At 33.9% G+C, this 72,089-nt stretch overlaps 1 protein-coding gene, 1 long non-coding RNA gene and 1 pseudogene across 2 annotated transcripts; all 3 read left to right on the top strand.

Annotated features, from left to right (window-relative positions):
• The first annotated feature begins 39,542 nt into the window (after window positions 1-39,542).
• LOC120124939 lies at window positions 39,543-52,837 on the top strand (annotated as a pseudogene).
• LOC120124940 lies at window positions 46,296-47,742 on the top strand. Its single transcript, XR_005516316.1, has 3 exons — window positions 46,296-46,660; window positions 46,761-46,828; window positions 47,617-47,742. It is a non-coding gene; the product is annotated as an uncharacterized LOC120124940 (long non-coding RNA).
• Window positions 52,838-56,388: 3,551 nt separating the features above from the next.
• Window positions 56,389-59,617, top strand: LOC120125147 (receptor-like kinase TMK3). Its single transcript, XM_039143643.1, has 2 exons — window positions 56,389-58,803; window positions 58,930-59,617. The coding sequence occupies exons 1-2, from the start codon at window positions 56,541-56,543 to the stop codon at window positions 59,454-59,456; spliced, it is 2,790 nt and encodes a 929-aa protein (XP_038999574.1). The 5' UTR covers window positions 56,389-56,540; the 3' UTR covers window positions 59,457-59,617.
• Window positions 59,618-72,089: the final 12,472 nt, after the last annotated feature.

The raw sequence follows: 72,089 nt of genomic DNA, 5'->3' as shown, positions 1-72,089 counted from the left end.
AGATTCATGCATCTCTAGCAGCCGACATCGGTGACGAGTTCGTCCCAGACACGGACCATCATGATGTACTAGTAGATGCAGGGGTCGAGGATTCAACCTTCTTTAGGAACCTTACCTCATCCCTTGGGTAGATAGTAAGGGCTATACCCAATGCAATTCCCCATTTTTTGGTTAAGGACAAAAATGTAAGTTTTAAAAGTTTGGTGACTAAAGTATAAACTTTGTGAAAGTTTATGGACCAAAAATGTAAAATTGAAAAGTTATATATTTTACCCGTAAATGAACTGTTTGGCCTAAAAAACAATTTTTGTGGGAATCATATTTTTGGTATGAGATTCGTATTAAAATCTATAAAGCGATAAAGTTCGGTATAGAAATCGGATAATCAAATCGAAGAATTTCACAAAAATTTAAAGTTGTTATATAAAGGTTGGAAATAATATTTCCATACTTTAGATCAGTGAAATTTGGCATGTATCAGTGGAATTGAAGTTAATTTGTTAGATTTGGCCGAACAATGGAAATTTAATGAATAAAATGCAATTTTTGAAAATTGCGTGGCCAAAGTAGAAATTCAAAGACAATTTGATTCATATTTAAATAAGGAATATTTTAATGGAGGATATTGCAATGGCATGGTTGAAATTATCAAGTTTTATTAATAACAAAATGGTAAACTAGTTATAAATGAAATTTAAACTCATTTATATTATTGTAAAGACGTGTATTAGTTAATTAATATAGAAAAATCAAGAATTGTTCTCTTCTTCTCTAGCAAACCGTGAACACCATAGCTAAAAGAGGTAAAAAAATTCAAGTTCATTTTTAAACTTATTCGATTGATTTTTGGATAAGCTATAAGATAGAGAATTAATCCTCTTGAAATTCTTTATCATTTTGTATAAAAATTTCATGGAAATCATGCTTTTATGATGAGTTTGGTGATTAGGCTATATGAAGAACATGTTTGATTTTGAAGATTTAATGGAAGATTATTATGCTTTTGATATTGTAGATTAATTTCCAAGTATGTCTGATGATTAAAATCAAGTGTAGAGTTATATAAGACATTCGATCATACCAGGGTTTGTTAAGAATGATTGGATTTTAATTTAATTTGATGTTGTGATGAATGAAATAACATGAATTTGATGTAAGAAAGTTGAATTCATGCTTGAAATTGATTGTAAATTAAGCCCTAGATGACTTGGGACATTCAACCATAAAGGGAAATTTAGGGCGGAATATTGAAATTTTTCCTATGATTTAGAATTGATATTAGATGTGTCCTACAAGTTTTGGAGATCAATTTGGAAGCTTGAAATAGAAAAGGGTTGTTTTACAAGTTTCGAAAATTGTGAGATATTATTGCATAATTGTGTTAATTGGGGTGTTCAATTTGAATTTTAATACTGAAATGTTGGAATTTTAAGTTAGATTAATGATTGAGGGTCAAAATGCAAATTTGGATAAGTATGATTATGGAATTCGAATAGTCTCAATAGATGGGACTTAATTGGGAGTTTTTAAAAGTGATGATATTATTTTGTTATGAAAATTATAATTCTATAAAATTTATTAGCATATTGATTTTTAGAGTTAAAATATTATTTTGGGATCAAATTGCAAGTTTATTAAAGTAGGTGGTTGAATTAGAAAAGTATAAGGAAAAAGAGGATGAAATTGCAAGCCTTTGAATGTTGAGGTATTAAATTGAGTACATTATCAAGGTGATGGAATTTTAGTAAATTATGTGAAATGATCATGATGGTGAAGGATCATTATGAATTAAATGGAAAGGTTGATATGAATTCTAAAAGAATTCATAATTAGTAATTTGAATGCAATGTTGGTAAAAGTTCAAGTTTATGATGATAAAATAAATATTTATAGAATCGAATGAGTATTTTGAGAAGTTTGAAATTTATGATGGAAATATGATTTTGTTTTATATCGATTAAGTATCGATTTTATTTCTATAGACTTTTATATTATTAAGTTTAGATTATGTTAGTACGATACTAACATATAGTTTGAATATTTTATGTTATTATATGATGTTGTCATACCATGATCAATCTAGTGACCCAAGTGACTTGAAAGTGAAGGAAAAAGTGTGGGATTGAGAATATTATCGTAGGAAAAGTTCGATAGTGAGGCAAAAGTGAGTGCATATTTTATTTTTATTTATGTTATCGAACAAACATTAGCTTGAATGAGCCAATGATGGAGTTACTATGGTAAGTAGTGACTCCTAAATATTATAAGATTTGTGATTCATGTATAAATGTCCATTTGATACATTAATAGAATTATGGAATAAGCTAAGGATGTTAATTAAGGAAAGTTGCCTAGAAATTATGATTTGAATAGTAAGTTTAGAAAATCATCATATATTATACATAAGTGGTTAGAGAATGATCTATATACCGTTGGATTTTTATTTCAGCCTAATTTCATTTAAAATAAACGGCTACTGATTTCGAGGTATATACAAAAAGATATGAATTTTTAATCGAGGATAGGTCAGAAAATAGGGCAGCAGATTATTCTCAAAACAGTTTCTATAAGTCAACTTTGAAAATTCGCTATAAATTGTACAAGTTGAACTAGAAGAAGTAACTTATATGGTTAGATTTGTATTCGAGTCTAGTTTCCATTGGTATAAATGGAATATTTTTTAAAATAATTATATTAATATAGAATAATACTTCTTTGAAGGTAGTGCAAACTGCTAGATATTGAAATTTCGATAAATTTTGTAGTCGAAGCAATCGAAAGCAAAGGATTAAACCTAAAGCTTAGTGAGACTTATATTTTGATTTATAAATAAAGTGTAAAAATGATTACAATTAGTTTATTTAATTAATTTTATTGAGTGCGACTTGTGATAAGTCAATCTTGTATTATTTTAAGTATAATATCTATTTTAAATATGAATTATTTACACAATGTTTGTATAAAGTTTTATGGATGATTTAGGGTATTAACTGACCATGTTCTATTTTGACGATGATGAAGTAAAAAACTGATTTTGAATTTGAAATATGGATTATGAAGCAAATAAGATAGGATCTGAAAGCCCATTTTGTATTGCATTGAGAGTCGTAGGTACAATTGGCATGCCATGAGGTGGAGTGATTCTGATTATGATCTGGTACATTTGTGTACATTATGAGAAACAACGTTGGTGCAAATTATATAAATGCACATGGAGTGCATTATTCTGATACGATGATAGCATCCTGAAGTACTTATTTCACACACTTATTTGACTCACTAGTACCTTATATTCTCTTGCATAGACATTGGGCTATAAAGGTAAATGCGAGAGTGATGATAAGTATATAAAAGAAAACAATATGTAAAATGAAATAAAAGTTCTGAAGTATGAATGAAAAGAATATAATTGTTTACTGTATTTGATGTTAGTTTACATGATTATTGATAAAATCATGAGATGATGATTTTCAGGTTTTCATGAGGAAAACGGCTTGAATAGCTCGGTTTGAAAGTTTAAATGTTTTTAATTAAATTATACATTTATGGTTTAAAGTATTTTATGATAATTATATTTTATCTTACCTTAGCTATGTTATTGCCTCACTAAGTATTTCTTAGCGCGTTATGATTTTCATGCGTAGGTTCGGATAGAAAAGGAACGTGAAGTGAGGAGCCTCTTGAGCATCTTTTCAGAAAATCATACCTAATATAAATATCAGTAAGACATCTTATCTTTGACTTATTAGTGGCATGTATATTATATATGTACGTTGCCTTATTGGATTTGTTTTTAAATGATTTATAATAGTAAATTAGGACCATTTTATTTTGGCTAGTCTAGTTATGTTTGTATTTATGAATGAATAGTATATATATATATATATATATATATATATATATGTGTGTGTGTGTGTGTGTGTGTGTGTGTGTGTGTGTGTGTGTGTGTGTGTTTTAAATGATTTTCTAATTAAGAAGTGTTTCAACAATTTTATATAATTTATGAAACAACACTAAACTGCCTAATTACTACCTAAAATTAGATTTGTTTTAGGTGAAAAATTATTATTTTATGACTTTACGCGATTAACGAAATAATTTAAAAGTTGGTAAAAGGATGTTTTGTAATGAAACAAAATTTTAAGTGTTTATCATCGATGAATGTCTTTAGTGTTAATGTAACATATTTAACTCGTATCTCGAGAAGTATACATGTTATGGGTGTTACACCCAATGCCTCAACTACACCACCTCCCTCACCAGTACCTCAATCCCAATCAATAGTAGCATCTTATGAGTCCCATTAAAGAAACTCTATGGATAAAAAATCATTGAGTTCTTTGGTTTAGGGGATAATGATTCCATAGAAGCATATTAGTGGATTAGAGAGACCTTCCACACCCTCCAACAACTGTACCTTAACCCTAATAGTAAGCTCGAGTGTGTCACTGCCCTGTTCAAGGGTGACACCATTGACTGGTGAAAGACGATAGAGTTGGAACTAGAGCCAGTGAGGTCATCTTGGGAGATGTTCTTGTTCGAGTTCCACCAGAAACACATAGGAGAGGCTCACACTGGTAATCTGAGGGAGAAATTTCTATATTTGGCTCAAGGGGATCGTATCGTGATAGAGTACAAGCGAGAGTTTCTCAAGTTGAGTAGATACGTTCCTGAGTTGGTTTTGACAGACGAGAACCACTTTCGTAGATTCAGAAAAGGCCTATACCTTGATATTTTGTCGCTCTTTGCAGCCAACTCTCCTAGGTTCTGTGCTGAGTTATCCTGCCAGGTGAAGGAAATCGAGAGGGTCTTGAGTAAGAGGGCTAGATAGTCCAGTGAGACTGTGGCACAGTCCAAGAGAGCTAATCAGTCGACAAGGCCATCGTAGACTCTATCTAAGAGGTTTAGAGATAGTCAAGGTATGTGGATACCCCCAACAGTGCAGTCGAGAAAAGATGGTCAGAGTTCAGACCACGGAGGTAGGTTTGAGTCTATGAGGAGACCCCTGACGTTAGTCTCTGGAGCAAGCATCGTTGATTTAGTGAGAGTCTCCACTCATCATATATGTGGTCATTATGGAAGAGGCACCCATGGATGTACCAGCAGTGATCGAAGGGTTGCTTCAGTTTGACTACTTTGATCACTTCATCAGAGACTGCCCAAGGACTCAGGAAGTAACTCTAGTAGTGACTCAGAGGTCGGCTTCGCCTGTGTAGAGGGGTCGAACACCAGTGAGGGGTAGTAGTACTACATCTGAACAGTATAGCATATGGATAGCCAGATCAGTGGCCAATGCAGATCTGAAGGTAACCTCCAAACAGTATACTGCGAGAGATTGTGAAGAGTGTGATGCAACAGACATGATATTAGGTACATTAATAGTGTTTTCCATTCCAGTTACTGCATTGGTAGATCTCAGTTTCACTCACTCCTATATCTTCTCCAACCTATTTCAAGAGATAGAAATCCCAGCCAAAGACTTAGAGGTAAAAGTTTCAGTATCGAGCCCTCCAAATCTAGATGCTCTAGTAGATAAGATTCACCGGAGATGCCTGGTAGAAATTCAAGGTCAGACCTTCCTAACGGACTTGATGGAGTTACTATTATGAGAGTTTGACATAATCTTAGGTATGGATTGGTTAATTAAGCACGATGCCAGATTGAAATAAAAAAGCAGACATGATGGTAATAAGTTAGTAATGACTAGTTAGAAGCCGGGCCAATCCAAGATCGTACTAGCTATAAAAGCTCAACAGATAATCGAACGGGGATGTGAGGCCTTCTTAACTCATGTGGTCAACACTCAAATTTCAAATCCAACACTCGAGGATATCCGACCAGTGCTAGATTTCCCCAATGTGTTCCTAGAAGAATTATCGGGTTTACCACCCAACCGTGAACTAGAATTTGGCATCGAGGTAATTTCGGGTTTGGCTCTAGTGTATATTGTCCTTATTGTATATCTCCAACGGAGCTGAAGTAGTTAAAGGCTCAAATTCAATAGTTATTGGAGAAAGGCTTCATATGACTGAGCATCTCTCTGTGGGGAGTGTCTGTCTTGTTTGTTAAGAAGAATGATGGGTCGATAAGGTTGTACATCAACTATAGGCAGTTGAACAAGTTAATCATCAAGAACCGTTACCCACTTCCTAAGATAGAATATCTCTTCGACCAGCTGAGGGGAGCATGTGTTTTCCCAAGATTGATTTACGGTCAGGTTACTATTAGTTGAAGATGAAAGATACCGATATGGTGAAGACAACCGTTAAGATGATGTATGATTATTATAAGTTCTTGGTAATGTCGTTTGGACTTATCAATGCTGCGACGGTATTCATGGACCTGATGAATCGAGTCTTTCACCCCCTATCTAGATCAATTCATAGTGGTATTCATGGATGACATCATTATGTATTCTCGATTAGAGGAGGAACATGATCAGCATCTTCGCATCATCTTGCAGACGCTTTGAGACTGTCAATTGTATGCTAAGTTTGGAAAGTATGAGTTTTGTTTTCCAGAGGTTTCATTCATAGGCCATGTTGTGTCAGCATACAACATTCGAGTTGACCCACAGAAGATTCAGGCAATTGTGGAGTGTGAGCCACCTAAGAATTTTTTTGAGGTACGTAGTTTCCTAGGTTTATCCAGGTACTATCATTGATTTGTTTATGTTTTTTTATGATAGTTGCCCCACTAACCAAATTGTTTCAAAAGTAAGTTCCTTTTATATGGGTTAAAAAGCGACAAAAGAGCTTTGATCAGTTGAAGACCATCTTCACTCAGGCCCTAGTGCTGACTTAACTAGAATCGATTAAGGACTTCATAGTTTTTAGTGACGCTTTCTTGAATGGTCTTGGATGCGTCTTGGTGCAGAAAGGTAAGGTCATAGCTTATACATCCAACCAGCTTAAACATCATAAGTGCAATTACCCTACCCACAACCATGAGCTAGCAATAGTGGTGTTTGAATTGAAGATTTGGCGATACTACCTTTTTAGCTAGAAATGTCACATTTTCACTGATCACAAAAGTCTTAAGTATCTACTCGCATAGAAATAGTTGAAATTAAGACAACATATGTGGTTCGAGCTTCTTAAGGACTATGACTGTATGATAGAATACCATCTGTGTAAAGAAAATTGTTGTGATTGAAGCCTTGAGCAGGAAGTTGATGATAGAGTTGCAAGCTCTCCAAGCACGATTGAGCTTGACTAGTGAAGATGGGTTGTTAATTGAGTTGTGAGTTAAGTTAGAGTTAGTAGGCGAGACCAAGAGGCCACAGAGTTCAGATGATCAGTTAAGGGTTCGGGTTGAATAGGTTCATCGAAGTAAGGCTTCGAGCTTTGAGTTGCGTGATGAGGGTGTGTTATACTTTAAGGGTCAATTATGCATACCCATAGACGTTCATTTGCACAGTAGAATTCTTTACAAGGCACATTGCAGTCCACTCTCAATTAACCTATGCAATAACAAGATGTATTAGGAGCTTCGACAGTTCTATTAGTGGATGGACATAAAGGGAATTGTCAGAGTTTGTCGTTAGATGCTTAGTGTATCAGCAGGTTAAAGTGGAACACCAAGTTCATTCAAGATTGCTTCAGACATTCAGATTCCTCAGTGGAAATAGAATAGGGTGACCATGGACTTCATTATTGGGTTACCCTTGATTAGACAGAGACATGACGCAGTTTGGATCATAGTAGACTATTTAATCAAATGAACTCATTTCCTCCCATTTAGATGGATTATACCTTAAAGAGGTTAGTTCACTTGTACATCCGTGAGATAGTGAGGTTGCAAGGAGTACCAACTTCCATCATATCCAATAGAGATCATCGATCCACTTCCTAATTTCGAAAAGCCCTTCATGAATCTCTAAGCACCAAACTAAACTTCAGTTCCGTTTTCCATCCTCAGATAGACAGTCAGACAGAATGTGTCATCCAGATATTAGAGGACATGCTTAGATGCATCATTATAGATCCCGAAGGTAGTTGGAGAGATCAATGGCTATTATTGGAGTTTACGTACAATAATAATTTTCAGTCGAGCACTCAAATGGTTCTGCTTGAGGCCCTGAATAGACGCAAGTGTAGAACTCCAATAAGTTGGACAGAGCTTAGTAAGGGTAAGATAATGAGTCCAGAATTGATCAGAGAAACCGATGAGAAAGTTAGATTTATTCATAATTGATTAAAAGAAGTCTAATACATACAAAAATCGTATGAAGACCTGTAAGGACATAGAGTTTGAAGTGGGGGAAAAGTGTACCTCAAGGTTTCCCCATGGAAGAAAGTGCTTCATTTTGGGCGGAAGATAAAGTTAACTCTGCACTTCATAGGACTTTATGAGATACTAGAGAGATTTGGACCGGTGGCTTACCGGTTAGCCATACCTCCAGAGCTGGAGCCCATTCACAATGTGTTCCATGTACCCATGCTTAGGAGATATTGTTCCAATCCATCTCACGTCATACCACTAGAATAGGTTGAGTTGAGCCTAGACATAACCTAAGAGGAGGAACCGATCAGAATCTTAGCAAGAGTTGAAAAGAGATAAGGAATAAGAGGATTCATTTAGTAAATATGTTGTAGAGGAACCATGGCCTTGAAGAAGCAACTTGGGAAACCGAGGAAGACATGCAGCTTTAGTACCTTCACCTCTTCTATCCAGGTAAATTTCAAGGATGAAATTTCTTTCTAGTAGTGGGAGTTGTAACGCTCTAAATCCTAGATTAATAGTTTCAGGTTAATTTGAGGGTGTGTTAGATAAGACCATTATCCTTATAAGAAAACTTGACCCATGTAGTGCAAGTTTGGGCTTGGGTTGAGCCCAAGTTGTTATAAAGGGGGACACCTTTATAATGGGGTTAAGACTTAAGGGAACAAAGCAAGAAATTGCCCATCACCTTTTTCAAAAGTTGAATTCCCTTAATATGGGATGATGTCAATGTGGAAGAGTTTTGTCTCTTTTTCTCCACCCTTGTCTTCATCCTTCATCTTTCTCTCATTCTTTCTTCCTCTTGTGATCTTCAAAGGTTATAACTTAGTAGCCTTCCAATCCTATTTTGGCATTTTAAATGTAAGAATCATAACCTTAACCTTAAAGGCTTCAATTCAAGCCCTCAATCTCTTCATTTCACCATAGTATCCAAAATATGGGTTTAGTGGGGGTTTAAAAACCTAATTGAAACCAACTCGTTTTTTTAGAGATTCAAGCCTCAAGAAACATTCTAAACTCTTTTCTAAACTCCCCACCAATGTTATTAACAATTTTGATTGGTTCTTGTCTAGTAATAGAAGTTGGAGAAAGCTCCAAAGCTAAGTGAAAGGAAGAGTTAGTCCTTGGTTGAACCTTAGGTGTTTTCAGCAACTTAGAAATTCAAGGTAACTCACTTCTAACTCGACTATACCATATGTAGGACACTAGGTATTCTTTGTTAGCTTGCATGAATCATGAAACATGTTCATAATAGATTTCAGTGTTTGGTGTTTTCGGTATGTTTATGGATTAATATGACCCCCTGTTCTCATAAATAACACTTTAATAACATTTGGGGACCTTAGTAGAACTCATGGGAGTGTTGGAGGGGCATTTTGTACCCAAAACAGAGTATTTTTTGGCTCGAGTATCGGTACTAGAAGAACAATATCGATATTATTATTCACCTAGCCAAAAATAAGGGGATTTTAGGATAGAAGTATCGATACTATAATGGATATCGATACTGCAAGTAAGGTATCGATACTCACAGGGTGGTATCTATACCAAGTTCACTTAGTAGATTTCAGTAGCCATGTTTGGTATTAGTACTCATGGAAGTATCAATACCGAGGGTAGAGTATCGATACTCTCCAATATGGATATCGATTCTTAGGTATTTTTTAGAACATCGAAGTCAAATTCGATATCGATACTTAGGAAAGTATCAATACCACATATCACGAGTATCGATACTAGCCCTTTTTCTATTAGCCTTCAATAAGTTAGTATAATCGATATCCAGGGGTTAGTATCGATACCCATAGGTTAGTACCAATACTGAGGGGCTTATTATCGATACCTATGAAAAGTACCCAAGGGTTTTAAGGGATATAATTGAGGGACCCAATAATGCCAGAATGCCATGAAATAAAACTACAAGTTAGAACAGTTAGAAAAAATAACAACTAGGATGAAATAAAACTAGCCTTGTTTGATGCTTGGGAAATAGTCAGGACACACGAGTCACTTTAGTAGATGACGATCGTTCATTTCGGATATATCCCAGTCAGTGTCAATGTGCTTTAGAAGCTAACTAGGCGTAGGTACTCCAAGACTCGACAGAATAAGTTGATCGGGTGTATGTTTTCGATGTAGTTTCAGATCTCACCCCAAATACCCGAGGTTATTTTAGGAAGGCTAGAGGGGTGTGCACTCCAATATGCATAACACTCAGCCACACCATGATGCCTACCCTAACATGTCATATTAGCATCCTATGTCTTCATACCTGCCACTAGAATGCTCATTTAGTGAATGAATTAGTATAATACATTTATTAGTGTGGCACTAAGCTCGTAAGCTCAACGTTCGGAATGTGTTTTCGTGTGCAGGTTCTTAGGAGATCGTCCGTGGAGCGTTATCATCACCAGATATTCCAGCTCAGCAAAAATACTCAAAGAACGTCTTGATTTTTATTATAGGGCATGTACTATTGTATACCCTTTTTGTACTCAATTGTAACTCTATTTTGATTTAAACTCAGTGTATTATTTGGATGATTTAGGAGCTCCCTTGTATTGTAAACTCAAATTTATTACTTTTATTTTATAAGTGTATTATTTGGATGATTTAGGAGCTCCGTTGTATTGTAAACTAAAATTTATTACTTTTTATTTTATATTGCTATGGGTGACTTTTTATAACATGGTTTACAACTGTTATAAAAGAAAATTTTTGGGTTAGCCACTTTGGTGGTTCCATGTGGCATTGTAGTTCGTCGTTCTTCGGTCGAACTGGATTAGGGTGTTACATAACTATTCATAATGTTCCAAAACTGTCCTTTTTCATTAGAAGATTTACGACAATTTGAACTTGATTTTAATTTGTTCTCTGAGATATGATAGTGGTTTGAGATTTTAGATCAAATTTCATCATATATCAGATAATAGATTAATATCCAGCTTAGACTATCGTCAATTTTTTTTAAAAAAAAAAGAACAAATTTGGAACATAATGAATTGTCGGGTGATCTTTTTGTAACTTTTAATAGTCGAGTGACTCAACAAAGAAACATGTCGATGGGTGATTTTATAACTTTTGATAGTTGAAGGACTCAATAAAACAACACTTTATACTCAGAGACCATTTGTGTACTTTACCCTAAATATAAATCGTTTTCACGAGAAATTGTGATTCACCATGTGCCATAGTGTTTTTCTTAATTATAGTGCATGGTGCAATCCAACCTTTGTTTGTGGAAAGTGAATATTTTTCACAAAAAAAAGGTGATTGAAGTCGAATTATTTAGTAAGTTTTTGTTCTAAAACAATGGAGGAATTATTGGACGTCGATTGATTGTAAACCTAACCCATAAAATAAATATATATATAAAAATAAACGTTTCTGACAAAAAAATATTTCTAATATATGAATAAAAATTAATATAGTTTAAATAGTTATGTGATATTAACTTTTTATTTAAAAAAAAGGAGTGATGTTATTATTACAAGAGGACAACTGCAAAATATAAAAGAAACAGAACTTTCTCAAAGGTCCTTGTTCTTAAATTATTTTACTTTTTATTTTAAAAATTACATTTTTGTCAAGTAAAATCTAGAGGGGTAAACTATGCATTAAGTACCTAAATTATACGTTTTAGTATCTAAACTATTAGTTTTGATCCATTTTAGTACCTAAACATTTAATTTTTTTTCAAAATCATACCTAATATTAAATTTTCATTTTACTTTTGTACTCTACCATTAAAAACTAAAGTGTTTAGCACATAAACTATCAATTTTGTTCTGTTTTAGTATATAAACTTTCAATTTTTTCAAAACTATCAGTTAGGGCTTGCTTAATGGAACTAATTGTCCCTAGTTCTAAACCCCTTGGCAGCATAATCACAATTTTTCCCCTTTACAAAGGTGGTGACACGTTTCACCACCTGGTTGGTCGATACAATTATTAAATTAAAATTAAAAAAATTCTCCAATCGTGTGATGAAACGTGTCACTTAAAAATATTAAAATATTTACAAGAGAGATAAAATAGGAAAAAAACTTTTATCCTGTGTTTGATTGCTTGGATAGGTGTTCTAACTTTTCTTCAAGTGTCCTGAACTTGTATTTATATGTTGGAATGTTGTTGTGGCCGTTTCTAGCCATTGGGGATGTTTTGGAGCTGTTGGGGATCAATTTTCGTGTAAAATAAACTGTCCAGAACAGAGGGTATTGGTACTCCTAAAGGGAGTATCGGTACTACCTTTGTTTATATTTAAATAAACTAGCCGTTGGGGCCTGATGGTATCGATATTATACCTATGGTATCGATACTACTATACAAAGTAGTATCGGTACCCCTTTGGGTATCGGTACCATTTTTGCATTCTGGGATTTGAGCATTGCTGGTATTATCGATACTACCTAGTGAGTATCGATACTTCACTTACCTTGGTATCGATACCATATGAACAATATTGGTATTGTTCATGAGGTATCAATATTGTAAGAACAATATAAGTACTTCTTGTACGTGAAATCATATTGTAAGAACAATATCGATACTACCTACTTTCAATTTTCATTTTATTTTAGTACTTTGTCGTTAAAAACTTAAAGCGTTTAGTGCCTAAACTATCAGTTTTGCTCCGTTTTAGTATGTAAACTTTTAAATTTTTCAATACTTAACGTTTAATTTTGAACAAGTACTAAAATAAAACAAAAACTAAAGTTTAGGTATGGTTTTAAAAAAATTGAAAGTTTAAGTATTAAAATTGACTAAAATTAATAGTTTAAATACTAAATAAATAATTTACCAATTTAGAGTTTAAATTTTAAATTTTAGAATTTAAGATTTAAGATATATGTTTCGTAAATGTAATTTATGCTCCAATATAGTCCAGTAGAATTATTATACTTTTTTATTTTCTCTCTCTTTTGTCATGATTCAAACAATACATAAATAATAAGATTAGATTATATAAATTTCAAATTGTATGTTTGAAAAATATTTTTAAAACTAAAAGTATACTTTTTAATATTTTAACATTAATATTAAATATTTAAATCTTAAATCAAAAAATTCAAAAATCACTTTCTCACATCAATTTTCTACCACACTAAATTAATCTTAAATTTACGAGTTAAACATAATGCATGAATTAATAATATAATTTAACTTAATAAATGTCCTTATGATTTGTAAATATAATTTACGAGTTCAAGGATGGATTAAAATATTTAAAAGTTTAAGGATCAATTTAAAATAAGAATAATATTTTGGGGACATATGACACAATTAACTCAGTAGTTAACTAAAGGATATTATTATTTTTAAATATAATTAATAATAGTAATAACTATTATACATCATACCAAAATTAAAGTGAAAAGAAATAAAGGTTCACATGAAAGGGGGCAAAATCAATGATATAATGCTCTCAAAATTATTTTTTCACGAAATAATGTTCTCGCCAGATTAATTGTTGAGATAGGGTGATCTCTACAGTCCCCATGCAGGTCGCCTGGTGCTCCGGGCGATGATGTCAAGGTCGCCATGCACGCCCAGCGTCCTCAGAGGCAGCACATAGGAATTTCAATAGCAAACAAAAGTGAATATGGAATGAAAAAATTACCCGGGAATCTAACACACCACTATCATCTCTGTCTTGAAAAACCAAATAAACAAAACAAAACAAAATAGGCTAAACTACACGTTTAGTACCCAATGATCACTTTTCTTCTAGTTTAATCATCTAACTGTTATTTTTTAAATCATACCTTACCGTATGTTTTTATTTCATTTTGGCCACTCACCATTGAAAATTTAGCAAAACTGCTCACCTAATATATTTTTTTAAAATTCAATAATGATATTTCAATATAGTACGATAATATATCAGCACCACCATTAGTTTTTTAACAACAAGTTATAATAGCTAGATTAAGGTATTAAATGTGTAGTTTACCCAATAAAATAAAAGGTTAACTACATGGTTAGTCACTTATCTTTTAGTTTTGTACACTTTTGGTTACTAATTTCAAAATTCATAGGATATGGTCACTTACGTTTTTATTTAAAGAATATTTGGTCACCCGGAGCTAACAACCGTTAACAATAGTTAAATATTTTGATATATTTACACATTTGGTCCCTATTATTTACATATTCTCTCGATTTAGTCATACTTTTAATAAATTAAAATAAATTATATATTTTTAAATGAAAATAAAAATAAAATATTTTTAAATTAAGTTAATAGTAAAATATATTTAATAAGTTAATATAAAAATATTTTAATTTAATATATATAAAAGTGATCATTGGGTACTAAACGTGTAGTTTAGCCTATTTTATTTTCGTATGATGATGCTCATATATTATCGTACTATATTGAAATATCATTGGGTACTAAAAGTGATCATTGTTAAAAAAACTAATGGTGATGCTGATATATTATCATACTATATTGAAATATCATTATTGAATTTTAAAGAAATATATTAGGTGAGCAGTTCTGCTAAATTTTCAATGGTGAGTGGCCAAAATGAAATAAAAACATAGGTAAGGTATGATTTAAAAAATAACAGTTAGATGATTAAAGTAGAAGAAAAGTGATCATTGGGTACTAAACGTGTAGTTTAGCCTATTTTATTTTGTTTTGTTTATTTGGTTTTTCAAGACAGAGATGATAGTGTTGTGTTAGATTCCCGGTACTTTTGTCATTCCATATTCACTTTTGTTTGCTATTGAAATTCCTATGTGCTGCCTCTGAGGACGCTGGGCGTTCATGGCGACCTTGACATCATCGTCTGGAGCACCTGGCGACCTGCATGGGGACTGTAGAGATCACCCTATCTCAGAAATTAATCTGGCGAGAACATTATTTCGTGAAAAAAAAATTTTGAGAGCATTATATCGTTGATTTTGCCCATGAAAGGGTATGGGACCACATATTATTATTATTATTATTATTATTATTATTATTATTATTATTATTATTATTATTATTATTTTTGAATGGGAGCCATAAGGCGGCCGTGTGAGTCTCTACAAAGAATTGAAAGCAGACGATCCGGAAGAGGGTCGAATTTGACAGTTGCATCTGAGGGAAGGTCATTGAACTTAGCTAGAAATATTTTTTTATCTATAGATTTTCCGAAAAAGAACAACCCAAGCTTGGTCAAGAAGGCGAGCGATTGCTCGAACAGCAGCAAACAGACTCGAAGCTGATAGCGGTGAAAGAAGTTGGATGGCATCCTCACAATCACTTTGAACAATTACTCTTTCAAAACCAAATTGCCAAGCTGAACGGAGCCCTTCATATATGCCCCATAATTTTGCTTCAAGAATTGTTGATGTCCCTAGCGATTTGTGAAAAACACCTAAACAATTCCTCGAATGATCCCTGTTGATACCCCCAATCAAACTTAAACCAGTTTGGGGCGACACAGCCCCATCGTTATTAAGAGCGACCCACCCCAAATCTGGAAGAGGGCGGACTTCGACAGTTGCATCTGAGGGAAAGTCATCGAACTTAGCTAGAAAATCAGCAGCCCTATTTGTTTCTCTATAGATTTTCCGAAAAAGAACAACGCAGGTTTGGTCAAGAAGGCTAGCGATAGCTCGAACAGCAGCAAACGGACTCGATAACTAGAAAATCCGGAGGGCACCATTGAACATGTGAAGAGGTTTGCAGTCTGTGTGAACTCCGAATGGGCGCACAGTCATCGTAAAGTTTCCTCCTGGATATGCTGACTTGAAGTATAGCTTCCGGAAAAGGAGAGACATCTTGAAAAATGAGAAGATTTCGAGCCTTCCAAAGATGCTAGACCAAGGAGGCGAAAAGAATGCACCAAGGGCCATTGGATGCGGCACAACGGGAAGAATAACTAATATTTTCCATAAGCCAAGCTTCACGATCGAAATCAAAGAAAGAGGGAAAGCGGTGAGCTTTGAGGAGTCTCTGCCAAATGCTCCGAGCGGTGATGCAATCTCGAATGATATGGAGCAAAGTTTCATTCTCGGCTGGACACAAACAGCAAGAGGAATCATTTCCCAGACCTCGTCGGTATCGATTAGAGTTGGTGAGCACTCTATTTCTGATGGCGAGCCATAGAAAACTCCTAATTCATTCCACAACATGTAAATGTCAAATTACATACTAGCAAGGATTCGTAGCGGCCCAGGAAGAGGAGCATAAGGATTTACAAGGGCTTGAAACAGTGAAAATCCTCTTTGGTGTGTGGACACCCGTTTTTGTCCGAGTATTTTTTAATTTATTATTATTATTATTATTTATTAATATTATTATTATTATATTTATATTATTTATTTTTATTAATATTACAATTATCTTTTGAGAAAATAACCTCAGTGACCAAAAATGCCTTATAATATACGATTTTAACCAACTTTTTTTGGATTTGCCAAAATGACCAACTAAATCGCAATGCGATCGATAATTCGCAACGCGATCTCCGGTATCGCAAATCAGTTTCCAGATTCGCAACGCGATTCTGACTATCGCATTGCGATTTTCCAAATTCGCGTTGCGATTTTCCGAATTCGCAATGCGAATACGTAAATCGCAATGCGAATAAGTAAATCGCAATGCGAATAAGTAAATCGCAATGCGAATATGTAAATCGCAATGCGAATATATAAATCGCAACGCGATTCTGACTATCGCAACGAGATACTTACTATCGTAACGCGATACTGACTATCGCAACGCGATTCTGACTATCGCAACGCGATTCTGACTATCGCAACGCGATTCTGACTATCGCAACACTGAATTTCAAATTCGCAACTCGATTTCTCAATTCGCAACAGGTTTTAGTTTCGCAATGCGATCGATTTGGGTATATAACTACGCAGCAGCAACTCATAACCTAAATCCCTAAATCGCAACTCATTCCATCTCCATCTATCACTCTCTCTGGCGACACTCGTTCCTATATCCAACGACATCCTTCCCCATCCGGCAACAGGTTTTAGTTTCGCAGCTCGTTTGTTTAGTAAATAATGAAATCATATAATGTTGATCATGTTTGGATAGATTTGTGTTTTGGAGGGTCATGGGAGAATGTTCATGGTGTTTTACAATATATGCCTTTACCCATGAATCTTCAACTAAAACTGTCATTAAAAAAGTTAACTTATGAAACCCTAATGTTACGTGTTGCAAATAAATTGAATTTAGAGCCCCTAAGTGGATTTAGGTTATCTTATCAGAGAAAAGGTAAAGTTTATTTGTTAACCGACAATGAAGATGTTGAACGATTCATTGCTTACATTTGTGTTTCAAGTGATGATGTTACATTGTATGTTGTTGAACCTAGAAGTAGTGAAGTTGGGTCAATAGCGGGTAGTAATCAACTAAGTTTTTCAACCCCAGTTTATGGTGCTCAAAATTTAATGGTTCCACCACAATTTCATCACCAAGCAAATTTTGTTTCACCACATTTCCAATACCAAACACAATCTGAAAACCCACAACCTTTCCCTAATCCAAATTCCAATCAACTTTCCGCACCAAATTCTGGTTTTCGTATTGACCAGTTAGACGATGATGAGCCAACAAAAAAATTGTGAGTACTAGTCAGTATTCGAAATTTGATCTTGGTCAATACCCGAACTTTGATCTTGGTCAATACTCGAATTTTGATGATGTTTCAGAAAAAGAAACAGACCCTACGTGTAATGATTTTGATATTGGTCAATACCCGAATTTTGATGATGAAACAGCCGCTGCCGATAAAGATGTTATTGATGATAATGAGGAGGAAGTTACGACTGTGAATGAACATGTTGAACATCCATTCTGTAATTCATATAACTCTGGAGAAGAAAAAGAAGAAGAAGAAATCCCTGAAGAAAAGTCCCCGAAGAAAATGCCACGGGAGTATAACTAGAATATGCCAGAATTACTTCAGATACCGGAAGAAGAGTTGGTAAAGATAGCAGTTGATTGTTACACAAAAATTATTCGTATCAAGAAAGATGATTGTTTTGATACAAATGAAGACTTGAAGATAGCTTTGTATACGAAATGTGTGGAAGATGGCTATCAACTAAAAGTTAACAAATCAAGCAAAGATCGTTTCGAAACAAGGTGTATGATTGACAAAAACTGTATGTGGCGTATGATTGCAAAAAGGATAAAAGATTGCAAAATGTTTCAAGTTATGACTTTTATTGATAAACATACATGTTCAAGAACCCAAGTTTTTCCTCACCATAGACAGGCAAACAAAAAGGTGTTGGGTGGTTTTCTGGCTGAGTTAATGTTTTTGAATGGCAGGGTATATCGGGGACATGAAATTATGACTGACATGAATGCTCGGTTCAAGATTAGTATCTCATATTCTCAAGCTTGGAGATCCAAATGTTATGCCTTGGAATTGTTGAGGGGGTCGCCAGAAGCATCGTTTGCCCAACTGCCGGCTTATTGTCACAATTTAAAGCTGAAAAATCCTGGGTCGGTAACTCATATCAAAACAGATAGAGATGGACGCTTTGAGTTGCTGTTTATCGCCATTGGTGTTGCAGTTAGTAAATCAATATAATTTTGTTGACTCATTTTTGTTAGTTACATGCATTTCACATTTAAATGATTATATTTCTTGTGTATATTATTTTGTAGATTCGTTCGTTTATTAGTTGCATGCGCCCAGTTATTATAGTTGACGGAGCACATTTGAAAGGTCGATACCTTGGAGTAAACTTATTAGCAGTAGCCATGGATTCTAACAATGGGATATTACAAATAGCTTACGGGGTTGGTAAATCTGAAACCTCTGATTCATAGTCATGGTTTATGGGGCATCTTAGAGATTGCATAGGTCCTATTAGCAATCTGACAATCATATCCGATAGGGCAAACTCAATTGACAACGCTGTTAGAAGGTGTTTCCCAGATGCTTTTCATGGACTTTGTGGTGTTCATTTGTATAGAAATCTAAAATCAAGGTCTGCTGGTATAAAAAATCACAAATGGACATACTGGAAGGCTGTAAAAGCTTATCGGGAAGTGGATTTTAATAAGCATATAAATTGTTTAAGACGTGTTTTGCCTCAGTGTGCTCAAACACTAGAAGATGTCGGGTTTGAAAGATGGTCAAGAGTACATCAACTTGGAGCAAGATATGGTTTCATGACGTCTAATAGTGTAGAATCAATCAACGCTCTAAGTCGTCATTCCTGGAAATTACCCATTACTATGTTAATGGAGTTTTTTCGAGCCTCTATTCAACAGTGGTACTACAAGAAAAGAAACCATGCAGGTATTATTTCTTTAAATTCGTAACTTATCATATATTTTACTAAGTATTATTTATTTAAATTTACAGGAACATTGGAACATCGTGTTACACCATGGACTGAAAAAAAGATAACGAAACGTGTTGTGAAGTCAACGTCATGGAGAGTTGAACCATGTTCAAACACTTTGTTTGAAGTACTGGATAATAACTTAAATGGGTTTGTCGATCTAAATGCAAAGACGTGTAGTTGTATGAAATGGCAAACATCTGGTTATCCGTGTGGCCATGTTATAAAAGTTGCTCTTCATCTAAACCAAGATGATTCAAGCGCATACGCTATGGATTGCTACACTACAGAAGTATATCGACAGACTTATGCCGAGATTGTCTACCCTATTCCACATCCTTCTGAGTGGGACATACCAGATGACTTACAAACAGTTTTGCCACCAGCCATGGACAGAAGGATACCTGGCCGACCAAAAAGTCACGATCGTATACCGTCTAAGGGTGAAGAGAAGAAGAGATCGACATGTAGTCGGTGCAAGGAAAGTGGTCATACAAGGTTGACATGTGGATCACCAGTGCCATCACAATCATCTTTTCCTCTACCAAAATATGGATCCTCATCAAAATCCAAAGCTCATATGGTGTCAAGAAAAAGGCAATCAAAATCGCAATCATCTTCAAAATCCCAATCACAACCGGCTTCACCTTTTGGGAATGTTAACTTAGGTGATTTTTAAATGCAAACGTTGTATTATGTGTATTTTATGTGTGAACTCTTAACATTTTCAGTTAGGCATGTATTAGTAACTTGAGTTTGAACATTGCTATGATATGTTCAGTTATTATCACTTATTAGACATTCATTTGACTATCGCAACGCGAATATGACTATCGCAACACGAAAATGACTATCGCAACGCGGAAATGACTATCGCAACGCGGAAATGACTATCGTAACGAGAGAATCGCAATGCGAAATGAAAATCGCAACGAGAGAATCGCATTACGAAATGAGAATCGCAATGTGAAATGAAAATCGCAACGAGAGAATCGCAATGCGATTTTCATTTCGCATTGCGATTCTCTCGTTGCGATTTCCATTTCGCATTGCGATTCTCTAGTTGCGATAGTCATTTCCGCGTTGCGATAGTCTGTTTTGCATTCAACATAATGCAGATTGAAATCAACAAATCAACTATTACATTTCAATCAATTAAACAAGCACAAATAAGAATTATGTACACATCAATTAAACAAATCAACATTTACAAATCATCTTTTACAAATCAATTAAACAATCAAAAAATAATAATAATTCTTATTATTTCCTCGTCAATTAAACAAATAACATTTACAAATCATCTTTTACAAATCAATTAAACAATCAAAAAATAATAATAATTCTTATTATTTCCTCATCAATTATTGAATCAACTTTTGCACCCATACATCCATTTCACGCAGCTCACTTCAGGATTAACCTGCAGAAACCAAACATTTGCTCAAACAACACTTTCTACACATCTAAAACCTACAAACATCAAATTATTGAATTCTAGGTACTTAACCAAACATTTTCAAACCAAAAAGAGTATATATGTTTAACAACACTTGCATTTGACTTACCATTGTTTATGGACATTTTCATAACGCGAATGCAGGTATGCAGCGTCTCCAATATATCGCTCTAGCCATAAAATGCCGAAACCACAAGCCTACTGCACCTCTATCTCTATCGGTGGGAGGTAGAAACTCTATACTACCCGTCGTCAAACGCTCCAAGCACATGCATACGAGAGGACCACAATCCCCTCTGGCTCCTTGCGTTTGTTGTGGCGCGGTCTCGTCTCTGACAACTGTAATATTGAACTTCTTTGGCTTCTTGTTTCCAAAATGAGTCTAATAATTAATCGCATCCAAGAATTTAGCCAAATGAGAGCTCCATCCCTTAATAATATCTCTTAAATCAGACAATGATATGTAATTTATCATGCTGTCATATACTATTGCCTTAAGGGATGGGAGCTGAAGCTCGACGAGAAGCCAATGACGACGTTCTAAAACAGGGATAAACACCTGCAATCATAAGTAATATATCATTCATTTGCGCACTTATTTATGAACACTTTTAAAATATTTAAAAAATAAATACTAACCTTATCGACCTCCCACCATGCAGGATAAAGTTTAGCTTGTCCATTGCCCAATGCAAATGATTCATCTTGTTGATTCTTCAAGTGAACTGCATGAAAAGACGTCGGCATAATTGTATATCGTGTATTTTTTTTATTTTTCCTAATTTTCCTAATTATTAGAAGGCGTGACACCCATGCATCGATATGCTGTTTTACAAAAAAAGACATATATTAGTGAATTACATAAATTTAAAAAAAAATAATCAAACTGAAATATAAGAAATATATAAGACTTACCCCCCCCCATCGAAATAGCCATTGTCTTCAACCCCTAATAACACACCCCACCAAGACCGATCAAGAAACAAATAGATATCATCGTTGAGTTTGCATATGTCCGCGAAACACCCTTGGCTCCGCTCATGTAGATAAAAATCAACTGCGGTCTTAGACCAAAGGGTATTATCCAGAATTGTTTCTTGTAGTTGTCTCCTCTCCACTTCAGATACCGGAATGGTACTGGCCGGTAACTTAAACGAAAGCCAACTCTTATCCATCATGTCCGGCAAGCGAGGGGGTTTCTCAATAAGCCGACATATTATGCCATGTGAAGCGGGCTCTTGAATGGTGGGAGGGACCTCTTCAACGATGACAGTGGCCTCTTGAACGGTGGGAGGGGACTCTTGAGGGATGATAGGGGCCTCTTGAACGATAGGGGAGGCCTCTTGAACGATGACAGGTGAGTCGGGCTTTTTCTTACGGATTCTTCGCACTATTGGGGTGTACGGAGACGTAATGGCACGTGCACGCCGTCTGATGCGTGAACTCTGTCTTGCAAGAAAAACCCGACGTAGAGCATCCACCTTAGCGGGCCTAAAAATAAATTAATACATAAATCAGTAAATAAACAGACATGATATTAAACAGTGAAAACAAAGACAAATATATTTCAAACTTGCACGGTATTCACCCAAGTCATTATTCTATCATTGTTCACAAAATGCATCAGATAACATTCCAGAAGTAAGCATATAGGTTTAGTACAGGTTCAATGACAACATAAAGAGTAGTAGTTTATTCTTGAAACTTAAATTTTCAACACTGTGAAGTTAGTATTTGTCTTTGTCTTTTGGTTGAAGTAATGCAATTCATTCAAGTTTTAATTTGCAGAAAAAGAATCTGAAACGCGAAAATGACTATCGCAACGCGAAAATGACTATCGCAACGCGAAAATGACTATCGCAATGCGAAAATGACTATCGCAATGCGAAAATGACTATCGCAATGCGAATTTGACTATCGCAACGAGAGAATCGCAATGCAAAAATGACTATCGCAATGCGAAAATGACTATCGCAATGCGAATTTGACTATCGCAACGAGAGAATCGCAATGCGATCATTTCGCATTGTGATTCTTTCGTTGCGATAGTCAAATTCGCGTTGTGATAGTCATTTTCGCGTTGCGATAGTCATTTTCGCATTGCGATAGACATTTTCGCATTGCGATAGTCATTTTCGCATTGCGATAGTCATTTTCGCGTTGCGAAAGTAAACTATTCTTCTTCTGCAAATTGAAACTTGAATGGATTGCATTACTTCAACAAAAAGACAACCAAAAACAAATACTAACTTCACAGGGTTAAAGAATAAACAGTTAAACAGTATTGGAAGCAACCGAATGAATTTACTAAGCAATCTAAGTGAAATGGTTAATCTAAGTGAAATTACGAGTAAATTTATCATCAAGTTAAATATGAAAAATATTAAACTTACCTCGTTATGTAGAGTATGAACCTCGTTTTGCAACGATGCTACCATCTCACGTAGAGCTGCTACCTCACCACGTAAAGTAGACACCTCAACACGCCATGCACCATTGTCATCACGTAACGTACCTACCTCCTCACGCAAGGCATTAACCTCATTACGTAACTCCCCTAACTCATCCCGTGGAGGTGGAGGTGGAGAACAGGGAGATAAACGTCGTGGCATCTTTGCCGGTTGCCTATCCTGAGGTGATGGTGGAGAAGAGGCTCGATGATGTGACAGAATAGGTGATGGCTCTCGTTGTGGAGGTGTATAGTCGGGTCGATCAGGTGATGGCTCTGGGTGAGGTGATGGCTCTCTAAGTGGTGGCTGCTCATCATCCGTGCCATCAAAAAAACGCTTACTAGCTTGCCACCAATCAGTGGCAAGCTCAGCTTCCGTGGGTGTCAGCCTCTGTATTGGAGTGTTGGCCTGCTAACAATATAAAAGCTCAAACAAAGTTAAACGTGTACTAGTAATAACTTGTTTATAAACATATGGTAGTATTTATGTTAACTTACATTATTTATTGTAGTATACGGTAGTAAATCTTCCCATTGCCCCAAGGCCCGTTTCCTCTTCCAGGAAATAGCCCTAAGAATATCATTAGAAGTTTTTAATGCATATGTCTGCATGGTGGGAAAGGCCTCAAATAACCAAATATACAAACAATATAATAACAAACATTAGTAATTGTTAAATAATTAATTATAATTTTGGAAACATTATATAAAAATTCTTACCTTAAAGGCCCAAATAAAGCCTGACAAAGTGTATTTGGAACCATCGCCACGCAAACTTTTTCGATCATCAACGGCAGACGACAACTTATTCCATGTAGCTTTCCATAGATATGAACCCCACGGAAACAGGTTCCATGCATTTAGGTCCTCTACCAATTTAATTAGATCATTAGGAATAGGTTGTCGGGCCTCTCTGCCTAAAAAGCCGGCTTGTAAAAGTATTAGAAGGCATACTCGGACAACATCGACGTCATCCATCCGAGTAAAACCATCTTTCTTATTCAATAATCTCGTCAAGTCTTCCACGTGTAAAGTCGGCTTCTCCGTTGACAGCTCAGGAAAAACCCGGGAAAACCATGATAGGCGGGTAATATGTCTAGTGTACCGACCTACATCATCGTGTCCGAAACGTAGACCGGTGATTAAGCAAAACTCCTCCCGCCCAAAACACGTATACCCCGGTGGAAAATCAAACCATATCTCTTCATCACGACGTTGTATAGTCTCTGGTAGATCTCTAGTCATGGTTTGAAGAAACAGATGGGTCAACATAGCATCCCCACCCGAATATTGTACTTTCAGCCATGGCTCGAAGCAAGTATCCTCAAATATTTTTCTTTGTGCAGGTGAAAGGTTCGACGCAATTGTTTTGGCCAGGCTTACTTTATTTCTTAAGGTCAATTGAGCCGAATAAAAGTTATGCAAAAACAATAAACATACCAAGTTAGATATACCAAAAACTACACTGTGAAGATATACCAAGAACAATAATCATAAAGAGTAGTAGTTTATTCTTCAAAATTAAATTTGCAACACTGTGAATTTAGTATTTGTCTTTGTTTTTTGGTTGAAGTAATGCAATTCATTCAAGTTTCAATTTGCAGAAGAAGAATAGTTTCTGAAACTTAAAATCGCAACACGAAAATGAAAATCGCAACACGAAAATGACTATCGCAACACGAAAATGACTATCGCAACGCAAGAATCGCAACGCGAAATGAAAATCGCAACGACAAAATCGCATTGTGATTCTGTCGTTGCGATTTTCATTTCGCGTTGCGATTCTCGGTTTCAAATATTGAAACTTGAATGGATTGCATTACTTCAACCAAAAGACAAAACAAAGACAAATACTAACTTCACAGAGTTTAAAGACTAAACAGTTTAGCAGTATTGGCAGCAATCGAATGAATTAAATAAGCAATCTAAATGAAATGGTTAATCTATTATTGAAATTACCAGTAAACTTATCATCAATTTCAATATGAAAAACCTAATAATAATGCAAAAATTTCAAAATAAAAATAATTAAAAAAACTAACCCTCGGTGGTGTATTTGGTTGATTTTCCATTTCTGACCGTGAATGATTGTGAGGGTGGCTCTGAGAGATGGAGATAGACGAATTTCGTCGGAGATTGGGACTGATTTCGTCAGAGATGGGGACGGATGTCGCCGTAGAGAGTGATAGATGGAGATGGGACTGAGTTGTGATTTAGGGTTAGTTATGAGTTACAATTACGGGATATACTATGGACGATTCAGTGTTCCGATATATTAATATTCGTGTTTGGAATTTGAAAAAAAATACACGTTGCGATACTAATGGCGCTATGTAAATCGCATTGCGATAGTCAGAATTGCATTGTGATAGTCAGAATCGCGTTGCGATAGTCAGAATCGCGTTGCGATAGTCAGTATCTCGTTGAGATAGTCAGAATCGCGTTGCGATAGTCAGTATCTCGTTGCGATAGTCAGAATCGCGTTGCGATTTACATATTCGCATTGCGATTTACTTATTCGCATTGCGATTTACTTATTCACATTGCGATTTACTTATTCGCATTGCGAATTCGGAAAATCGCAACGCGAATTTGGAAAATCGCAATGCGATAGTCAGAATCGCGTTGCGAATCTGGAAACTGATTTGCGATACCGGAGATCGCGTTACGAATTATCGATCGCATTGCGATTTAGTTGGTCATTTTGGCAAATCCAAAAAAAGTTGGTTAAAATCGTATATTATAAGGCATTTTTGGTCACTGAGGTTATTTTCTCTTATCTTTTTTTGGCAGGCTCCAATCCATCTCGTGCCAGCAGCTCACATCATACCCTGTTGACCCAACCAAATGCCTGTCAACTACCATCCCGTGCCCATGCCTCTACACCAACCGAGCAGTCCTTACCTGTGACCATACTCTGGCACCACCAAACGCATGGAGAAATCAATGAAACATATTTCTATTTTATAATTTTTTAAGGGTATAAAACCCAGGTAATGATAAGCATTGTAAGAAGAAGAATTATCATAAATAAACAGAAACATTTTTCATCAACAATCAAGGCACAATTTCTTTAACAGCAAATCAAAAACAAATAGAAATCTTCAAACAAGTTAAGAGGTATTATGGTCCTTATTTTCAGTTTATTTGCTAGATTCTTAGAACTTAACTAGAAAGGAGTTTTTCTTAAATCTCGTTCTTGGTTTTATGTAATTTTGATGCTTTCTAAAATAAATAAATTAGGGATTTTAGAGTTACCTGGTTGCCAGTGTCGTCGGGGAGAGGGTCACGCTTAATCGGTGTGGGCTTAAGTTATGGCGCCACCGTTTGTGGTGGCCAACCAAGTGGTCGTTTCCTCTGCCAAAGAGGGATGAGTGGGATTAGGCTCGACTTTCATCGGGGTGTCTGCTGGCATTGGAATTTAGTACGTCGATAGTGGCTAGTCGAGGGGAATGGCCACCCATGCGTGGTGGCCTGAGCGTCGGGCTCCGATTCTGCGGGGTCGGCCATCATGGGTGCACTAGAGAAGAGAGAAGGGAAGGGCTGCTAGGGTGTAGAGAGATTCGGACCGAGTGAAATAAAAGAAAGAAGAAGAAGAAGTTATATTTAGGAATTTTGGGGAATATCACGCTCAGGTCCCTGAAACTTTAGCTTGTTTTATGTCTTAGCCATCACATTCCTAGGTTAATTACCCATAGGCCCTCTAACTTTAGGAACTCATTCGCATTCTGGTCACTAGTTCATGGGTAAATTGTTGTGTAGTCCTTGTCTTTAGCAGATGAAATATTTTGGTCAACTGTTTTTGGGAAAATCTCCCTTAGATCCTTCATATCTTGTCGTGTTTTATATTTAGGTCACTAGGTTCATCTTTAATTGCTAGTTTTGATTTAAGCCCGTATGTTTTGTTTTATTTTATTCTGGTCACTTGCTATATATTATTTACTTGTTTCGAATTGTTCCGTTTGTTGTTATTATTTTTATTTTGGTCACCTTTTTAATGGTTTTGCTTATTATTTTCATGTTAGGATTTATTTCACTTTGCCATATATATGTTTATATTTGTCTAGTGTTATTTGTATGTAAATCGTATATTATATGAAAATAAATTTATTTACAGAGTACTTTAAATGTTTGTATACGCATGTATGTCATCGTATTTAATCTTAGTCTATTTATTTATTTATTGGTTATTTCAAATTTATCCACTAATCATAATTTTACTCGAATATGTTCAAGAACAATGATTTGTAGAATGGGCGTGGAAAGCATCGCTTGATCGAAGTGGTGTAATCTGATACGACATTTGAACAAATGTGAACTTGAAATAGAATTAATTTTTTTTTGCTAATTAATTCTTTTTATTTTAAGTTGACAATGCAATGCATGTTTCTAAATATCAATTTATTTCATTTTACGCAAATGAAGATTTTCAATTTTTATTCGATGCGCGTTTTATCGAGAGAGGATGTTTTACGGATAAGAAATAGATGAGTTAGCTTTCCCGACGGAGGATTGCTAATCTCGAGATTTCTTTTCGAGTTAAATAATTTTCTGTAATTAATTCGAAGCAAATTAAACAATGTTCAATAAACGGATCATCTTTTAACTTTATATTTGGTTTGTAATTTCCACCATTTCGACAACGTGTAAACGACACAATACCAATTTTGGGCGCTGTGGGGGTGCTAATCCTTCCCTATGCGTAACCGACTCCCAAACCCGTTTTAATAGGATCTTTGTAAACGCAGACCAATTTTTGTCTTATAAAATGATTTTTCTTAAAATTATTTTAAAAGACGTTTTAGGTATTCGACCTACCTAACCCAAAGGTCGATGGCGACTCTTATCCATTTTCATCCAAATTAATTCCAAATCACCAATTTTCCAAATAAAAGTCATAATCGTTTTTAAAATAATATTTAATTGTTTTACAAAAAAAATGGTTATGACAGCTTGGCGACTCAGCTGGGGATTTTTTTTAGAGAGTCAGGCTGTAGGTCGCTTACTCATTGTCGTTTGGTGGAATTATGAGTTCGAGTCTTTAGTTAACCTATGATCCTTTTATTGAAGTTTTTAATTGCTTCATTTTATTTGGCAGACTAACATTTTAATTTTTGCTTTCAGATCGATCCAAGTTTTTGTCGAGTCTTTTCTATTTTTGAGTCAAAGGTAGGTATGCTCCTCCTCACACATATCACGTGCATTTGCATAACATAAGCTCTAGACACGAGCTTCGATCCAAATTAGTCGGGGTGAATGCTTTACTCTCGTAAGAATTTATTCTTCATATGAGTTTTAGCAAATAACCCATGGGATACATACATTATACCTTCGTAGGGATTTATTCCACGTATGGGTATAAGGCAGTGAATCCCCTCGAATTGAACTCGTTCCGTTCGAAACCTGTAATGGGTGAGGATTGAGGGTCTGGCAGCCCAAAGGGGCACCGACATCAAGGACAATTCGGGTACCCTTTTTCCGTTAGAGCTAAAACCATGCATATAGTGAACCTTAGAACGGTCACCATAGGTATAGTCATATCGTACCTCTGTCCGTCAGTAGGTACCCAAACTAAGTGTACACAAAGGAGGAGCGTTTCTAAACCCTTATCTTTTGCTTTAAGTTCGTAGAATTTATTTTGTTTTCGAATAAAAGCATGCAAACTAGATACCATGCGGTTATGACCAATTTCTTGAAAATAGATCATTGTGGGTAGAAATCATTTCCGAGTAGCATTGCTATCTATTGAAAGCATGTTCGGGTAGATATCATGACGGGGTAGGTGTTATATTCATCTCTGAATAACATTTTTATCCGTATCAATTATTTTACATGTACTAACTTGTTTTTCTCTTTTTTTTTGCACACTAACTTATTTATTTTGTTTGTGTCATTTTTCATCCTTCTTTGCATTGTATTGTCATGATATAATGCGAAAATGTGATCCGCAAGGGGATATTCGAGAGAAAATTTTTACAAGAAGAGGTGAAAGTTTTCAATCAAGCAGTCGCATACACAGACATGCACCGAGGGCTAAAAAGAAGTCCAGAGTACAAGAATGAGATTTGCTCGAAGATCGTGCATCATTTGAGATTGATATGATGATCCACTTATTCAAGGAGCAATCCAGCAGTGGAGTCTTATCTACAATCATGTCATCGCCAGTCATCAAGGAGCGACGCAATGGCTTTAGCACCACTGAGGCATTAACGGAGTTAGTTTACAGAGCATTGAGGGGCATCAGTTCTAAATAAAAAGATCCGAGACGAAGCAGTGAGCTCGAAGATCGTACAACATTCGAGACTGAATGATAGAACACCAATCCAATGAGTGATCCAGTAGTAGATTCTTATCTACGATCATTCCGTCGCTAACCACCAAGGAGTGACACAATGACTTCAGCATCGCCAGGGCATTAATGGAGTTAGGTTACAGAACACTTGAGGGGCATCATTTTCGAAGACAAAGATCCGAGAACAAGAAGTGATCTACTTCAAACTCAACCATCTAAGCGAAGGCATGTCTGTAAAGTTGACTGTCTTGTAATGTGAAAGCTCTTATCTTTGGTGAAAATTATTCTAAGATATTCATCGTTGGGATCAACATTTTTGCATTTGCATTTGCATCTTTGCATTTTGCATCTGTATTTTATTTTTTTTAGCATTTTAACATGCATCATTCATAAAAACATGAAATTAATCAGTGGAGGATTCGATGAAGTGGTCCTAATCACGTAGAGAATAGAAGCAAGATTTGAACAAGTAAAATAAGAAGCTGAAATCATTAAGATGAGAGCTTGTTCGGCTGGTCGAAGGGTTGAACCTTCCAGGATGATCTGAAAAAATAGTCCCCATATCCTGAGGTTTATGATGTTGAAGCCGTGTGCAGTTACCACATAGGAAGCTCCAGACATTCCGCTGAAAACTGTAAGGCACTGAAACACAAGATCCAGAACCTGATTTACTCAGGGGCATGGGCAATCGAATAATGATGGGGCATTGCATCTACCATTTGCACTGAGATATTATTTTGTTTGAACTCGTTTTTGTTCTATCTTTAATATGTGCTTAAATATTTTTAATCTTAATGATTGAACTTATGCTACCTTCTAAGGTTAAATAATTGAACAAGTTTTAATCTTTAGTTCTTTGAATATCGAATGAATTACGTATTCTTTTAATTCTTCAAGAATTATGGATTTTTGACATATGACAAGATTAGACCTTTCTTATCATGTCTAAAACCCCAAAATAAAATCTCTCAATTTTTTTTTACCCAGAATAATTCCTGGTCACTACCAAAGAACCAGATTTTGACATTCCCTCTCTTTGAGACCTTGAAACATTCTTTGCTTGAAACATTGCATTTATCCTTTCGATACACAAAAGTCATACACATATCTTTCTTTGAGCCAATAAAGTCACCATCATCTTCTTAAACGCCAAACCAACATTTTTCTACCAATAAGACCTACAGACATTGAGTACAAGATGTTCACTTGAACATGATCTTTCCTAAAAGAATACAACATGGGGCATCTCGCATCATTTTGCTGAAGATGAGTTTGTACGATTGAGACATGTCGGGAGCAAGAAGAAGAAAAAAAGAAATTATTCAAAATAATTTTATCATGCATTAATTACATTGTTTTCATGTGAATAAAAAATTAATCATGAAAATCTATTCCCTTGGGGATACCTCTTCTGCAAAGTCTTCTGTGTATGAAATGATGAACGACATTTCTTTCTTTATCCCTTCACAAAAGGAGAAAATATATCACTTGTATCCCCATTTGAGCCGGAATGATATTTTCTTCTGATTCAAACCTAACCAAGGATCACCCTCCACACTGGGGGGGCAACGTGGAGACAATCTGCTCGCATGAGTGAAGATATCAATTCAGAATAGATACCGAAAGGTGAACCATATGCAGAGTGCAAAGATCAAATCAAAGCGAAGAGACAAGAAAAACAAAGAGAAATGAAGCAAAGAAAAAAAGAAAAAAAGAAAAGAAAAAAGAGCAAAGAAAAAGAAAAAGAAAAAAACAAAGAGAAAAGCAAACAGAAAGAAAAAGAAAAAAATAAAAAAATAAAGAAAAGAGCAAAGAAAAAGCAAAGAACAAAAAGAGGACAAAGAGTCTCTCGACTTAAATGACACATCGAGTTTTAAACCATGAGATTGATCAAGCACAATCATTCCAGAATCACTTCACTCGAAGATCATAGAACATCAAGAGAAAGACATATACGAGCAGATCCAAATTGAGCAAAACCATATTGAAGGCATCAGATTGAATTGATCCTTGGTTCAATTACCCTTAAACACTTGTTTGGGCTTTTATCCCTTTCTTTCATAACCCTGAACCATGGCCTACATTACGTGCCTTAAAAGTCCCTTCTAATCATACATGGATTTCTAAACAGAAGAGACTATCTTCAGATTTCATCCCGCCCATCAGGATTAATCTTTTATTTTCAAAAGGTTTTCTAAAATCTTTAATGCATGATAGATGGAAAAATAACAAAGGGGGGTTCAAGACGTAAATTCTGAGTAACGTCTTGAAACCAAATGAGGATTCGAGTTGAAAACCTGAAAAGGCGGCTCGAATATGAAGACTATTGCATAGGAGGCGATCGCACAAATCCTTTGATGAGGCATCGCACAACATGAATGAGAACATGAGAGCTGGGAGTCGGAGAACACTTCCAATAACTGAGTACAGAAGCTACTCCATCAGATCAGTGAACAGTAAATAAATAAGAATACCAAACCTTTGACCAAAAATAACCGCTTGAGACTTTTTTATCCTTCCTTACTTAACCATTTCTCAAAGATAGCATTGATCTTGACACTTGTCAAATAGCTATAATTTATTGAAGGATTAAAAGGGTAATTAATTCTTTGATATCCAATGAACTCTTGTTCTATGATTTGTCAATTGTGAAACCTTAAAAGGGGTAATATTTTCATATCTTTTGATTAAACATTTTTCAAAACTATTTTAATTGATGTTTTCAAGCTCCTGAAAATAAAAAAACATTTTCAAACAAGATAATCTCTCTGGAGGCATATTTTGGAATTCAATGAATATCTATCTGAAGCTCAAGATCGAAGCTGGGACAAGAGAAGCTAAATTTTGGGGCAAAATTTGATGGGACAAACAAATGGTCTCAGGTCAAGGTTTGCAAGAGTACACCATGGTGGAAATGAAGACAAACTAAATCAAAGATAGAGTGAAAAGTGCTCTCGTAATTATTCTCCTTCCAGATCGAGAAAACATACATCAATACATACATACATACATACACATACATACATGTTACATGAGTTTGCATCGTTGCATCAAACATTTATCATCATGTGTGTTAAAGACATTTTTCTCCTCACTTGAGGACAAATTCAATAAAAAATCAAATAAATTTCATCTTGACATCCATAATAACATCGAAGATAGTCAGTAAAAAATGCATCATTTTGATCTCTCAGGAAATAAAAGCTCGAAAATGACCAGATATCTCTACCTTGAAGAAACAATGATTTGACTTCCTGAAGTCAACAATCAAGACATTTCCTCAACATGCAGGAACAAGCAGACTTTATATCGCCTTTGAGGGTGTTTTTCTTGAAACAAATTTTGTCTCGCTTGAGACAATATTATAAAACAAATGTTGTCTCACTTAAGACAATTTATCTTAAAACAAACTTCGTCTCGCTTTAGACATTTTTCCTTTGATATACAAATTTTGAATTTGCTTCACTTGAAACAAAATTAATCTCACTTGATATTGTTGTTTCTTTCAAAACAAATTTCGTCTCGCTTGAGACATTTTTCCTTTGAGATACAAATTTCGAATTTGCTTCACATGAAACAAAATTAATCTCACTTGAAATTGTTTTTTCTTTCAAAACAAATTTCGTCTCGCTTGAGACATTTTCCCTTATAATACAAATTTCAAAGTTGTTGTACTTAAAACAAATTTAATATCATTTGAGATTTTCAAAGATGATTCGTCTCGCGTGAGGCAGTTTCCCCTTTAAACACAAATCCTGAAATTGTTTCCTTTGAAACAAAATAAACACCTTTGAGATTGTTTCCCTAGAAACAAAATCGGCAATCTTTGAATATTTTTCTCTTAAAACGATTTTTGTCTCTCTTAAGACAGTTTCTCTTGAAACAAATCTTTGAGTCTGTTCCTTTTGGAAAAAAAAATCTTTGAGTTGTTTCTTTTGAGAAAAAATCTTTGAGTATGTTTCTTTTGAAACAAAGTTTTGTCTCTTTTGAGACAATTTCGTGAAAAAATATTTGAGTCTATTTATTTTGAAACAAAGTTTTGTCTCTCTTGAGACAATTTTGTGAAAAAATCTTTGAGTTGTTTCTTTCGAAACAAAAAAAAAATCTTTGAGTCTGTTTCTTTGGAAACAAAATTTTGTCTCTCTTGAGACAATTTCTTTTGAAAAAAAACTTTGAGTATGTTTTTCTTAAAACGATTTTTGTCTCTCTTGAGACAGTTCCTCTTGAAACAAATCTTTGAGTCTGCTCCTTTTGAAAAAAATCTTTGAGTTTGTTTCTATTAACAAAATCATCTTTGAGTATATTTCTTTAAAAACAAATTTTGTCTCTTATATATATATATATATATATATAATTCAGACGTAAATGAGTGTCTACACACATATTTGCACGCACATTACATAATACACATTTCCGACATTACATCTTGCATCACATAACTTATTCTTTCTTAATCATAATAAACACAACTAATTCCATATCTAAAATTATTTTCAAGTTATTATCAAACAACCAAGTAAACCGACAAAAAAATCAAACATATGTAGCACCGATAGAGATACACCTCGATAAATAGCTAAGGACGGTGATAACACATTCCACGGTCGGCCGGTCGATCCGAATTAGTGCCTACAACAATATTTAACAATTAATAAATTATTTTAAACTTCCCAATAAGGCAAACAAACTAAAATAATAAATTCACACTCACATGTAACTCAAGCAGCTCGAGTCGGTTCGATGTTAGCAAGTAACGGTGACGAAGGCGGTAACTCGATTCCCGGATCAGAACTTCCTGCAAAAATCAAGATGCATAATTTCAGATTCCAATGACAAATTTCAGAACTTAAATAATAATTTTTACGGTGACGGAAATAATTTATTCTGGTTCGAATAGGTGAACCGACATTGGAGTTTCGCTTGATTACGGATGTTGCTAGTATAGAAAAGTGGGACTGCCGGCGACGAGGGTGTACCGATAGCAGCCCAAAGGGACGGTGAACTAACGACCACACTCGTCGTGGCCTTAAACGGCCAGCCACCAAGGCCTTTTAGCTGCCAAACGACGAAAGTATATAAAGAAAATAAGGCTGACGAAGGTCTGCCCAGTGAATTTCTGACGAGATAAACTTTCCCCACGTAACTTCCGGCCACGCCATGGCCACGGACAGTCAAATTAGGCCGCGATGACGGCACATTCGCGAGCAAAGCTCGTTGGTTTCGAGAGAACGCGACTTCGGGTCGACGGCAGTAGGAACGAAGTTAAAGGAGATGGTAGACGAGCTTACCTAACCGGTCAGATGGCGTGAAGGGCAATGTAGAAGTGAGCGAAGACGGCTTAAAGGGAGATGGGATTGCTGCTAGGGTTTTTTTTGAGGTTCTACTGCTAGGGTTTTAAAATAAAAGGGGAGGACTGCGTAGAGTTATAAACGGGGAAGGGGAGAGTTTGATATCAAACAGAATTGCGCTAATTTGAAGGTAATTCATAATTTTTTTCTAGGGTTTTGTAACTACGACTTCAATCTCTACCAATTTACAGTTTGGTCACTTGTTTCAATTTATGAATTTTAGGTCAAAATTCTCAATTACTAGGGTTTTAAATTGGGGATTTTTCGGTGTGTTACACCATCCGTAAAGTATGCACAATCAATCTCTCCCTTCCTATTTATCCCAGTGTCCTCTTGTCGGTGACAATGTATGTCGAAGAACATAATTTTTTAGCGATAAATAGAGTTGTCAACGATTGTTTTTATGGTTACTACTGGAAAGATTTTGCAAACTTAAATAAGTTAAGTGCTCCAATACTAAATAAATAAAATTTTCTAAAATAAGTATAAAAATATAATTTAATTATATTCCTACTAAAATTTAAATTAAATAATAATAAAGGTCATTATATTTTTTCATATTTATTTAATAAGAATAATTTAATTAGTGTTGTGCATCGGTGTGTCATATTAGTGGTTGTTTCAGTGTGCGATGTGCGCTCTATATTCATCCTGAATTTGATCTAACTCATATTAATGAAGATGTAAAATTAAAAAAATGAGAGAAAGTAGGAAATCATATTTGATTGAAAGTAATAAACATATTTTATTTTATGTCGATTAAAAGTAGAAAACGGGTCCATTTGGTTTTATAAAATATTGGCTATTTTGATTTTCATTTTCTTTGAAAATAGAAAACATTGAAAAACTGTTTAGTTGTAAAATTAGAAAATGATATTTGAAAAATGAAAAAAAATAAGTGAAAATATGAAAACATAAAAATATGTTTTCAGTATTTTCATTAAAATTGTTTTGGAAATTTGAAAAATAAGGAAACATGATATTTAGATTTTTTAGCTTAACTTACACAAGTTTAAATCATTATAAAAATAATTTTTAAACTATATATTATATATATTTTTAAAAATGTTTTAAAACTATATATTATATATATTTTTTCAAAATGTTTTAAAAACTATATATTATATATATGTTTCAAAATTATATATCATATATATATATTCAAAATGTTTTAAAAATATATATTATATAAGTTTTCAAAATGTTTTAAAAACCATATATTATATATTTTCAAAATGTTTTTAAAAACCGTATATTATATAAGTTTTCAAAATGATTCCAAAACTATATAATATATACATTTTCAAAAATCATTTTCAAAACTATATATATTATATATATATTTCAAAAATCATTTGCAAACTATAATATATATATATATATAATAAAAAAAATCCGGACGAAAATGAGTTTCTACACACATATTTGCACGCACATCGCATAATCCACATTTCCGACATTACATCTTTCATCACATAACTTATTCTTTCTTAATCATAATAAACACAACTAATTACATATTTAAACATATTTTCAAGTTATTATCAAACAACCAAGTAAGCAAACAAACAAACAAATCAAACATATGTAGCACCGATAGAGACACACCTCGATAAATAGCTAAGGACGGGGATAACATTTTCCACGGTCGGCCGGTCGATCCAAATTTGTGCTTACAACAATATTTAACAATTAATAAATTATTTTAAACTTCCCAAGAAGGCTAACAAATTAAAATAATAAATTCACACTCACAAGTAACTCAAGCAGCTCGAGTCGGTTTGATGTTAGCAGGTAACGGTGACGAAGGCAGTAACTCTATTCCCGGATCAGTACTTCCTGCGAAAATTACGATGCATAATTTCAGATTCCAATGACGAATTTTAGAACTTAAATAATAATTTTTAAGATGACGAAAATATTTTTTTCTGGTTCGAATCGGTGAACCGACAGTGGAGTTTTGCTCGATTACGAATGCTTCCATTACAGAAAAATAGGACTGTCGGTGATGAGGGTGTACCGACAGCAGCCCCAAGGGATGGAAAATTCACGGCCACGCTCGTCGTGGCCTTAAACGACTGGCCACCAAGGCCTTTTAGCTGCCAAACGACAAAAGTATATAAAGAAAATAAGGCTGACGAGGGTCTGCCCAGTGAATTTTTGACCAGATAGACTTTCCCCACGTTACTTCCGGCCACGCCATGGTCACGGATGGTCAAAGCAGGCTGTGATGATGGCACATTCGCGAGCAAAGCTCGCTGGTTTCGAGCAAACGCGACTTCAGGTCGATGGCAGCAGGAACGGAGTTATAGGAGACGGTCGACGAACTTACCTGACCGGTATGATGGCATGAAGGGCAATGGAGGAGTGAGCGACAGCGGCTTAAAGGGAGATGGGATTGCTGCTATGGTCTTTTTTGAGGTTCTATTGCTAGGGTTTTAAAAATAAAAGGGGAGGGCTGCGCAGAGTTATAAACGGGGAAGGGAGAGTCTGACATCAAATAAAATTACGCTAATTTGAAGGTAAGTCATAATTTTTTCTAGGGTTTTCCAACTACAACTTTAATCATTACCAATTTACAGTTTGGTAAATGGTTTCAATTTAGGAATTTTAGGTCAAAATTTCTCAATTACTAGGGTTTTAAATTGGGGATTTTTCGGTGTGCTACACTATCCGTAAAACATGCACAATCAATCTCTCCCTTCCTATTTATCCCAGTTTCCTCTTGGCGGCGACAATGTATGTCGAAGAGCATAATTTTTTAGCGATAAATAAAGTTGTCAACGATTGTTTTTTATGGTTACTACTGGAAAGATTTTTGCAAACTTAAATAAGTTAAGTGCTCCAATCCTAAATAAATAAAATTTTCTAAAATAATTATAAAAAATATAATTTAATTCTATTCCTACTAAAATTTAAATTAAATAATAATAAAGGTCATTATATTTTTTATATTTATTTAATAAGAACAATTTAATTAGTGGTTTGCATCAGTGTGTCATATTAGTGGTTGTTTCGGTGTGCGATGTGCGCTCTAGGTTCATCCTGCATTTGATCTAACTCATATTAATGAAGATGTAAAATTAAAAAAATTAGAGAAAGTAGGAAATCTAATTTGATTGAAAGTAATAAACATATTTTATTTTATGTTGACTAAAAGTAGAAAACGAGTCCGTATGGTTTTATAAAATATTGGCTATTTTTATTTTCATTTTCTTAGAAAATATAAAACATTGAAAAACTGTTTAGTTGTAAAATTAGAAAATTATTTTTGAAAAATATAATAAATAAGTGAAAATATGAAAACATAAAAAAGATGTTTTCAGTATTTTCATTAAAATTGTTTTGGAAATTTGAAAAATAATTTGAAAACTTATATAATATATGGTTTTTAAAAACATTTTGAAAATATATAATATATGGTTTTTAAAACATTTTGAAATATTATAATAAATATATTTATATATATATATATATAACAAATAAATAAATAAAATCCGAACGAAAATGAGTGTCTACACACATATTTGCACGCACATCACATAATCCACATTTCCGACATTACATCTTGCATCACATAACTTATTCTTTCTTAATCATAATAAACACAACTAATTCCATATTTAAACATATTTTCAAGTTATTATCAATCAACCAAGTAAACAGACAAACAAATCAAACATATGTAGCACCGATAGAGACACGCCTCTATAAATAGCTGAACACTGATAGTTTCTATCCATGTATTCTTTTTTTAATCCCATCAATGCAGTATTGCAGCTTTAAAAGACTCATCCAGCTAAAATTCCTAATAAAGTTTTTGATCAGAAATTTTTATCCGGCTAGAATATTCATCACGCAGATAAAGAACTCAACCCTTGATCAAGTAGGACTTCTATTTCTTTGTCTATAAAAGCATCATCTGATTATTGACGTTTTTCAAAAGGTTAATTATACGTTTAATATATGTGCTATATCGAATTCAATCTGAAAATTTCTTTATCTACAATAATATAATATAAATGTTATGCATGAATATTTTAATTAAAAGTTAAAAAAAACATGTGAATTGTTACGTATATTTAACCCGGTCTACTATTATGAATATTAGGTTAAAACAATTGCATGCACAGATCTTATCGAAGGGAAAGTGACAAAAATTCATAATTTTGCAAATAAAAAACACAATCTTCATCGTTTCCCCTTGGCTTTGCATAATCACAGTCCATAAATATAACACACTGAATGATATTACTTTTCTTGCTCATCCCACTCATCAAAAGACTTGTCTTTACGTGCTTATTTGAAGGATTTCTTTTAAGTTAGACCCCCATACATTCGATATTATATAACCCTAGGGTTTTCCCTCATTTTGAACGAACTAGAGACACCTTTCATAATCTCTGCAACTTCCAGTAAACATAATCATTATCCTATAATAGTAAGCAAATGGAGATAAAGCAATTTGTGAAGGAGAACATAGTTTTGAAACCTCTCAAGCCGTTTAAAAGACAAACTATTCAACTCCCTGGTTTTGACAGGATATCTCCTGCGTTCTCTACACTGTTTTCTTTTATGAAGCTGGGGAATCGAAGGAAGGAGATGATCCTTTTGGGAGAGCTAAAGAAGCTCTTGAGAAAGTGCTGATCCCTTGGTATCCAGTTGCAGGGAGGTTTAGAATCAATGAATGATCGGGGAAGCTTGAAATTGACTGCAACAACCAAGGAGTTTTACTGGTCACAGCTGCTACTGATTCCAAGCTTTTGGAGCTTTGAAGGCTGAACGAATACAAGCCTTGCTATGAAAACCTGGTTCCTAAACTCCCTGATACCACTGATCTCGCGGAAACTCCAATTGCAGTTGCTCAGGTAATATGGTTACCATGCACCGTATAACAAGATAGACCCATGGCCATCACCTTTGAAAATTTTAAATTATCGTATATTTTATGTGTATTTTTTTATTTTTCTGTTGATAATTTATTTTTTTCCCTTAGAATTTGATAAGCTAGTTCCCTCTTAAAATTTTAAAAGTTTACCCATAATATAAAACTCTGCGACCGAACCTACTTTATAATATTCAGCTTCTACTCACATACAACAAACAAGAAATGAATATAGATACATGCATGTATATATGTACACATATATGTTTACCAATACTCATATACAACAAACAAGAAATGAATATAATACATGCATGTATATACGTACACATATATGTTTACCAATAATTAGATCATGGTTGGTTTAAATTCTAAGTATGGGAAACCCTAACCCTATGCATATACCACTTTCTTGTTCTATTTATATGAACATTTTGCCTAGCTTAAATTAGGGTTATAAATGAGTTGAGCCAAGATCAAGCATTGTTAAGTTCAAATCGACTCAAAAAGTTTAAAGTTAAACTTGACTGGACTCGGGAGCTTGTAAGCTTAAAATTATCAAACTCAACTCGAATTCGAAATCAAAAATTGAAGTTCTGCTTAAGTTAAAAAAAATTACTCGAAACATTCTCAGACTTAGCTTGATTGAAACTCAAACTTGAGCCTAGTTCAAGCTCGAAATCGAGCTCGTACTTGAACCTTAAGCACATAAAAATCTTATATTGCATCTAAAAATAACAACATATAAATACTAATATTATTAATAATTTAATTTAGAGGAATTAAAGTTTTAATATATTATTTTTTTGAGTTACTCGCGAGTTTTTATATTTGGGTATCAAGTCGAATCCATTCAAATCAAATAATGACCAAACTTTGAATGAATCGAACTCGGATAACTTACGATCCGCCGTGTCTCTTTTACTATATAACTTTAACTATCATCCATCTCTTTCAGGTCTCTTATTTAATATGCCAATTTTTGCAGATAACAAGTTTTGGATGTGGAGGTTTAGCTCTAGGCTTTGGTGGTAGCCACGCTTTGTTCGATGGCATAGAAGCATTCAACTTTCTATCATCTTGGGCTCACATATCAAATGGGAAAGCTAATTTCCAACTCATTGTGCCCAACTATTCAAGAGATGCCTTGCTAAGTTCCATCTATTCAAGCCCTGCACATGCTTCAATATACGAACAAAACCACATTACTGCTATTCAAGATCTTAATGGAATACCAATGGAAGACAAGGGAACTGCCTTGGCCAAATTCAACCAGGCTCATCCTCAAGTTGGACTGGAACAACTTACACTAGCCGTCCGCAAGGAAACAATGGAGATATTGAAAATGTAACACCCCAACTCGTATCCGACCAAGATATAAATCAAAGGTGTCACATTGACATTTCAGAACATTTACTTATACAAAATAGTGAATAATTTTAAACTTTTACTAAATACTACTAAATAATTACATAAAATACAATCATATGATTTTACAAAACTGATTTGAGCATATCGGATTCAAATCTTTATTTACATGTCAACCACAATCAATATTACAAATGACATACTATTAAATTCTTTTCTGATCTGATCTTTGGAAAGGAGAAGCTGACATGTCTTGCTTAACTTTACTCCTTCTTCTTCTCGGAACCTACGTGTGAAACAATCACACGCTAAGTTGTTGACTTAGTAAGACGTATAAAACATGTAATAGAAATCATGAAACATTTCACATAACAGAATGTATAAATGCACATATACCATCATTATCCACATTAACATCATTATCATGATCTCTATCATTATCATTTATGTATATCATATAACACATATGTCATTTCACAAAGAAACACACATAACATAATATAATTCCTGTAACACGTTTAATATCACCAAAAGCATATACATCACATATATTGTATTTGTTATTATCTCTTTATTAGCCTATGATACACTTGTGATTCAGTGTAAACAATAATAACAAGATATCATATAATAATGCAAACACTTTTGATATCTTTTATAGGCCCATGTACATTACTGAGAACTTAAGGTATTCGAGTACATTGAGGTTGTGCACTTATGCTGTCACCACAGCTTGTATGGGGTCTCACTAGGGGCATGTGAAATTTGTCCCGAATGACCTATGAATTTTTTTCCCGAAGGACCACTCCTTAAGAACCATGTACATATTCCAATGGACCAAATAAGTGTACCAAAGTACCACATATATGTTCCAGAGGATTACATATATGTTCCGAAGGACCACGTAGAACCCTCGATTCTTGGCATGCCAACTATACCCCTAGCTCTCATATCACATAACATGGGCATTATCATTTATAACAGTTCACATCACTTGTATCATATAAACATGTAATCTCATAACTCGTTCTCATGTAGCTTGTATATAATTCTTGTATGATCTCATAAATCCTTGTATAATATTCTTGTCATATAATCCATATCACATAGGTTCATATCATATAACATATATCACATGTGCATGAAATCAAATAGATCGTATCATATAGCTTATATCATTTCTCATGTGTTCATGTAAACACATATGTCATAACTTATTCACATATGTTCATATATACATCACATAGCACATAGAATAACATATAAACTTATACATGTATTCATGTACATACTTTCATATAGTCCGTATATCAATGATATATAACTTATCTCACAGTTTTACCTAATCACTTATATCACATTAATTATATATTATTTCCATGTATTTACTTAATTCGGTTTCACATATTTTATATTTTATTCTCATATGTTCACACCGATCATGGTCACATAAAATAATATGTCAGACATATCACATAACTTATATTACATGTTCCTATAATCACTTATGGAATCATGTATTCACAAATTCATGTATAACGTTATGCATGCATCAAAAATCAAATAATATTTTAGGAGTCACTTCTTACCATAGTAACTCCGTCACTGGCTCATCGCAAGCCAATGTTTGTTCGATAACATAAGTCAAATTAAATTTGCACTCACCTTGACACTTTATATATCCAAATCCACTTCTATGATTTATCTCTTTGAATTTATCCTAACTTTGCGGTTGTTTCAGAACTTGTTTGTGCTCGATATCTACACAATCATACATATAATATCCATATCAGCATTCCAAATATTATGATTCAATCATTCATTTCTTAGACTAAAAGAAAGATTAAATTCTATTTTCCTCTTGAAGTGTATCGATACACACTATAGAGTATCGATACATCCCTCTACTGGTGTATTGGTACACTGCCTATGTATCGGTACACAAATTACATTCGAAACTTTTCATTTTAAGGGGGTATCGATACACTCCTTAATGTATCGATACACCATGAAGATGTTCTTCCTACATCATTTCCAGATCTTATACAATTTTTCCATAATTTTTCTCACTCAAATACATCATGGCCGAATTTTCAAAGAATAATTTATAGAAAGATTGAACATGTTTTAACCATAAATCAAGCTTGAAAATGAATATACAACCTCTAAATCATCAAGATTTATCATCAATTTCATGAATTCTATCATGAACATAAACCCTTAGATTTGAGATCTTTGAAATCCAACAAGATTAGAAAGAAATATTAGTACCAAATTATAGCGTTTTTCGCGTAGATCAATTTCCTATTTCATGGCATAACTCGAATTCCAAAGGAATTGACTCAAAAATTGAAAACAAAATGTTTTCTTACCTTTGGGAGAGCTCACGTCTTTGCTGCTGATTAAATATTGAATAAAAAATTCATTAAATGTTAAATTACCACTTTACCGTTGAAATCAAAATATTTATACTAATTTACACTTAATGAACTTGATATTTACATTAATATCAAGTCACATAAACCTTATCATCTTCCAAAGTCAAAGATGAACAAAATATTTTCCCAATTTACCATTTTGCCCTTGCAATTTCCAAAACTTACAATTCTGTAACTTTAATCAAACAGTCCAAATTAAACATGGAATTAAACCCTTAAATATTATTTTCCCACATTTAAAAATGTGAAAATAATATATTTATTTCCTTATTTTTGAAACCAATTGTAACTTTTTAAAATTACCATTTTGGTCCCTAAACTTTTCAAAATTTATACTTTGGTCACCAAACTTTACAATAATTTGGTCACTAACTAAATCCATTTATGGAATAAAATTCTTTTTTGGAAAAATACCACTTAGGTCTTTAAACTTTTCCCAATTTTCTACTTTGACCATCAAACTTTCAAAATTTGCATTTTGGTCACTAGTCCTCTTTTTGGGATGTTACAGAAAGCACAAGCAATTGAAAGGGGTAACCTCCTCAACTGCTATATATTTGATTTTTTATGTGCCCATTTGTGGAAGGTGAGTCGTTGAATATTATTTTACATATATGATTTACTTATTCATATTATAATTAGGGGTGTTATTTGTTCGGTTTAACTCGACTTAAATGATCGAACAAAAATTTAGTTTAGTTAATCGGTAAGTTAAGAAATTTTTAAAATTTTGATTATCAATTAATTAACTAAATTAACCAAAAATAATAAATATTTAATATGTTATATATATTACATATATATTACATATTTTAAGCTCAAGGCCGTTAAAAATTAATATCCAATTATTTTTAATCATATTAGATCCGTTAAACTTTTAGAATCCAATCAAATTTTAACCTAAATGAAGAAAACACATCTATTAAACCCAAATTAATCTAACTAAAAAACTTATGAAAAAAATTCAGTTAATTTAGCCCCGACCAAAAATTGTTCGATTAACGTTAAAGAAAAAATTCTAGTTAATTCAGTTTTGATTAATTCATTTCAGTATTGAATTAACCGTTTGAACACTCTAGTTGTAATATCATTATTGCATATATAATTTGGAGAGATAAAAGAGAATTTTCTCTTTGTTAAGTAACCCAAATTTAAACAGCTTTGTTTGTCTGCGTGAATTTAACTGGATATAAAAACTACAGTAAAAATGTTCTGTAGCGGCGTTTTTAGGGTAAACGCCACAAAATTTAAGCATGTAGCGGCGTTTACAATCGAAATGCCACAAAAGACTACTTTAGCGGCGTTTTTTCAACAAACGCCACAATAGAGTGGTAATTTAGCGACGTTTATAGTTCAAACGCCAGAATATAGTTGTTTATAGTGGCGTTTTTTCAACAAACGCCGCAATAGAGTATTAATTTAGCGGCGTTTTTATACAAATAGGGTTGTTTATAATGGCGTTTGTCCAACAAACGACGCTATATAAAAGTAATTTAGCGGCGTTTATCAAAAAACATCGCAATCAGTACAACAAATCTGGTTTTTAGCGGCGGTTGTAAAGGCATTTTTATAGAAAACGTCGGTAATTTTTTACATATAGCGGCGTTAAAAAAGCCGCGATATCTAAATTTATAGTGGCATTTTTGGGAAAACGCCACTAAAACACGTACTTTAGTGGCGTTTATGTAAAAATGTCGTGATAGCCAGATATATAGTGGCGATTTTGTAAAAACACCGCTAAAATTTCGTACTGTGCTGACGTTTTATTAAAAACGTCGCTATAAACGCATGCATTACTGGCGTTTTTTGGAAAAACGCCGCTATAGAGTTGTACAATAATGGCGTTTGTTATAAAAACGTCATAAAATCACGTACATTAGTGGCGTTTTTTCATGTAAACACCGCAAAATGATAATTATATTTCCCCACTTTCTCCTTGTCGATCCCTAATTCTTTTGAACTTCTTTTTCCTTATCTTCCCTCTTCTTCCCTAATTCTTCCTCGAAAAACTCCAACGCATGGATATTTGATGATTATGGTTTGTTAGACGGCATTACAATGCTTGGTGGTGATATTCCTTCACTTCACCCTTCAGCCCCTATTTGGTCATCTAATTCCCTCACTTGTTGTATTCTTCTTAGGTTCCTCTCTTCTCATTTTCTTTCTTTTTAATTGAATCATTTTGAATTTTCGAATTTCCAGGTATCATATTTGTTGTACATTTCACGCAATTTCAAATAGGTTTCAGACTTTGGGTTCTCTAAAAAAATGAAAGTTTTATGCTTTATTTTAGTGAATTAGGTTTACAAAGTAATTGCTTTCGTATTGGGGGTATTTTACGAGATCATATGGGGGCTTCATCTTGCAAATGCATCTCCTTCCTTCGAATTTAAACTTCAAATAGAATTGTGCCTTCACCTATCACTACTGTATACAAAGACTTATACCTACAGATTAAAGGTCTGTTTGTTTGGGGAAAACATTTTACGAAAAATATTTTACGAAAAATATTTTCACCTTTTCCTATGTTTGGTTCCCGTAAAATAAAAGGTCATTGTAAGTTGTTTTCCGGTCAACGGAAAACTTAATGAAAAACACGGTAAAATGACTTACCGTTTGGAAATCCGTAAGTCGTTTTCCAGCTTCTCCCGTCCCTTGCTCCACATTGATTCTGAACTTCCTTCTCCCGTCCCTTGCTCCACATCGAAACTTCACTGTTTCTTCCTTTAATTCCTTCATTTCTTTTTCATCACCAAAGCACTCTCCATTATTCTCTTATATTTTTCTTTAGCTTTTTTTTTAAGATCCATCTGATTTCAATGGCAACTCTTGCACCTACCCCTCTTTCGAAACACCCTTTATCAAGTTCACCAAAGGTAATTTTCTTCACTCATTACCACCCTTTTCCCTCTCTTGAATCGTTTAAATGCTGAATCTGTATGTTCCTAAATCTGGGTTTACTTTATTTGTTAGCAGGTCTTTGATTCCAGGGTCCAAAGTGGGGAGATTCAACTGACCCAGTTCAGATTTTGGGCTTATTTCAGGTTAGGGATTATTTTGATCGATTCCCCATTGTTCAAAATCCTAGATTTGTTGTGGTTTCTCGGAGATTTATAGCTCCAAATGTGCTTAATATTGTTCAATGTTCATAGGTATGGTGTTGAATTATTGATAAGTTAATAATTGAATTAGGGATTGGGGATTAGGTTATGGATCTGAATGGATTGAAATGATTTCCCCAATTGTCATAGTATGCCTCAGTTTATTTGATTGTTTGCTTCTCTCGATCATATTCAGTCTTGCTTCTGGTTTTAACTTTTTGTTGCGAAATTATTGGATTGTCGAAAATGAAAAAGGGAATGTACCAATTCTGAGCAACAAGGCTCCTTTGTATATCCCTTCCTTTGAGTGTCGTCTAGGACATCAGATTGTCAAACTTGAGGTCTAATACTGCTTTTCATTTTAGAATATTTTGCCTCTGCAAACCATTGTGCATTTATTATTCAGCATATTCTGTTTTCACTTTGATAGTGTATTTTTCTTTTAGAGTTAAGTCTCTTCTCTTGTTCACTTTATTTGTTAACTGATCTGGTGGACTTGCTTCTTGTTAAGCTTCCCGCTGTTACCTCATTTTATAGAACTGGAGAAGTTAGTGGACAGTTAGAGCGAACAGGAAAACCAGTGAGTTTTCTTTAGGACATGACTGCATGAAGGATATTTTCCTCCCCTTTTAGAGTTTATTTGCAATAGCAACCATTTATTGTTCTTGTTTCATTCTACCCTATCCACTGCATGATTGTCTTACTTTTGCTTTGCTTTGCTTTGAGTTCAGGTTGGGCATGTTTGCTGGGTTGACAATGATGTAATAAATGGAAAACCAACTGGAGCGGTTAGAGTATCTATTGGTTACATGTCAACTTATGAAGATGCTAAGGTAGTCTTTTTCTACCTTTTGAGTTATGCCCTTTATTTCTATTCTAGAAAAATGTATGATATTATTATTTTATTGTATACATGCATCAGCTGTTACATGAAATGGAACATAGAAGCTTCCAACATAAATGATACTAATCTAGAGAAGGTCCTTTGTATCCATACCAGTAGTTCGAGAAGGTACCTGCTCAGATCAAAGTCAAATTCCATACCAAAACTGAAGTTGTTCAGGGTTTTGGTTCATTTTTATAGCCAATAAAATGAAAACTATGTTAGATTTGCAAGTTCTCCTTTTCCCAATTGGCAATTATTTTCATTGTAAATAACGCTATTATACCTATAGTATTCACAATCACAGCTATAAGTACATTTTAATACCATGATTAGACTGGTATTATTACGGTTGGATATTATTGTTATTTTAATGTCATAAACCCTTTAATTATATATTTGACACTATTATATATTACAATGTTTATATACTATGTGTTTTAATTTGATGTACTATTAATTAAACTTTCTTAGGATTTATAAACTTTTATAATATATTTTTAATCAATTATTAATATTATATAAAATAAACCTACATAAAATAAACCTAAAATAGTGTATTTATAACACAATCAACATAAATTATTAATATTATCTAAAATACAAACTTTTATAAAATATAATTATATATTAAAAAAATTAACCTTTAAAAATAATAAAGAATAAAACATATCAAATATGTATGCTTCTTTATTAAAACAGATTCTGACAATTGTTTTCAGAAAAATTAACCAAACAGTGTAAAACATTTTACAATGTACCATCCAAACACTGGAAAATGTTTTCTGGAAAATGATTTACATTTCTGTAAAACATTTTCCAGATTTCATTTTCCGAAAAACGTTTTCAGTGAAACAAATGGACCCTAAGATGTGTATTAGAAGGGTCTTCAGCATTTATGGCTTCCAGGTACTTCAGACCATAGCTGCAGATTAAGAAGACGCTTTCCAAGTATGGACTGACCTCGAATTATGAACCAAACACAGAGTTTGAATTCGGGCACTTGAACCAAACACAATATGGTGAGTTTGTTCTGTTAAGTTTTTACTCTCTTTGTTGTTGTTAGTAAATTATAAGAGAAGAAAACCTTGCTCTGGGATTATGTTCTCGCTTCAAATCATCTGTTTCTTATGAATTTTGTTGGCTTTTCCCTTTTATTTTCAATAATGATTGTCTTGATGTCTCCAATAATGATTGTCTTGCTATCTCCAATAATGATTGTCATCACTGTCTGTATGCTAATAGCTTTTGTTTATGGCAGAACTGTGTTTATATATTCAGTCATTGCTATAATTATCTAATGATCTTTGTTGTAGTTTTGTGTTAATCTCATCCATATAATTTTATTTCGATGAAAATGTTTGCAAAGAAAATTCCCCTAGTAGAAGAAGATGTTTGGCTGTTTGAAAAGTTTAAGATCAGCCAAGGAAGAGATACAAATGAACATATGAACACTATAGAATAATGCTTGAACAATGAAGCTCGAATAATATAAGACTTGCTTGCTTTTTCTTTGGTTTTCTTAAATTCTCTTTTTGTAATTTTATATCTTGGTGTTAGTGATAAGATTTTCTAACCTTTTCATGTTATGTTTGTATCAGGTATTGATGTTAGTGAACATGATATACGGTTTGTCGAGGACAATTGGGAGAGCCCGGTTATATGGATGCGTTTTTTTTTATGTTTGTATCAGGTATTTTTTTTAATGGTGGCTTTTTTTTATGTGGATGTATGTTTTCCAATTTGTATAGTTTCATGCTATTGGTGCCTTGAGCGTATACTTATGTTACTTTTCATGGAAAATGAGTAATCTTCACCCTTTTTTCCCTCCCTCTTTTAGCTCAAAGAGTTGTTCTGAAGGTTCATAGCTTGATGCCCATTGATTCTCCCAAGAGACCCAGACTTAGATTGTCCTCTTTAATTTATTATCCCCATTGAGTTATCAATATATGCATCCTAATGGCTGGAAATGCTTTTGCTTTACCATTTATGTCCAATGTGAATAGTTATTCTATTGAATCGTGTACTTTTAGGAAGGAAATGAGTGCTTATTATTTAGAACATGCCAGTGTTGGCCATATTCAAAAGCATTTTGATTTTTTTGAGGAAGAAGCTCGTTCATTACTTGCTTCAAGATTGTCAATTCCTGCGTATGTTTACAAATGTTCCAATGATTCGTATTCCTAATTTTCTCCTTATTTACTTTCTCTTTATGTTAACATTTTATCAATAACATGCTAGGTATGATCAGCTTCTGAAGACATCTCATGTTTTTAATATCTTAGACTCTAGAGGTTGTGTTGGGGTAACAGAGCGTGCTCGTTATTTTGGTCGGATGCACATATTAGTCACACCTCCTTATTCCATGTTCTTACAAAGTTGGAAATTTAGAATTTAGAGGCATCCAATGTGGAAATACCTCAAGTGTATCATGGGGATGTATTTCTCAGAATTGTAAAATGTTTAGTGTGATGCATTTCTCAATGTCAATAGATTAATTTTTTATTGTTGTCCTTTTCTTTATTAATTTAGTGCAAGTTCCTGTACGAGCATGTACACCACATGGGAGCTTCAATTTTTTTTATATGTGACATAACCCAAGCATTCTTTTGTTATTTCAGATATCTGTTGAAAATCTTTGTCCTAAGCAAGCAGAGAATGAACTTAAGGTTGGGGTTCCTCCTGTTTCAAAAGCCTTTGACCTACAGAGAAATCCTACAAAGGTTTTGGTTGCCTCTTATCATGCTTTGCTAAATGTTTTTCAGCTTAACCGAAGGAAGTCTGATATTTTGTTCAGTGATTTTGTTTTGTTGGGTTGTATAATTCAGTAGTAAAAGGATTCTGACAGTTCCATTGGAGTTCTGCATTTTTTTTCTTTTTGTTTCAACCCATATGAAATTTGTTATTTACTGCAGACTGCTGAGGGTTTTTGCCGCAGATATGTTGTTCCACTGGACTCTATGTTCAGAAAGGCAGATGGTGAGTCAGTTTGATTCCTGCATAATACTTGATTCTCAGTATTCTGTGCTTCATCTATTTCTAGGCGAATTTATATTATATAACCCATTAAAATCATGATAAAACACCAAATAGGGGAAAACAATAGGCATTGGATATTTCTTTACCAACATTCATTACGATCTCCTAAGATCCATGTCATGTTGTAAAAGGAGTGATGTTTTATTGTTTGGTCAAACTCAAGGAAATATCTTACAGTTTCATTCGTATAAGTTCCACAAGTTCAGAGCAATTGATTTGTACCTATACCAAATGATTGTCTTGAAGTTACTTTATTAATGGCGAATTATTTACCATTCGGTTACGTTGTGCACTTTACAGTAGTTAGATCATATTATTGCATTCACTGTATCTTATTGGGCCTAATATTTAAGTTATTTGATAAAATGTATTATTTGTTGAGGGAAGTCCAAGTCAGATTTGTTCGATATGAGGCTGAGGATGATGAATGGGTTAATGTAAAGAAGGCAGTACGAGAGCAATCTATCTCATTTGAGCATTCTGAATGTAATAAGGTGTCCATTGGAAATCTCGTGTTGTGCTTGCAGGTGATTAATAGATGCACTCATTGTTCTTAAACCTCTCAATAATTTTCCATCTCTGTGTTAATTTGTGTTTCTTTCTGGAATTTAGGAGAGGAGAGACCAATCAAATTACTATGATGCTCATGTTGTAAAGATTGATTGGAAAATGCAAGACATAAGAGGGTGTAGGTGTCTATGTTTTTTTACTTCCTTTCCCACGAAGGAGCAATGAAGACTAAATTCTAGTGAACAATACTTTTTTAATTGAAAGTGAAAGAACCTAGACTAAATTCTAGAGAACAATGTCAAACTACATTACATTTAATTTTAATGTTTATAAATTTTAATTTATTTTTGTTGTTAAGTATTTTTCTGCATAACTTGTGTTTTAATTAAAATGTATGGTTGTTGTTAATTAGATAAAGCTACATGATATTAAATTTAGGTGATATAGAGCAGAAATGAAATATGCAAAATCAATTATTCTTAGCTAAGTAAAGGTAATTAGCGGCGTTTGTATCCAAAAACGCCGCTATAAATCTGACATTTGCTATAGATATCGACCTTTTGTGGCGTTTGTTTCAAAAACGTCGCTATAGATCTGACCTTTTGCGGCGTTTGTTCTAAAAACGCCGCTATTGATATCGACATTTTGAGGCGTTCGTTACAAAAACGCCGCAATAGATATCGACCTTTTCGGCGTTTGTTCCAAAAACGCCGCTATTGATATCGACCTTTTGCGACGTTTGTTCCAAAAACGCCGCGATAGATCTTGACCTATTGCGACGTTTTTTGTTCTCAAACGCCGCTAACTTTAGCGAGGTTGGTATTAGCGGTGCTTCTTGCGGCGTTTTTCATATCGCCGTAAGTGCTTTTAGCGGCGCTTAAAAACGCCGCTATAGGACTAAAAAACGCCGCAAAAAAGCAAATTTGTTGTAGTGAGATCTTCTAAAATAATTAGGGTTATGTGGAAAATCCTCATTCTATACATGAATTTATGTTAAAGCACTGATAAAACGTCCAGGCAAGAGTGAAGACTCTGAATTTACCTGCAAACACAAACATCTGTCTTCAGTCCCGGTCGACTCTCGGAGCCGGCTTCGACCTCCGCTTGGTAACAACTTCACTGGTAATGCCTTTGTTCTTGCTTCGGTGTCGTGTTCGGTCAAAACCCTGTTAGAACAACCTTTGCATGACACGGTCCGAAGAATCCAATCACCCAAAGATGAGATCAGTGATGAATATATCAAATTGTATGCAAAGGCTCTTGAGGCCTCAGACAAATTTCCCCCCTCCATGCAACAACTGACCATTGTATCTGATTGGTGGAGATTTACTTTCGACGATCTCGATTTTGGATGGGGAAAGGTTTTGAATGCCGCTATCTTAACTACTCCGGTGCCGGAAACTGCTTTCTTAATGGTAATTCTTGAAGAACCAGGTGGTGGATTCTTAGTTCGGATTGGTATTGGAAAACAATATGTGCATGATCTTATCACCAACTTCAATAATTTAAGCTACATGTAGACGAGTGATAATCCAAGTAAGATCTTTATATATACTGTACGAAATAAATAAGAACTCCCATATATATGGTGGAGATAACTATAAAATACTTGTGTGATGATTGAAAAATAAATGTTGTGTAACAAAATCAATAAATTAAACGAACTTAATCAACTCACATGTAAGTGGTTGATGTCATTATTTATATATGTCATATTACTAACATACTTAATCTGTCAAAGGATAAAAATACTGGGCTTATTTTATCAATAAATTTTATAAAATATTTAAATTACATTAATCGTGTTGCTTGATAACAAATTTATATGTATCCCTTATTCCTCTAAATTTGGTAGTGGGGAATTTAACCACCAAAAAAAAACTAACTAGTTTGTATTGTTTGAGGCTAAAACTTTTGACCTAAATAGTTTAGGGTAAGGGTTTTTTTTTGTTGCAATGAATAAATTATTTGAGAAAATAAGATAATTAGAAGTTTATTTTGGGATAACGGTATTTTTTATCATATTCATGAATTTCGTCACATCGACGTGATAAATTTTAATAAAAATATTTTTATTTAAACTCATCACGTTGAGGTGACAAACTCTAATAAAATATATTTTTATTAAATTTTATTACATTGAGATAAAAAGTTTGACTAAAAAATATTTTTATCACAATTGATCATCTCGACATGATAATTTCTAAGTCGTTATAACAAATGTGATAAATCCCTAAATAAACTTTTATATATTTTATTGGACTAATTAACCTATTCGGGTTGGGGGAACTAGGGTAAGTGCCTAGGTGGTCCTGTATATATTAATTCAATTTGAGAATATCCAATTTGCTAAAGCTAATTATTGGAAGAAGAAAAAACAACATAGGTCTTAGAAACTGTCGGGATTTGTTTGATTAGTTCTATGATTTAATAATAATATTAATAATAATAATAATAATAATAATAATAATAATAATAATAATAATGTAGTACTGTGATTTAAGTGTCAGAAGGGTTTACAAAAATGCTTAGCACAAAACAAATGACAAATCTACTATGCTCATAAAATATGATTTGAGTGACGGAGCAGTAATAATCACACAAACTGTTAACTTTATTTAATTATTATCACATGACCAAATGATTAAAAAGATTATTAATCGGTATTCATTGAAAACGATTAAGGTCATATTTAAAGAAAATATAATGATTTTAAATGATTTTTTCTCTCAATTTATCGTGATTTTGTTCATTAATTTAGTTTGACTTATATGGTACATTCGACTTTAATAGGTGAATCTCTTAGAATAGATTTTCTGCATATATAAATATTCAAACTCGTGATCTACTTAAATGATTTTAAGCTGCTTACACTTAAATAATAAAAATGAGATTAGAATTTAAATTTTTTCTCCGTTCACATAGTCAATTTTTTTTATCTTTATTTGGTAGACAATGATATCAATTTTGGTATTGATTTTTAATCGCTTATATTCTTTGTTTTTCTCTATTTTATTTTATCATATTTTTATTTCTCTTTTTTTTCTCTAGTTTTTAATAACTCCCCTTTTATGTCATTGTTTCTTTATCTTTTGACATGTTTTTTGTCTTCTTTTCGATCATTTGATTAATCTTTTCGTTTATCTTTTTCTTTAGGTTGAATTTGATATATTCTTTTCGATTGATCAAGATAACACTTATTTGTATTTCTATCTTTGGATCATAGAATTAGATTTGGATACGCATCTTGCGTTTTTTTGAAAGTTACATTGTTTGCTCTGATTTACAATTTTATATGTGATCTTTTAATAGTTTGATCTTTTTTATAGTTAGCTTGTTGATGTAGTCAAATTTGTTTGTATCTATCTTTTATTCAAGTTTTTAATCCTTCTCTTATATAGTCCTATTATGATCTCAAGTGTCTAATCAGAGCTGTCTCTGACATTTTAGGGCCCCTGAGGGAAAACTCAAAAATATATCTTTATAAAATGAAAGTATATTTCATTACTTTGAACATTAATTCAATATTACATAAATAATTCATAGAAAAATGATTAAATTTTATGAAAATATATTATTTTTATTATTTTATTAAGAAAACATATTAAATACAACAAAAAGAGAATACATATAAAAAATTGAATGCATGTATGATACATAGCTTGATTTTAAATAATAAATAAATATAATTATATATTATTTTATTGTTAGATTGACAATGGAGAAGACTAAAAATTAAAGAATATTTGATAAATTGAAGAGTAAGATTTGAAAGAAATAGAAAAACATGATTAAATATAAATCAAAATTAAATGAATAAATAAGAGAAATGAAAAACTAGGGTTACAAACTAAACATTTTATGAAATTATAAAAATTAGGGTCTTAACTATAAATATAAAAAAATTGGTTAAATTTAATTCAAAATTACATAATTAATAAGAGAAATGAAGAAAGATGATCAAAAACTAAAAAACTTATGAAATTATAAAAATTAGAGGTCCTAATTACAATTATAAAAAAATAGAGATCCTAATTATAAATAAAAAAAATTAAGGGCTCTGAGCGGTTACTAAGAATGTGCCGACCTTGTATCTAATTCTTTGTGTCAATTATTATAAAAAAACATGTCAATCACAAATTTAATTTACAGTTATTGTTGTAATTTTCTTTACAATTTTAAATATTTTGTTTTAATAAAAAAATTATTTTTATAAAAAATATCAAATAATCTTTAAGAAATGAAAAAAGAGGGTTAAAAACTAAATATTTTATGAAATTATAAAAATTAGGGTCTTAACCATAAATATAAAAAAATTGGTTAAATTTAATTCAAAATTACATAATTAATAAGAGAAATGAAAAAAGATGATCAAAAACTAAAAAACTTATGAAATTATAAAAATTAGGGTCCTGAATATAATTATAAAAAATTTGAGACTCTAATTATAAATAAAAAAATTAGGAGACCTGAGCGGTTGCTCAGAGTGTGCCGGCCTTATATATAATTCTTTGTGTCAATGATTATAAAAAACATGTCAATCACATATTTAATTTATAGTTATTGTTGTAATCTTCATTATAATTTTAAATATTTTGTTTTATTAAAACAAATTATTTTTATAAAAAATATCAAATAATCTTTAAGTGGTAATTAATTATACCGAGAAGTTTAGTCTCTATAAGTAATTTATTGAAATAACTAAATAAAATGAAAGGACATTAACAGTCTCAATCAAAGACCATATATCATTAACTGAATTAAGACAAACAATTATCGATTAATAAAAATTTAAAATACTTTTAATTGATATAAATATTGGTAATCATTTAATAAAATTTGAAGATATTTCAAAGGGAGAATAAGAATAGGTCACAAATACAAATTACAATTACGCTATTCTAGACGTTTTAAGAAAAGGGTAGGACCAATCTGCATGTGCCAACTACTTTTTCTCTTTCCTTTTCTTTGGAACAAAACAGTACTTACTAATATCTAATAAACTAATGCAATTTATTTTATATTTCTCTTTATTTTGGCCCCCGTTCCCCCCCCCCCCCCAACTATCTTCCTCTGTCCCCGCCGTTTTAGTCTCTCAATCACCTCTCCCTCCTCCTTTGTTTATCTTCTACTTTAACCATTTAGCCAAAAGGAACATAAAGTCTGCAACTTTCCTTTCAAATTCCCTCACTTTCTCTCCCACTTCTCCCAAGAGGAAGAATAATGAAGAAACCCTGTTTCTTGGGTTGTCGTCTTTTCGGGTTTCTTTCAGTTCTTTGCTTGTTCACTTTGCATGTCTCTTCTCAAACCAGCCCTGATGCTTCAGTAATGGAAAAGCTGAAAACAAGCCTGAAGATCCCATCTTCTCTAGACTGGTCAGACTCTGACCCGTGCTACTGGGCTCACGTTGCTTGTCAAAACAACAGGGTCACCAGGATCCAAATACCTAGCCAAAATGTTAGTGGAACCCTTCCTTCTGATCTCAAGAACCTGTCTGAGCTCACCACCTTTGAAGTTATGAACAACCAAATCACCGGACCAATCCCGAGTCTCGCTGAGTTAACTAAGCTGGAAACGGCTAACTTTCACAGCAACAATTTCTCATCTTTCCCTTCAGACTTCTTCACTGGCTTGACTTTATTGACTTCGGTTGTTCTTGACTACAACAATTTCGAACCATGGGAGATTCCCCAGAGAATAAAGGAAGCAACTTCTTTGAGAACTTTCTCTGCAAACGGAGCTAATATCAAAGGTCGGTTTCCAAATTTCTTTGACAGTACCACTTTTCCATCCTTGGCGGAATTGCATTTAGCCTTGAACAAACTTGAAGGAGGATTGCCTGCTGAACTTGGTGGAACTATGATTCAGTCTTTGTGGGTTAATGGGCAGAGTTTGAATGGAACAATTGGAGTGATACAAAATATGCCTTCTTTGACTGAGGTATGGTTGCATGGGAACCAGTTTGTAGGCCCTTTACCTGATTTTTCAAATCTAACTCAGTTGGCCAATTTGAGTTTAAGAGATAATCAATTCACCGGTGTTGTTCCTTTGTCTTTGCTTAATTTAGAGAGTCTTCATTTGGTGAATTTGACCAATAATAAGCTTCAAGGGCCAACCCCTAAATTTGGTGAGAATGTAATTGTGGATGTGAAGCCTGGCAGTAATAGGTTTTGTTTGGATCAACTTAGTGCTGCTTGTGATGAGCGTGTTAATATACTGTTATCTATAACTGAAGCTGTTGGTTATCCAGTGATTTTAGCTGATAATTGGGAGGGGAATGATCCTTGTAATGATTGGCTTGGTATTGCATGTGCTGGGAGGGAAATTGTATCTGTTAATTTTCGAAACAAGGGGCTTACTGGTACAATTTCTAGTAATTTTTCTAAGCTTACTTCGCTGACAACCTTGGATCTTTCTGGTAATAATCTTACTGGAAGAATACCGAAGGAGCTCACTACATTGGCAAAGCTCACTCGGATAGATGTTTCGAACAATAGGCTCTATGGGAAAATACCTCCTTTTAGGCAAAACATTCATTTGGTTATTGATGGTAACCCCGACATTGGAAAAGATCCAGTTCCTACACCAAATGGAAGATCTTCCGGTGGTGGTGGTTCTTCTGGGAATGGTCAAAAGAAATCGAATACCGGAATGGTTGCGGGTTTGGTCGTTGGTGCTGTTGGTGGCTTGAGTCTTCTTGTTCTTGGTATAATTTTGTATACTAGAAAAAGAAAGCATAGGAGTAGGGTTCAGAGTCCAACTACTGTAGTTATACATCCGCATCATTCCGGTAATCAAGACGGAGTTAAGGTGACCGTTGCTGGATCGAGCGTTGCAGGTGGGAACGAGACTTTCACCCACACAAGCAGTGCCCCTAGTGATGTTCATGTGGTTGAGGCTGGTAACATGGTCATCTCCATTCAAGTTTTGAAGAATGTGACAAATAATTTTAGTGAGGAAAATGTGTTAGGAAGAGGTGGTTTTGGTACAGTTTACAAAGGCAAATTACATGATGGGACGAAGATTGCAGTGAAAAGGATGGAGTCTGGTGTTGTGACTGAGAAGGGTTTGGCCGAGTTCAAGTCTGAGATTGCGGTTCTTACTAAGGTTCGTCATCGCAATTTGGCGGCACTCCTTGGATATTGCTTGGATGGAAATGAGAGGCTTCTTGTTTATGAATACATGCCTCAAGGAACCCTTAGTAGGCACCTATTCAACTGGGAGGATGAAGGGTTGCAACCACTTGAATGGATGAGACGACTTACAATCGCACTCGATGTGGCTCGAGGTGTCGAGTATCTACATGGTCTAGCACAACAGAGTTTCATTCATCGAGATCTTAAGCCGTCTAATATTCTTCTTGGAGATGATATGCGTGCCAAAGTTGCAGATTTTGGCTTGGTTCGTCTAGCTCCCGTTGATGGTAAACAGTCGATCGAAACAAGACTCGCAGGAACATTTGGATATTTGGCACCAGAGTATGCAGGTAATTGGCTTTAGTTTTTCATCATTTTTTTATTACAAATGCCTCGTTTCACAATAGCAAATGTTAAATATAGTGTCTTATTTATAAGTTTCAGTATTAGAACTAAAATTTCTCGTGGTACCGCAGTCACCGGACGAGTGACAACAAAGGTGGATGTTTTTAGCTTTGGTGTGATCCTCATGGAATTGATCTCAGGCCGAAAGGCACTTGACGAAACTCAGCCCGAGGAGAGTTTGCATCTTGTGACATGGTTCCGTAGGATGCACATAAACAAGGACACATTCCGAAAAGCCATCGACGAAACCATTCAGCTTGATGAGGAAACACTTGCAAGCATTAGCACAGTGTCAGAGTTGGCTGGCCACTGTTGTGCGAGGGAGCCCTTCCAAAGACCGGACATGAGTCGTGTTGTCAACGTGTTATCATCACTAGCAGAGCTCTGGAAACCTGCCGAACCCGATTCAGACGACGTATATGGCATCGACCTTGAATTGACTTTACCACAAGCGTTGAAAAAATGGCAAGCATTTGAAGGGAACAGCAATCTGGACGACTCTTCGTCATTTCTGGCCAGTACAGACTCTACACAGACCAGCATCCCGTGCCGGCCATCCGGGTTTGCCGATTCATTTGCATCCACAGATGCTCGATAAAAAAAACATGTTGAACAATGCAAGTTCGAGGCTTCGAGGGTCGATGGATAGTTGTGAAACGTTGGGGTTTGTTCACTCCTTCCACTCATTGTAAGATACTGGTCTCTTAAGCTATAGTTTGTAGGAGGTTATATCACTCTCCCAGGAGTTTGTCTATGTAGAAAAACAGTTCAAAATTATCTGATCTGAATAGAAGTTTCCGAATGCAAGCAAGAAAGGGCAGATTTTATCTGTAGTTTGATTTAATTATAGTTGAAATGCAAGTGTAAGCAATCAGCTACAGTATAGAGGGGGTCCCTCCTCGTGATGAATATATAATAATTGGATAAGTCAACCAACTCCCATTTAAAATCTAATCCAATTTACTCAAAACAATCAAGATTTGTCTGTGTGTGTGTGAATATAATTCATTACTCCCACAAGTTTTAGGTGAAGAGATGACGTGAAGATACCGAGACACATCAATAGAAGCAGGCAAACAACTAATGATGTTTTGGATCAGTCCAATCAGTGGCGGTGCTACAATTTGATGATGTAAGCACGAATTTACTTTAAAACAACTAATGATGGTCGCTTATTTTACTAAAAGGTGTTTATGTTAAAATTTTATTTATATTCACTCAATTTAAAATTTTATATTATTAATATATATGTATTTATTTTAAAAAAATATTTTTAAATTTATCACCGAGTATAGTTGGATTTTTAGTTATATCAAAATAAAATAAAATTAATAGAACTCAATTTGTAATGTCCAAATGAAATAGCTATCCCCTACAAACAACACATCCTGAGGGGCAAGTGTGATAGTTGGATTTTGGTCGCCATTCCAGAACATGCAACGTTGAAGACAGGGAGTGGTTGTGGGTTTAGTGTGGTCTACACGGAGTAATTGCAAGCCAGCTGTACCTACACAATTATTATATTATATTATCCCCACACTGACCATTACTCGTGTCGTAGGTTGCATTGCATTTCCCCCTTCAAATCGGGTGGTTCTGCGGTGCGGCGCCTAAAAAACGGTTAATATACGGCGTGATCGGTTAAACAAGTGATCGGTTAAAATTTAGACCGGTTATGTTATATTATTTAACCGGAAATATTATAAAGTACAATAACATACTAGGTAGCGCTTATATAATGTAATAGGTAGCGCTTATATTTACCTATTTTATAAGTAAACCGGTATATTTATACCGATAGCATTGCAAATTTACCTATTACATTATATTATATTGAAAGTGTCCATACTTTTTATAAAAAGGATCGATACTTTAACAGTGTTTCATGTTTTCCACCTACAATATTAATTTAATAATTTCATTTGCACAAAAAATTATTTGATTGTTTTGATATTTTATAAAATAATATTTAGAATTTTTAATTTAATAATATATATCGTAACGTAAAAATAAATCATTAGACGCCTATAATTACTAAATTAATATCTTAAAACTCACTCAAAAGATAACCTTAAATTAATGTTTTCCACAGTGAAAAAAGTATGGACACTTTTATAAAAAGGATAGACACTTTACAATATAACCACTACCTATTACATTATATAAACGATACCTATTACATTATATAAGGGCTACCTATTACATCATATGTTTACCTATTATATTGAAAGTGTCCATACTTTTTATAAAAAGGATCGATACTTTTTTTAAAACTTATGTAATTTATGTTTCAATTTTTTTAACAGTGTTTCATGTTTTCCACCTACAATATTGATTTAATAATTTAATTTGCACAAAAAATTATTTGATTGTTTTTATATTTATAAAATAATATTTAGAATTTTTAATTTAATAATAATATATATCGTAACGTAAGAAATAAATCATTAGACGCCTATAATTACTAAATTAATATCTTAAAACTCACTCAAAGGATAACCTTAAGAACACTTGAAGAAGCAAGAGAACAACTATCCAAGCAATCAAAAACGAGAAAATCCCAACATGATAACAACTGAACATATCATATCAATGTTCAAACTCAAGTTGTAGATTTTGATTTCCTTTTGCTTGGCATCATATGAGATTTGGATTTTGATTTCCTTTTGCTTGGCACCATATGAGCTTTGGATTTTGATGAGCATCGGAAGTATTTCAGACTTATGATTTGGGTGGTACTCAACTTATGATTTTAGTTGCTATTTGTTACATTTCTTGTATACCACCCAGATCATACGCCCGAAACGTTTCTGACGCTTTAAAGTTGACCAAAAATAAAATGGTCGGGATTTCCCTCGCGTTTATACGTTGGAAAAAAAACAATGGAAATTAGGAATAATCAATGATAACATGCATATTGGCTTGGGCTAATATTTATAGTGGAGCCGAAATATATATTGAAATTCAAACTCAAATTGAAATTTAAATTCAAACTCCAATTACATATGAAATGAATTTGAAATGCAGTGTTAAATTGAACATGAAAATTGCATAATTGATTCATACTGTTCAAGTAACATGCTTTATGAACCATCAAGCTAAAAGACAATATTGATTGAGTTCAAAGCTGAGTTGTGAGTTGATGGAGTTGTCACACTTGTCACATGGTTGGAATAAAGTACTCACATGCGAGATAGATTGTTTTGTTATACATAACCCATCTCAACGAAATTAATCCAAATAATGTACCCATAACAATATTCAATTAATGTACCCACAACAATGTTTAATTGATTTGTTGTTTAATTTTCAATTTGAATTATTTGATTTAATAATTTCATTTGCACAAAAAATTATTTGATTGTTTTGATATTTTATAAAAATAATATTTAGAATTTTTAATTTAATAATAATATATCGTAACGTAAAAAATAAATCATTATACGCCTATAATTACTAAATTAATATCTTAAAACTCACTCAAAAGATAACCTTAAATTAATGTTTTCCACAGTGAAAAAAGTATGGACACTTTTATAAAAAGGATAGACACTTTACAATATAACCACTACCTATTACATTATATAAACGATACCTATTACATTATATAAGGGCTACCTATTACATCATATGTTTACCTATTATATTGAAAGTGTCCATACTTTTTATAAAAGGATCGATACTTTTTTTAAAACTTATGTAATTTATGTTTCAATTTTTTTAACAGTGTTTCATGTTTTCCACCTACAATATTGATTTAATAATTTCATTTGCACAAAAAATTATTTGATTGTTTTTATATTTTATAAAATATTATTTAGAATTTTTAATTTAATAATAATATATACCGTAACGTAAAAAATAAATCATTAGACGCCTATAATTACTAAATTAATATCTTAAAACTCACTCAAAAGATAACCTTAAATTAATGTTTTCCACAGTGAAAAAAGTATGGACACTTTTATAAAAAGGATAGACACTTTACAATATAACCACTACCTATTACATTATATAAACGATACCTATTACATTATATAAGGGGTACCTATTACATCATATGTTTACCTATTATATTGAAAGTGTCCATACTTTTTATAAAAAGGATCGATACTTTTTTTAAAACTTATGTAATTTATGTTTCAATTTTTTTAACAGTGTACTGCGAATTTAAAATGATAATATACTTGTAGTTATTGTACATACCTAAATATGTACTGCGAATTTAATGTTGTACCCACCCTTTAACTACCACTACCAATGCCACATCCTATTGAAAGCAGCACGACAGAAACATGTTCAAAATGAACCTTCGTTTACATATCCATCAACTCCTGGAGCACTGAACTTGCACAACAAAATTTTTGCCATGGATAATACTGATGTAGACAATGTTAAGCCAACCGAGGAATGCCATGAAGTACATAATGTTGATGAATCTGACAGATTGGTTGGTCAGCTCTTCTGTTCACGTGATCAAGCTTGGCACTTTTACAAGGGATTCGCACGGGAACATGGGTTTAGTGCACGTAAGGGAACAACACGGCTTGACGTGGAAGGGAATGTGAAGACACAAGAATTTTGTTGTTCCAAAGAAGGGTTTCGAGTATCAAAAGTCAATACTGTTGATCGTCAACGTGCTCATACGCCAGTCACAAGAACAGATGTAAGGCTAGAGTCGTAGTTACAGCAACAAATACAAACGATCAGTGGGTTATAAGTAAGTCTGATCAGAAACATAATCATGCATTGTGCACATCTGCTATGACACCATTTATGCGTTCTAATCGAGCTGTAAGTAAGGCTGATATCGATGAGGCAACAACATTGAAAGAGGTCGGTGTTGGCACGTCACAAGTAATGAACTATTTAACGCAGCAGGCAGGGGGCTATCATAATGTTGGATTTACACATAAAGACCTCTACAATGCACTTCAAAGAGGTAAAGCAAAGGAAATCGTCGATGGGGATGTGAATGCGCTTATTGCCTACTTTGATTATAAGAAACATGATGATCCCGGGTTTTTTATGACATACTCGGTAGACGAATCGGGGGCATTGTATAATCTTATTTGGTCGGATTCTACATCGAGATCGGATTACACATGCTTCGGTGATGTAATTGCGTTCGACACAACGTACAAAGATAATTTGTATGGTCGACCAATTATGCCTATTGTTGGTGTCAATCATCACCATAACACAATTGTGTTTGCCACTGCCATAATCGCTGACGAAACGTCTCAATCTTTCGAGTGGGTGCTACAGAATTTTTTAGAAGCCATGATGAATAAATCACCTATTTCTGTTGTAACCGATGGGGATAGGGCAATGCAGAGGGCTATCAAATCTGTTATCCCTTATGCTAAGCACAGATTATGTTCTTGGCATCTTTCTCGCAATGCACAAGCTAACATTGGTGACCCAAAGTTTACAGCAGCATTCTCAAAATGCATGGCTTCCTGGTGGACAACCAAGGAATTTGATATTCAATGGCGTTCGATTGTTTCAGAATTCAACGTCCAAAAGCATCCATGGGTGATTGAGAAGGGAAATACACGACACTTATGGGCACAAGCATATCTAACCGGTCATTTCTTTGCCAATATTCGCTCAACACAAAGGTGCGAGTCTATGATGCTTCACTAGCTATTGCACTGAAACACAAGAAGACATATTTAGATGTTGTTCGTGCAATTGAAGATGGAATTAGTAGAATGCGTATGAACGAGTTGAAAGCGGATTACTTAAGTTCCCATACGAAGCCCTTCCAGATCACAAAACTGGTCGACCTTGAAAGCCATGCCGCTGCGATTTTTACCCGCGAATCTTTTCGTGTGTTCCAAGATGAACTTATACGGGAGACATTGTACCAGATTGAGGCAGAGATTAAGTCCTTATCAGATGAATGTCAACATTATATTTTGTCAAAGTACGCAGAAAAAAATAGGAAATTTGAAATTAGTTTTTGATTCTCGTACGAAACTCTAATTTGCTCCTGCAAAAAATTCGAGACCGTTGGACTTCCGTGTCGCCATCAACTTCACATTTTGAAGCAATTGGACTACACATATTTGCCCGGGAGTTTGATTCAAAGTAGGTGGACTAATGATGCGAAGGCTTCTGCACCCAGCTATGTTGATTTGAATGTGTCTCCAGAAGTGATGCAAATGGCAAGGTTCGCTGCTCTACGTTCAACGTCAAGTAGGTTATGCTACATTGCATCAAAGACAGACGAGTCTTTCAAAACCGCAAGAGATGAGATGAAAAAACTAATAGAAGAATTAGAAAACTCGTTTGGTTTGAATCATTCAGTCAACCAGAGCATTGTAGTAAACAATGTTCGTGACCCTCAACGAAAACAACGCAAGCGAAAAGAAGTGCCGAAGAACAAGGTCGAGAAGAAAATTAGGCGATGTGGGTACTGCAACGGTGAGGGGCATAACAAACTAACATGTCCTCAAGTCAAGCTTAGTTTGAGGACAAGCACACAGCCTACATCAACTGATTTTTTCGAAGACGGAATGGAATGACAACGATCTCCATATAATATATCGTAAGTATCAACATCACTCCTATTGTATGTACATATAAATATTTTGAATGAAGGAAGAAAAACCGCGTTACTTCAAATTACCGACACTTTTTTAAATGGTATCGACACATTTTTAATCCAATCTGGACATAAAGTACTGACACAACATTATAAAGTGTCGATATAGGTTGTAGACCTATTCGCTCATAAAACCAGTATATTTATACCGGTTATATTACAAAATTATCTATTACATTATAATTATGGGTTCCGATGTGTAAAATGTCGACACTTTTTTAAATCGTATCGACACATTTTTCTTCCAATATGGACCTATTTTATTATAATATGTTGAAAGTGTCCATACTTTTTATAAAAAGGATCGATACTTTTTTTTAAAGATATGTAATTTATGTTTCAATATTTTTTAAGTATGTTTCATGTTTTCCACCTACAATATTAATTTAATAATTTCATTTGCACAAAAAATTAGTTGAGTGTTTTTATATTTTAAAATAATATTAAGAATTTTTAATTTAATAATAATATACCGTAACGTAAAAATTAATCATTAGACGCCTATAATTACTAAATTAATATCTTAAAACTCACTCAAAAGATAACCTTAAATTAATGTTTTCCACAGTGAAAAAAGTATCGACACTTTTATAAAAAGGTATCGACACATTTTTATACCGGTTATATTACAAAATTATCTATTACATTATAAATCTGGGTTCCGATGTGTAAATGTCGACACTTTTTTAAATGGTATCGACACATTTTTCTTCCAATCTGAACATAAAGTACCGACACAATATTAGAAAGTGTCGATAAAGGTTGTAGACCTATTCGCTCATAAAACCGGTATTTTTATACCGGTTATATTACAAAATTATCTATTACATTATAAATATGGGTTCCGATGTGTAAATGTCGACACTTTTTTAAATGGTATCGACACATTTTTCTTCCAATCTGAACATAAAGTACCGACACAATATTAGAAAGTGTCGATAAAGGTTGTAGACCTATTTGCTCATAAAACCGGTATTTTTATACCGTTATATTACAAAATTATCTATTACATTATAAATATGGGTTCCGATGTGTAAATGTCGACACTTTTTTAAATGGTATCGACACATTTTTCTTCCAATCTGGACATAAAGTACCGACACAATATTAGAAAGTGTCGATATAGGTTGTAGACCTATTCGCTCATAAAACCGGTATATTTATACCGGTTATATTACAAAATTATCTATTACATTATAAATCTGGGTTCCGATGTTTTTTCAATCGACACTTTTTTAAATGGTATCGACACATTTTTCTTCCAATCTGGACATAAAGTACCGACACAATATTAGAAAGTGTCGATATAGGTTGTAGACCTATTCGCTCATAAAACCGGTATATTTATACCGGTTATATTACAAAATTATCTATTACATTATAAATCTGGGTTCCGATGTTTTTTCAATCGACACTTTTTTAAATGGTATCGACACATTTTTCTTTCATTCTGGACATAAAGTACAGACACAATATTAAAAAGTGTGAAAACTTTGTTGTGGATATCGAAAACAATGCTATAGTCATGTGTTTCGATACATTTGCAAGTAGATGTAAAATATATTAGTATTGATATTTCAACAATCCTCAAATGTATATGTACACACAGAAGCGAATATGGAATAATTAATGAAAATATACACACAATATAATCACACCAAATTATAAATACACAAGAATGTTCAAATAATGTACCGACAAACAAAATTAATCCGATGAAAAAGGGTTGTTTCTAACGAAGTCCGGAACATTAGAGGCCTTCAACAAATTTTCCAAATACTCTCGTATGTTTCCGCCTTTTTCTGAGGACATACATAAATAATTTCAATTATCAAACTAATGAGGTGCAATTTTACTAACAATAAATTAAATTCGCATAAGCATGAATAAATTTGTGTCATACCTAGAGCTTTGTCGTTCGAATGGGAAGCAGCGTCAAAGGTATGTGGACATATGTAATTGTATTTCTATATAAACACATAAGTTGTTAAAATAATCAATGTCTGAACACCTGATCAACTGGAAAAACATATTGCATAAATGCAACTTACCGGATTATAAATCATTTTTTCCGCTGAATCATCGACCAAAAGTGTATTTAGCTCGTTAAAATCTGGACACGCGTTCCAAACATCATTGAGATCTTTACAGTAGGTAACAGAATCGTATGTTTTGCATTTTTTTTGATCCTGTTCACAAACAGTCGAACATAAATATGTAGGAATCATAGACAACGAAAAGTCAGCAAACTGTAATGACATTCATCTTACCCACACGAATAGAAAATGCTCGGAAAATACAGGTAGTTTCTCAAGTACACGGTCGACGTTATGCCTGAGATTGTAATCAAGTTTGAATGTTAACATTCAAATGTATATTAACGATTTTGACTACAGTAATTCAATTGCCTCAAACATGTTCTAACCTCATATTTGAAGACCAAAGGGCAACAACAAAATTGTCGACACAAAATTGCATAAATTCAAATAATCCTCTTCTGAGGACAACATCTACAACATGAAGAAATGAGATTAAAGTTCTACGCTTATATGTTAAAATAATGGATACAAAAGAATAGAATTAAAACCTGCCGGCAGTCTTGGGATGTAGGCAAGGACACCATTGAGATCAAAAATTAAAAGTTTTCTTGAAGGCGGCGTTGCAGACACGATATACTTGTTTGGATCATCATCTTCATCATCATCATCATCATCGTCATCATCTTCATCGCCAGCTTCATCGTCATCATCATCATCTGTTAAAAGAAAATAAAATAAAGTTCAGAACGTGTAAATGTTAAGAAACATAGATAATGAATTACCTAACTCGTTTGATGTCGTTGACGTAATTCGTTACGCAACATGGAGACTTCACGTTGCAATGATGAAATATCGGATCGCATTCCACTCACAAGGGAATCAATATGCTCCCGAAAATTGACCATGTATTCCATCACGGTCTTAATTGTGACATCCTCTGCAACTGGAGCTTCTTCCATCATTGCGTCTCCACTTGGTTGCTCTTCTTCATGGCCAACGGGGTCCATTTCCTCCCTCTCTTGATCTAATCCGACCTCCTTGACACGCTTCCAACCGAGTTTTTCAACAAAATCATATCCCGCTTTTTTAATAAATACCATGTCAATCTTGCGGGTTAATCGAACAGGGGCGTCATGCGAAAAATCAACTTCCTTCTTCTTCAACAGATGGGTGATGACACATCCATATGGTAGTGTAGTTGAAATTGTTGCTCCCTTTGTATATATGGATCGATGATTTTGGGATCGACACTTTTTATATATGGATCGACACTTTATGGGTGCACCTTGTTTCCATTCATTCTGGGAAAAAAGTATCGACACAAACTATATTAGTGTCGACACATTATTTAGACATATTCTCTCATAAAACCGGTGTAATTGTACCGGTTAGATTGAAAATTACATATTACATTATACTTTGGGTTCGATGATTTTGGGATCGACACTTTTTATATATGGATCGACACTTTATGGGTGCACCTTGTTTCCATTCATTCTGGGAAAAAAGTATCGACACAAACTATATTAGTGTCGACACATTATTTAGACATATTCTCTCATAAAACCGGTGTAATTGTACCGGTTAGATTGAAAAATTACATATTACATTATACTTTTGGGTTCGATGATTTTGGGATCGACACTTTTTATATATGGATCGACACTTTATGGGTGCACCTTGTTTCCATTCATTCTGGGAAAAAAGTATCGACACAAACTATATTAGTGTCGACACATTATTTAGACATATTCTCTCATAAAACCGGTATAATTGTACCGGTTAGATTGAAAAATTACATATTACATTATACTTTTGGGTTCGATGATTTTGGGATCGACACTTTTTATATATGGATCGACACTTTATGGGTGCACCTTGTTTCCATTCATTCTGGGAAAAAAGTATCGACACAAACTATATTAGTGTCGACACATTATTTAGACATATTCTCTCATAAAACCGGTGTAATTGTACCGGTTAGATTGAAAAATTACATATTACATTATACTTTTGGGTTCGATGATTTTGGGATCGACACTTTTTATATATGGATCGACACTTTATGGGTGCACCTTGTTTTCCATTCATTCTGGGAAAAAAGTATCGACACAAACTATATTAGTGTCGACACATTATTTAGACATATTCTCTCATAAAACCGGTATAATTGTACCGGTTAGATTGAAAAATTACATATTACATTATACTTTTGGGTTCGATGATTTTGGGATTGACACTTTTTTATATATGGATCGACACTTTATGGGTGCACCCTGTTGGCCATATTGTAAATTTGCCTTTTACTTCCAAGTATCGACATGACCCTTAATGTGTATAAGAAACATGTACAACAACATACTGCTAACTTTTCTCATCTCATTCATAATTATATTCACATACAAAATATAATCGTATACAAAATTATAAATCTTATACAAAATTAACTCGACATTTACATCATTGCATTCTTTTGTTATTCTTATGTAATATTGCAGCTTTTGTTATCTCCTGTCTTCGTTCATTTTGATTGTGGCTTACGAGATCGTTTAATACTCGCGATCGATCCCAGTCTCCAACACCTATATTCAAATTGTCAGAACGTTAAGTATTGTCAACTACAGCATTCAATCTACGACTTTTAACAATTTTACCACAAACAATTTTTTCTATCCACTTACAAAATCACCAGTTGCCCCTGTAGAACCGATCGATTCCATCCACATCATCACATACATGCCGCAATCATATCTGTTACAAAATTTGAAAACCACACATGTCAATTATGATGAATACTGCATAAATTAAGCTTTCTATTTGTGATAACATCTCATACCCATTCAATTGCTTATTCTTCTTATGCTCCACAAATTTGAAATTTTTCAAGGGATACTTTCCTAGAGATCCACATGACTCAACCCAAATGCGTTTCTTATTATAAGAATCTAATATTTTAATCTGCATTAAAATAGAAGAAGTTATGCACCAAAAAAATTATGCATTATAATTTACATAATGTCCTTTCATACAGACATACATACCATCTCTTAGCATCCTTCACTCTCTGTTTAGCTGCTTCAGTTGTAAACATACTATCATATATTGTTACAACCTGATCTACCATATCCAACACCAACAGATACCAATGTGAATTATGGTAGTTTATTGTGATCATTATCTGCAACAAATTTCACACCCAATTTGACAAAATTCAACATTCTAAATCCGAAACATCATTTGCAATTGGTATGGTGTCTTACCTTCTCACAGTCGGTGAATTTCACATAGTTATCCATATGACACCCCAGAAGGTAGAAATATTCTCAACACTTTCTTTGTTGTTGGCTTCCAACGCCTGTTGCTGTAATTACGCAACAAACATTATTAATTTACCGTCTATAACACTACTTTTCAATATTTATTAATTTAACTCACCACTAAGAGGTATGGAAGGTAGCCAATCCTCCGGTGTGACTTTTGAGAATCGTAGCATATGGTCCAGGCGAGCAAATCGATAACCTAACAAAATTAATTACACAATCAGAACATATTCAATAAGTTTTATTTATTTTCTACTTTCTACTTACCACACCGCCAACCCATTCCGTAGGCTTCAACGTTGCAACGTCGTATACAGTAGCGAATTGATTTCCCATTGATATTACAGAATATCTGTATGAATCATTAGGATTAATATCTTGTCATGAAATATTTAAATATCACTCACAAAACATATATTTCACTTACCCCGATTCTAACTCGCTATTCCATAAATAATCACAAATTGCAGCTTCGATGTCATCAATTCCGGTTGGAATATCCGCTTTTTCAACCTACAATTTTGCATACAAATTTTTGTCACAACAACATAATAAAAATCAAATTAAGTATTCTTTTATTAAACTTACCTTCTGCTTCTTCTTCTGGGGTGCAGGACATTCCGAATCCAAAACTGCTGCTATAACACTCTCCGGTGTATACATGACATCGACTTCCTTCCTCCTCATTTCTTCCATCTCTTCTTCTTCCTCCTCCCTCTTTTCTTCTTCATATCTTTTCAGTTCATCGTACTTTTTTTCTACATAGCTCTTCATATCTTTTATTTCACCCTTCAATTGAGCTCCTTCATCCGAGTATTTATCAGCCACCCCCTTCACCCCCGTAAGTTCACTCCTCAAATCAACAACCTCCTTCACCACTCCCTCAAATTTTTCTCCCGTCACCATCTTAATATCACCCCTTAACACCCCAACTTCTTTCACCACTTCACCCCTCAACACCTCTACTTCTTTCACCACTCCATCTATTTTTCCTTCCACTACCCCCTTATTCCTCTCGAGTGTATCTTCGACTCTCTCGAGTTTCTCTACGACTTGATCAAGTTTCTCTTCGATTCTTGATTGTCTTTGCATGATTTCAAATTGGATTTTTTTGATATCAGCCAATTCAGACATCAAAATGTCGAAGTTACTCTGTTTTGCTTCACCGTCGTCCCACTCACCTTCATCCCCCAATACAACCATCCCTCCTTTCTTCTCTTCTGCCTCCACTGCCTCCTCTACATCCTTGCCAATAACCT

Source organism: Hibiscus syriacus, unplaced genomic scaffold, assembly GCF_006381635.1.
Source record: "Hibiscus syriacus cultivar Baekdansim isolate YM2019G1 unplaced genomic scaffold, ASM638163v2 tig00110429_pilon, whole genome shotgun sequence".
NCBI lineage: Eukaryota > Viridiplantae > Streptophyta > Magnoliopsida > Malvales > Malvaceae > Hibiscus > Hibiscus syriacus.
This window is presented reverse-complemented; position numbering and strand designations above follow the sequence as displayed.

Coding starts and splice junctions, on each gene's coding strand:
- LOC120125147 (XM_039143643.1), top strand. CDS start 56,541: ATGAAGAAACCCTGTTTCTTGGGTTGTCGTCTTTTCGGGTTTCTTTCA. Junction 58,804..58,929: donor TTTGGCACCAGAGTATGCAG/GTAATTGGCTTT, acceptor GTGGTACCGCAG/TCACCGGACGAGTGACAACA.